The sequence below is a fragment of the Tauraco erythrolophus genome, chromosome 13 (assembly GCF_009769465.1).
Source record: "Tauraco erythrolophus isolate bTauEry1 chromosome 13, bTauEry1.pri, whole genome shotgun sequence".
NCBI lineage: Eukaryota > Metazoa > Chordata > Aves > Musophagiformes > Musophagidae > Tauraco > Tauraco erythrolophus.
Genome location: NC_141477.1, coordinates 23,828,060 through 23,897,148, shown reverse-complemented (window position 1 = coordinate 23,897,148; position 69,089 = coordinate 23,828,060). Strand labels below are relative to the sequence as shown.

Sequence of the window (69,089 nt, the reverse complement as noted above, 5' to 3'; positions counted from 1 at the left end):
GCTGGCTGCCAGACCCAGGTGTCGGTTAGGCGCCCATGCACTGCAGGGGCATTTGTCTTCTTGCCCAAATCCCTGTCAGCCCTGGAAGATCTAACTCGGCCCCAGGCTGGTGCCTGGATTAATTAGTGTTACAGCTTTCCCGTGGTGCGAACGTGCTATTCTCAGCAGCCTCCAGCTGCCTAATCACATCCAGCATGTATGCAGAGCCAGGCCCTGTGAGCAGCCTGCCCCGCTCTGCACCGCAGGCAGTGCCCACGGCTCACCAGCGAGCAGAGCTTTTGTGCCGCGCAGAGGGGAGAGGAGCAGAGGCATGTCAGAGCTGCGAAAATGACACGTTGTTTTCGCTGTTTTCCCCGATACAAAAATGCCAAGAGATCACAGCCTCAGCGATTCGAGTACTGGGGTGGGATGCTCAACCCAAGCCTGGTGGAGGGTCTCCGTGCGTGCGCACATGTGCCTGCACACGTGCTTCTTCCCCCTCGGCATGACGCTGCAGCCCCAGGGTGGTGCGGAGGGCTCCTGGATGGACCTGCTGCTGCCGCAATCCCCTTACTGTAATCCAGGCACTGCTCAGAGGAGGGATTTGCTCTCCGTTCGGAGCAGGACATTCCTCCCCTCTGCGTGGCGATGCAGTGGTGTTCAGCAGCAGACGCATGAGCACCGTCACGGCTGCGTTGCACGCAGCAGGGTAGAGCTGGGGCTGGCCAGAAATGCTCCAGGGTGCTCCTGGGGCTCAGCCCTGCAAGGGACAGCCGGTCCTGGCCCTCTGCTCTGGCTGCTTTGCTCCCCCCGGCATCCAGGAGGAGGCAGGCCGCCTGGGGCAAAGGCAGTGCAGGCAGAGCTGGAGAGATGTGTGGCCTTTGCTGGGTGCAGGCTGCCTGTGCTGGGTGTCCATGCACTTCTCCTAAGTGTTAAATTAGGGAAGAGCAAGCACTTACGGGAAGCTGGGGATTGTTTCCCCTTGCCCAGGGCAGCTGGTAAGCTTTTGGGCAGTATTGGTTCCCAGGCACCGCTCCACCACACCAGGAGATTTGGCAGCCCTGTCTTGATCTCTGGAAGAGCTGGGAGCCCCAGCCATGCAGCAGGACCCCTGCAGGAGCTGGAGGTGGAGGACAGGCGGGTGACATGGAGGGAGAGAGGGAAGGGAGCAGAGCCTGGGCACTGCCAGCCGGGCTGGGTGCCAGCACTCACCAGGCTCAGCTCTCAGCCAGCACCGGCTCCGGCCGGAGAGGTGCTGGCGCTGAGCCACACTGTCCCAGGGTAATCCCTGTCCCTCAACAGCCCACAGAGCAGAGCTGCTTACCGCACAAACCCTTAATTCCCTAATAATCTGTCCATTAACAGCGTTTGCTGGGGGCGGGAAAGCTGAGGTCGCTTCTCGTGAGCGGGACATCCTCCTGGGCAGCGGCAGAGCTGCGGCCGGTAACACCGGCCCTGGCGCTCTTCCAAATGATGCCCTGGCTCTCCTCCAAATGACACCCTGCCAGGCCCTAGGGACAGGGTAAGCTCCTGGCAGGGCACTCAGGAGCCACCCAGGGAAGAGGCACAGCCCCTGGATCCGCAGGGTGCTCTGGAGCTGTCAGTCTGTCTCCAGCCCTGTCTGTCTGTCCCATTCAACCCAGGCACTAAGGCACGTGCAGGCAGTGAGGCAGAGCCCTGGGCTGTCAGTCCCCGAAGAGAAGGGACAGACCGCAGGACAAGCGCTTGCGGAGTGCGGGTTCCCCTTCCCATTGCGCTTCCTGCCCTTGGGGTGGCGATTTCTGAGTGAAATGATACTAGCGATGATGCCAGCAATGATGTAACTGTAGCAAGCAGTAGCTGTTATTGTTACTGTTATTGTTATTGTAATAACAACAATAATAATTACCCTGTCTGCCAGGGCCTGCAGGCAGCCGGTCGCTCAGGGTTTTGCCATTCAGGCTTTTTACAGCACTGCTCCCCGGATCCCGGCCCTGCTGCCTTCGGCCCCAGAGCCCCCGGCTGTGGGGGGCCAGGGCTCTGGACAACATCAGCACCAGGGATTTCTACCCCATATCTGCTGCTGGACCTGAATTCCAGAAGTGCTGTCATAGGCAGCTGAGCTGCTCACAGCCTGCTCCCTTGCAGCAGGTCTTACGTGCACTTCTGGAGCCTTTAGCCATCCCAGAGGATGCCCCAGGGGACAATGAGACTTTGGTCCCTCTGAGCATGGAGCCGTGCGTGTGCCCGGAGGCACGTGCGTGTGTGTGCCGGTGCATATGGATGGAGAGCTGTGTGCACATCCCCGTGTGGGTGCAGCCTCCTGCGGTGCCCGTGACACCAGTGCCAGCAGCAACACTGCCACCAACAACAGGCTCTGCCAGCCGACTGACTCCAGCCCACATCCCTCCTGTCCCTGGCACTGGCCTCATGCCATGGGCTGGCACAGGGATACCCAGGCATGTGTCCGTGCACTGTCCCACCTGGCACGGGACGCCTTTAGGTATGTCTTGCCGGAGTCGCAGCCCCAGGAGTCTGCTTGCGCTGGTATCTCAGAGCATCCTCCTATTAGGCAGCGCAGGTCCCTGCCATGATGTCATCTGTCCGTCTGTCCTGGGCTTACGGAAGTGCAGCCCCGGTGCCCTGGGATGAACAGCTCAGCTCACCCGGCTGTTGTCCCTTGTGTCCTTGGCCATGGGCACAGGCTGTGCCCACAAGCATTGCTCTGCTACCCACTGCCTTCCCACGTGGATGCTCCCATCTCCACTCCACCCCAACCGCTCTGAGTATTTGGTATATGCTGGGGCTGAGCTCCAGCAAGGGGAAGGGGGAGCCTGGAGCAGGAAGATGCCCGTCTCCCCGGCCCATCTGGGGCTGGCACGTCCCCCAGCCTGACGGGGGCCCTGGCCCTGCCTCCCCATCTTCCCTACCACTCCCCAGCCAAATCTTCTCTTTGTGCCTGGCCGGGTCGGTGGGGAGCCGAGGCAAGAAGGGCTTTGATGTGCCACTTCACTCAGCGCCACGGCTCCTGGGCACAGCGGGCTGGCACTGGCGGGACCCGGGCCTGGCGGCAGCTTCAGAGGCACCTCCGGCTCACATCCCAGCACGGCGCTGCCTTGTTTTCGCCTGGCGAGGCCGGGACAGTCCCTGGCGCTCAACTCCTGCTGGGATATGTTCCCGATGAGGCTCATGGAGAGCAGCGGGCCGGCGGTGGCACTGCCCGGGGGATCGGGGCCGTGTGTTGGACAAGAGAGCAGGTGCTGCCCCAGCCATGGGGAGGGCGCCGACGGGACAGGGAGACCCTGGGGGTGGCCCAAGGGGCCGCACAACTACAAAGCCTCTGACTCCTGCATCGCTGGAGCTGTCCAAGAAATTGGTTTAATTGGGAGCCTCCATGGGAGGAAGCCGGTCCCGGCTGGGAGCCGAAGCGGCCGACAAGCAGCCGCAGTGCCCAGCGGTCCCTCCCTGCTGCTGAGCACAGGGCAGAGGCTGCTGCTGTGGCTGCGTGAGCACAGCCCGGTGCACAGGAGCCCGCCAGCGGCACCGCTGCGGGGCGGACACTGGGATGGAGCCAGCCTGGGGAGATCCAGCTGCTCTCCCGCCCAGGACGAGCTCTCTGCAGAGCTCCCCAAGCTGCTGACCGGGCTCCGAGGAGCACCTTCACATTGTGACGGGATGGCACCACAGCTTGGACCTTCCTGAGACAGAGCTGGGGCTCCGCATGCCCCGTGCTCACACCCACTCGTCCTGCACACGAGTTGCAGGGGTCTGACCCGCTGCTTGCCTTAGCCCAGATAAGGGGGATGTGAGTGAACGAGGGAGCTAAAAAGCGCATCCTGATACGTGGGCTTTGCTGCTGGAGGAGATACACCAGCCCCTGTACCATGCATCTGCCCCAGCCCTGCAAACAATCATCCCTGCCCCAGTGGCCAGCTCCGTTGCGGGAGGCTGGACAGATGCATCTGAGCCTGGACTCTGCCTTCACCCCCACCCTCCCCAAGCCTCGAACTTTCCACAGTCCAAAGGTCTGCCCTTGGGAGAATGAGTAACAGGGTGCTGGCAAGGCAGCAGCCACTGGCCCAGCACCTGCCAGCTCCCACCCCCACACCTCCTCTCCCGCCCAAGGGAACATCTCCCCATGGCACCGACCCAGTTGCAGTGCCCCCACCACCGCACAGCCACGGTCAGCCTGCGCGGGGGAGCACCTTGGGGTGCTGCAGGGAGGGCCAGGGGCAGCCGAAGGGCTCCAGCACACATAGACTGTGCCGCCTGCCTGCGTCACCCAGGCTGGAGCATCCTGGTGGATCTGCTCCTGAAAGCATGGGGCAGCGCTGGCGGTTCAGGCAGCAGAAGCAGCGTGTCCACAGGCAGGCAGGGATGCTTGCACTCGAGTTTGCTGCCAGAAAATGGGACCACACTGGTGTTTCACCCTCCAGAGCACTGGGATGCTCCTGGCAGGTCAGGAGCCCCGTTTCCTGCCTCTGGGGTCTTTGAGACAGGAGGTTTAGCTGCATGCAGCTCAAAGGTGGCCAAGGACTATCTTTGACCTTGCCAGTGTGTCTTCTGCTGTAGGTCTGAAAGAATCACCAAAATGATGGAGGGGAGAGTTCAAGCAGGTTCAGGGGGCAGTTTCTCCAGGGGCAGAGGGGAAGGCTGGAAATGTCATGCTGCTTTGCACCGGTGCAACCACAGACATGGTCCACACGTCCTATGGGAGGGCAACTGCTTCTCTCAGACCAGCCCTTGCCACCTTCTCTGAGCTGTGGGTGGCCTTGGTGCTCGCTGCAGCGCATGGGGTGGACAGGGCCTGTTGCGTGGGGATCCTTTCTCTGAAATGCCAGGGAGGTTCCACAGCGAAAAGCAAAGACCAAGAACCATAGTGGGGACTCCATCTTGCGATCTCACAGCCCAGGAGATCCCACAGCCCGGATGATGTCCTGCATTGGAGTCAACCCTTAATCCCACTGGATCACAGCTGCCGGCTTCAGCTGGCAGAGCCTGGGTGGCAGCTGATGGCTTCACCTGCCACGGGTGGTTGTGCGGGGTGGAGGAGGACTCGGACAAAACCAACACACTTGAGTGCGGTGTGGTATCACCAGCCAGCTCCAGGGCAGCAGTGGCCCGTGACCTCGCCGGCGGCAGCGGAGGCTGCTCACCAGACATGCCTGTGCAGCCCCCACCTCCTCCCCTTTGCAGGGTCCCCTCTGCCCCTTTGGGGCAGGAGCCCTGGGGGGAACCCTGCCAGGGCACTGCCTGCACACGGGCTGCTGCGCCGTGGTGGGGTGGGGGTGTCAGGGCACGGAGGGTCCCTCTATGCCCCATGCTTGGAGGGCAGAGCGAGTCCCTTCCTGAGGGACACGGGGACGGGGCTGCCCTGTGAGCATGGCGGTGGTGAGGCACCTGGTATTGGTGCTGCCCTCATCTTAAGGTGCAAAGGAGGGGAGCCCCACACCCCCTCCCTTCTTCAGGCATGCACTCTGTAAGTGGGAGAATTTCCTGGAGGCTCCGTAGGTTGGGGTGGGAAAGGGGAGAACAGGAGCCCTGGCTGGTGCTGGCCCAGCCTTGGGGCAGCAGAGGTGGGGTTAGAAGCTGGTTCTCGAGGCAGCTGCTCAAGTGCTGAGGGGCTCCAGGGGTCTCTTCCCCTTTGCAGGGACCATCCCCACCCGACAGGGCCCTGGAAATCCGTCGTACGCGAGCTGGGTGGCTCTTTCCCCATGGCGAGTGCTGATGATAAGAAAGGCAATTCACAGTGGGCGATCAGCTCCTGACCCTGCCGGGGTTTATCGGGGCCTCCCCCACCGCCCCTAGCTCCCGAACAGGACAAGGGGCACAGACCAGCCCCAGCGCGGAGCAGCTCACTGCACCGGCAGCCATCCCAAGCACGGGCTGAGCCGCAGTCGCTTCCCAGAGCCAGGGGCTGCCGGGGAAGGGGCAGAAGTGGCCCTGAGTGTGCCAGGGTGATGCCAGTGCAGTGGGCAGGCAGCGGCAGTGGGGTGTTCCCTGTGCCCGCATTCCTCTCCTTGTATGGTACCCGCGCGGGCGGCGGATGCCCTCCTCCCCGCCACACCTGTTGGCAAACACGCACGGCACGCAGGCGGCAACAGTGGCAGCCACAGGGCAGCACCGCCAGCTGTGCCATCTCCTCCAGGAGCAGAGAGGCCGTCACGGCTGAGCCACCATCACGACAGGACGATGGGATGTTTGTTCTACAGGGGCAGGGAGGTGGGTCGGGCTGCCCTGGAGGGGGTCTTGTGTGTACCACCGCAGCAGATCACCCTTGGGTGCCAGGGCGGTGGGGCGGCCTCGCATGCCACCGGCTGTGTCAGCAAAGGGCTGGTGCAGGAGCCAACGGGAGCTGGCACCTTGCCGGGGCCAAGGCTGTTTGTGTTTGTTTGGGATGTTGTGCCTGGTCTGTTCCTGTCCCAGTGGCTCTTGGGCAACCTCTGGCCTGGGTAATCATTGACAGGGTTGGGAAGGCTGGCAGCACCGACCTTAAACATCCGCCAGAGAAGGCGGATTGCTGAGCTCAGGGGAAATTCCATGAAAGTGTTTGGGGATGGTGTAAACAGGGCACAGAGCTGCCCCCAGTGTCACCTGTACCGCGGTCCCCAGTGGCTGACGACCCCTTTCCCGGGCACAGCCTGTGGGCAGTCCTGGGACATGGAGGGATGGGATGGAGAGGTCAGCCTCACCCATGTGCAAATCTCTGTTCTGCCTCTGGGATGCTTTAGCAGTGCTGCCCCCGGGGCTGGGCAGGCAGAGTGCCGGGCAACCAGGCATCCAGACCTATGTCAGCACCGGGCAGCTGGGCCAGTGCCAGCGTCGGGCAGCCAGGCCAGTGTCACCGCCCAGCGGTGGGCAAGCCCCAGGGGGCCCACGGGACGAGCCGAGTGGCTCTGTGCCCCCTTCTGAGGAGGAGACGACCCCTCTGTGACTTGTGCCCTCTGGTCAGCCCCAGCAAAGTCCTGCCGGAGCCTGGACACCCGGATTTCCCACACTGATTTTCCCGGGGATTATGCTGTTTCTAATGATCAATTAAAGCAAATTGGCCGGGTCCCCCAGGCCCCTAAATCCCAGCTAATCCCTGGCACCTTCTCAAGCTCCCATTGCTCATTCATTATGTGGCAGTCCCCCGGGTGGAAGCGTTTGCTCCAAGCATGGCTCTTCCTACACTAAAGCCTTCCGGGTCCCTGGAGTGTTCGTCTGGGTTCGAGAACTTACTGTTTCTGACTGATTTATTTGTCCTGGTGCTGGTTACTCTAAATGAATCTCTCTTTCTTGGCAGGAATGAGGAAGTTCACTTTCTCGGGAACATTTTACTGCTTTGCAGCTGCCTTATCACCTCTAATAGATCCCATTAACCTTGCAGAGCGGTCACGCTGGTTCTGGCACGGACAAGCAGGAGGAATCCCGGGTTGTTTGTGTGTCTTGTGCGCTCTTTTCACCCTCCCGCGTGACCCAGTTTGTTTCCACCTTCCTCAGCAACTCTCGTAATCGATGCTGTCATTCGACATCATCTCCCACTTGTCTTTAACGCAACCCTCAAACCCGTCTCCTTCCCTCTCCTCTCTTTCTGTTCCTCCAAGCTCAGCTCTTGGGGCTGTTCAACCTTATTTCTATCCAGGAAGCTGAAATCCTTTTGTGGCTGCACAGCAGCAGGTCCCACCACTGCCGCAGCCCCAGGAGGCATTGGTCCAGAGGATCGCCCCAGCACACAAAGCCACCTCACCACGGAGACAGAGCTGTGGCTCTCCACGTGCTGACCCACAGCAGTCTGCAGGCAGACGGCTCCTCTCTGGGCTCCCCTTTCTCCACCCGGCTGGGGACAGAATCATAGAATAACAGAATCATAGAATAACAGAATCATAGAATCACAGAATGGTTTGGGTTGGAAGGGACCTCAAAGATCATCTAGTTCCAACCCCCCTGCCATGGGCAGGGACACCCTGCACTACACCAGGTTGCTCAAAGCCCCATCCAACCTGGCCTGGAACACTGCCAGGGATGGGGCATCTACAACTTCTCTGGGCAACCTGTTCCAGTGCCTCAGCACCCTTTGAGTGGGAGAGGAGGAGCTGGCTGGGGTGGGAATGCCCTGGGTGGCAGTGTCTCAGCCTGGTGCACGCCTGGCACACCGGAGCTGCCTGCGGTCCCGCTGCCTGGTGACTGCCCGCTGTTTATTTCACTTCCTCACACCAGCAAATGCCTGTGGCCAGGTGTCAGGGCAGGGTGCCGGGGACCACAAACCACTGGGGAGCAGGGCGTACCCACCCGGGCGCCCCTGCCCGTGGCACCCTCTGACACCAAGCCCTGTCCCTGTGGCACGCAGCCCCCGCCCTCCATGCCAGGATGGGCTCCTGCTCTGGTGGGTCCCTATCCCATCAGGGCTGCAGGGGTGACAGGGGGGACAGTGCACCTGGGAGCGGGCAACAGCCCCACGATCTGCCAGGGAGCTGAAAACTTGGATGGCGCTGGAGGCCGGCACTGGGTCCTATCCCAGCACCGCGCGGGAGCACGCAGGTCTGGGCTGGTTTCCTGTGGTTGTATAATGGCGGCGCGGTACATGCTGGGACAGCAATGGCTTCTCCATGAGCACAGCCTGTGCCGTTTCAGGAGGTGCTGCCAGCATCCCGCAGGTGCCAGGGCCCATGGGCAAGCAGAGCTGGTGAAGGGCACAGCTGCAGCGTGCCCACAGTGGGCAGGCTTGCCAGCAGCTCTGCCAGAGCCTGGTCCTGGCATGCATGTGTGCTAGAAATAACTCCCTTCTGCTCCGCCTGGCCTGAGCTGGGGCCTGATCCTGACTGCCATGTGGACCCTGCAGCCCCATCCCCAGCTGGGGTCTATCTGTAGGAGCGCTGGGGTCTTAGCCTGGCCCTGCTCTGGAGAAACTCCCTTCCTAGGAGACATGAAACACTGCAGAGGGGAAACTGAGGCATGGCAGAAGGACAGGTACTGCTAAGCTGTGGGAAAGCAGGCAGGCTGGACCAGGACCCCCAGCTCTGAGCACCTTTCCAACACTCAGCACCCCCCTGGGCCTAGGCAAAGTCCCAAAAGGGGGGCAGCCCCTCTGCTCACCCCACCCACCCTGCTGCAGGGGTTCCTGGGGACAACCCCCGCAGGCCCCAGTCTCGTCACTGGCTCATCCTCAGGCTGCATCTCTCTCCTCTTCCGGCTTCTGCTGCAGGGCAGCATCCAGCTGGGACAGGGTGTCAGCGCCGGTGCCGCCTTTGTGCACGTACCCTCAGGCGGCTGCTGCAGGCACAGCCCAAGCAGCCCTTGCTGCCCGTGGGCAGGCTTCTGCCTCTCGCTCCTGCCACGCACAGATCCCCGTGCACTGAGCCACTGCTTGCTCGGGCCTGGCAGCTGTGACTCGTGCTGCTCTCCAGTGGGAACCTCCGTTTTGTAGCATGGCTTTTCCTCCCCAAAAGGTCCCCGGGCCCATGAGTGGTCCCAAACAGCCCCAGGTGAGCTAAGCCCAGCCTGGCCGGAGCTGCAGGCTGATCGGGATCCGTGGGGGCACTGGACTCTGAGGTCTACATGGAAAACCCCATCCACTCAGCTATCTGTGAGTCTCCTGCGGGGCTGGGCCGGGTTGGGACATGGTGTTCGAGGAGCAGGGAGGGACACTTGCATAAGGCTGCTTTGGCTGCAGCTGAGTCTTCCCAGATGGGCCCCTGGCATGCAGAGCCCAGCAGGGCGCCGTGGGGAGAGAGCAGGAACATGCAGAGCTGGGAGGGTCTCTCCCCACATATACCTGATGCTTGGGTGGACCTCCAAACCCTCCTGCTCTCCCCGTGCTGCTCCAAACATTCTCCCAGGCAGCTGCTTGCTCTATGCAACAAAAAGTCCCTCAAGCTCTGTGCTCCATCATGACCCTGAGCTGGCCCAGGTTCCTGGCTGGAGGGAGCCCTAGAAGCCCATCCTGTGCCAGGAGAGTGGGAGAAAAGGGAAGAATCCTCATCCCATCTCATCCCCCTTCCATCCCCATCTCATCTCCATCCCTGTCCTCCCCCCAATCTCTTTCCTCGTCCCCATCCCCATCCCACCTTGCTCCCACTCCCATCCTCATCCTACCTACATTCTCAACCCATTCCATCCCCTTCTCCATCCTCATCCTAACCCATTTCCATCTCCATCGCACCCCCATCCTTACTGTCAACTCCACTCCCATCCCCATTCCCATTCCCATTCCCATCCCATTCCCATGCCCATCTTACCCCCTTCCCCACCCCAGCCGTGCCCTGGCCGAAGGACAAGGGGAAGCAGAGGGGGCACAGCTCCCCCCCGCCCTGCCCCCGGTGCCACATTTGCACCCCCCGTGCAGCCCGGGGGTCCTGGGTCGCCGGGCGGGGGCCGGGGCCGGGGCCGGGCAGCATCACGCCCGGCCGGGAAAGCACCGCTCCGGCGGCAGCAGCTTCTCGGTTTTTCGCGAATCAGCCGTTTCTTAGAAACTTCCTGCAGTGGCGTGTTAACCCCCGCGGCGCCGGGCTGCGGGGAGCGGGTGGCCGGGACGGGCCCGCCGCAGCGTTAACCCTCCGCTGCCCGGGCGGGTGCGTCACCCGCGCTCCCCCCTAGGGCCTTACCGAGCTTGTCTCGTCCCCGGGAGGGGGCCAGCGGCCAGGGAGGGGCCCTTATTTTGGGTGCTGCTTCCTTCAGGGCCTGTGGCACAGCGAAAGGGGACACCGTGTCCAGAAGGACAGGGTGATCCGGGAAGGGTGTTTCCAAGCCTTTTCCATAACCAGAGGGCCTGGGAAGGGCATAGGGTGTCTTCCCGGTGATGTAGGGGTGTCTGCAGACCTCCTCCAGCCCCCAGATGCAGCAGGAGCAGGGGTACAGGCCCTGTGCGCCCCGGGAGGGGCGGCAGCCCCTTTCCCTTGGCTGCTGCACCCGCAGGTTTGCTGTGTGCTCAGCCCGAGGGTTCATTTCCTCTCCTTCTGCTGCCAGTGGACCGAGGGGACATCGCCCTGCCCAGCTCTGCGGAGACATGTGCCAGCCACAGCGAGAAGTTTCTGGTGGGTTTGCCCTGTGCCATTGGCTGGCACCGTGTCACACCACGCTGCGGGGACAGGAGAATGCTCTGCCCACGCGTGGGAGGAAGGCTCGTCTGGAGCAAGTGGTTTTGGGGCGGGTGGGTTTTGTTGAGCGGTTGTGATGAGCAGGGTCTGGCTGGATGCTGCTGCCTGTCCCCCTGTACAAAGGCATGTGAGGGCTGTGGGGAATGCCAGGGCCATAGGGAGAGGACAGAGGACAGGGAGAGGTGTCAAAGAGGGCTCCAGACTCCAAATGCCATCACTGCCCTTGGAACGCAGCTGGGGTGTGGGGTGCATCAAGGCCAAATGGAGTACAGAGCCCATCACTGCAGCCTAAACCTTCCTCAGCTGGAGAGGGGCAGAAGGACGGGTGGACAATTTCCCAGCAGCTGGGAGCCCAGTCGCACCCCTAGCACCCACTATAGTGAAATGGCCAGAGCAAACACAGTTGGCATCCAGCTGCCCTGGGGGACAGCAGCTGTACACTCAAGAGACTGGCAGTACTGGAGGTGCGCTGCATGTGTGCCCCCCCGGCTTGCTGCAACGCCTGCATGTGCAAGAGATGCATATATACATAGTATGGGGGTGCCGGAACCTGTTTGCACACGCATGTGCCCAGCAGGGAAAGCAATCACACACATGGTACTCGTACACTCAGGGTGCACGTGTGCATGCTGAACCTTTGCACTAGCGTCTGCAGGGCTGCCTGCATGAAGCTGTGGCTGGGCCCCAGCCCTGGGACTGACAGTACTGGGAGGGGACAGGCACCCTGTAACGGTTTCAAGGCCCCGTGGCCTGTGTTTTGCTGTTTACCCGGCGTTTCCAGGGAGGCAACCGTCCTCTGCTCTGCCGTGACTCACAGCCGACTGGGGCCGAGTCACCCTCACTATGGCAGAGACCTAAAGCAGCGCTGCTGCCAGCACAGGGAATGGCCACCTACCAGCCACCCCCGGCCTGAGGCTCTGCCAGCCCTCTTCACTGTGCCGGGGATGTCTCCGAGTGGCCGAGGAGTCATGCCCAGGATGTAAAACCCCAGGGGAGCATACTGCACCTAGCATCAAACGTCCTGCGTGTCTGGGGCTCTGCTCACACACCTCCTAGCTCTCCTAGTACCCACCAGCCTTTAACCCTCACCCAAATATCACAGCCACCCAACATCCCCAGAGGTGGAGGTTTTTGGGTTTTTTGTCCTCTCCCACCTACCCCATGGGGTTGAATCCAAGGCAGGCTATATCCCAGGACAGGGTTGGCACAGCCTCAGCCCCCATCCAGCACTGTTAAATTCAGCTGACCCATCCTCTGACCCTCACACCACCTGTTTGAAAAGGTTAAAATTTGCTGCACACCCAGCCCCCTGGGAGGGGGGTGCCCACTCACATCTCCAACATCCCATCTTGGCTCAGCCAGGGAGGTTTAAGGGGAAAGGACCCCGCAAAAGTGGGAGCTGCCACGTTTTCCCAGCGGGAGAGCAGCACCAACCCAGGCCCCAGCAGGCTTGCAGCACAGTATCCTCACCAGTCGCATCCCAGCAAGCCTTCCCTTTCCCAGCAACCCACACTCCCCCTCCCCACTAACACCTCCCCCTTCCCAGCCACAGCCACACAGCTTGGGGCACAAGGGTTTTTTTTATAAAAAGTAGAGTTTATTGCCATTTCTACCTAGATTTACACAACTGTGTCACCGCTTCTGACGTCAAAAGGGATGTTCTGTCACTTCCCAGAGAGCTGGCCAGGGAAGGTGGGGAGTGCAGGTCCATGGGCCAGCTCCCCCCAACCCAGCGGGCTGGAGCGCAGCCCGTCATGGCTCTGCCCAGCACTCAGTCCGGATCCTCCCAGTGCTGCTGCACGGCTCGGTCATGGTGGATGTCAGAGAGGGGTGAATCCGTCCCCTCTTTCGGGCCGCTCGCAGCGCTGGCCACCCAGTTTCAGCCACTCGTTGTTCCAGTCTTGCCTCGAATTCCCCAGCTGTACAGAGACAGGCACGGCTGGCCCAGAGCAGGGCACCCCACAGCCTCGTGGGCATTTACACATAGATACAGCTACAGAAGATGCCCGAACTAATAAAACAAGCTTTTTTTTTCCTTGTAATCCCCACACTGATGTGCGTACAGCCATGCACTACACAACTGCCATCACTGGTGCTGCCCAAAGTCAGGTTTGGGTTCTGGCACGCTCCTGGGTGGCTAGCGGGACAAATCTGCATCGCTCACTAAACAACGGTCTTCCTCCAACGTCAGGCTTTGCCAGAGACACCCTTCCCACACAGTGCAGCAAAGGCACGGCACTCGGCATGTGCTTCTTCCAACCGTGGATGCCCATTGAAGTGCCAAAGGCCGCCTGGCACCGCCAGGGACAGGCTGGCTACAGATTTACTCCTGGCACACGGCAGGTTGGATGGGGAGAGGTCAGCTGCCCACACTTTCCTCGCAGAAGAGCATCCTTGTGCTGGAGGCAGACGCTGGCTCTGCTGGCTGGCCGGGGTTGCCCAGGGAGGGCACGGCTCAGCGCCGGGGTCTGGCAGTCCTTCGTGTGAGATGAAGGCGGAAACGATTTTGCAGGAGATTAAGTAGAAAGAGTTCTGTGGCTCTGCCCACCCCAAGGACAGAGCCACCTTACACCGCAGAACCCCCCAAGTGCTGGGCTGGGGCAGCCGCCCCAGGGCTCTGCTCCTCTGGGCACAGGACCTCCGTGGGGAGCCGGGACTGGAACTTCTCCAGCTGCTCAGGGCTGGCAAGGGTCTTCAGGAGGCTGTTTTCACGCTCCAGCTGGGAGTTTTTCTCCAATAGTTCTTTGATTTGCTCTTTCAGGACCTCCACCTCCTCCCGCACTGCGTACATCAGGTGATTTTTCACAAGATCCTGCAAAACGAAGGCAAAGAGACTGATCACTCTACGCCCTGGGGGTTGCACCCATCCTGCCCCATAAAGATCTGCCCCCAGTCACTGGCCAAGCACAGTAAGGCTTTTCCCAAAGGCTGTCCCTCCCCACCCCACCCTCGCACCCAGGCCAGAGCTCAGTGCTCACCCAGCATAGCCTCCCCCAGGCCAGCACCCATAGCATCTCTCAGGCCTCCCATCTCCCAGGTCTCGCTGCCTCTGGAGGCACTCTCCAGCTCCACCTCCCCCCATCCCTTGGGGGTTTGGCAGGCTGCAGTTCCGTATCACCCACGGGACCTGGACTGGTCACCCCCCGCATCCCCGGAGGGTCCTTCCCAGGACGCCCCCTCGGTGGGCTTCCTGCGCACTGCGGTGCAGCCAGAGCCAATGAGCTCAGCTATCTGCGGCGGACAGACAAAGGAGCTGCTCTGCCCAGCAAGAGCCCGGGGAGCCGAGACCCCCGCTTCGGGTAGAGCACCCACCCGGGGAGTGGGGACCCCCCAAGCAAGAGGACCCGGGGCGGGGGGCGGTCACAAAGCGCACGGGAGAAGCAGCACTGCGGCTCACCATCGCCTGCTCGATCTTGTTGTCGATGGCCACCACGCTGGCTCCGGAGGCGCTGGAAGACAGCGGAGACACAAGGCGTTAGCAGCGAGCCCCGAGCACCCGCCTTCCCCGAGGGATCCGTGCGCCGGGACACCCCCCACCCCAGGCTGCAACGCACCGGGTCTTCCCCCTCCACCGGGGATCAATGCACCCGGACCCCCCTTCGGCAGGGGCAAGGCAGCGGGCTCTCCTGGGGCACCGAGACGCCCCTTCACCCGGGGCAATGCGCCGGCCCGCCCGGGACCACGGCGCAAAACGGCGGGACGGACCGCGGCCGGTACCGAGCCTACCCCTACCTGTTGTCGAGCTTCACGGAGACCACGTCCCCCCCAAGCAGGGAGGAGAAAAAGGAGATGGAGAAGTTGTGGAGCTGGTAGACAGCTACCTCCATGGGGGACTGATACATGCCGGTGCTCATGGTTACGGCTGCGGAGACCCACACGAACACGACACAAACCAGCACACACTGCAGCTGCCCCCGCCGCCGCCCCCACTTATATGGCGGCGCCCGCCCCATCGGGCGGTGCTAGCGGGGCCGGGCCCGCCCGCCGCCCCACAGCGCCGCGCCCCGTGCGGCTCTGGTGCTGCGTCTCGGTCCGCGGCACGGCGCCCCCGTACCCCACTGCTGCACCTCTGCGCCTCCCAGTTGCACCCCAGCACAGCACGGCTCCCTTCCATTGCAGGACCTTTGCTCCCCAGCGCTGTGTCCTCCTGACTCTGCACCCCCAATCTGTACACCCATCCCTGCACCCCTCGTTTTCTGCATCCAGAGCCCCGGCACCCCATCCGTCCCTACCATCCCCCGCCACTCATCCCTTCACCCCACATTCCTCCGCAGCCCACGCGCCTCAGGACCCCCTTCCTGTGCTCCCCGCATGTATCCGCGATGGGAGTTCGGCTGTGGGGCCGACTGGGAAAAGCAGGAAACCTGCTTTGCATTCGGGGGGCGCACGCCCGCATGTCCCCGCACAGCAGAGCCCGCCGCGGCGGCAAGGCTGGGGGGGGCAGAAGGAAAAGAGGCGCTCGTGCGCGCGCAAAGCAAAACCGGGAGCGCGAAGACAGAAACGGGAGTGGAAAAAACAACGCGGGCGCGCAAAACAAGACCCGGAGTGCAAAACAAAACCGGGCTGCAAAACAAAAACGGGAGCGAAAAACAAACCCGCCGTGCAAAACAAACGCCGCGGTGCCAAACAAGCGCGCGGCCCCGCCCCGCCCTTGCATAACCCTCCGCGAGCGGCGCGGGGCCGCGCTCGGGCCCGGGGGGGGCCGCCGCCGCGCGGGCACGGCGGGCACTGCAGCGGGGCCGGGGCCGGGCGGCCCCGGTGCTGCCCCCGCCAGATCGGGGGGCCCCGCGGTGCTGGGGGGAGGCCGGGGGCGCGCGGCCGGGGGCCGGGTCTGCGCCGTGTTTGCGCGGGGCGGCGTCCCCGCGTGTGCACACGCGTGTGCAAGCACCGGGCCACGCCGGTTCCGCCGCTGCACCCGCAGAGCGACTCGAGCGCGTCTCCTCCGTGCGGCGCAGGCGAGACCCCCGAACGCCCCGGGCAGCACGGGGGGGCTGGGGCTGGCGTTGTCCGCCGCGGGTGACACTGCCCCGCGCTCGGCTGCTCGCTCCGCGCTGCCCTGCAGCTCCGGGGCTTATCTCTGCCCTCTGGACCTGGACCTGCTGGGACTTTGCTCAGCACCTGGGCGGTCGCCAGGCTGCTGCCCACTGCCACCGACCCCGCGGGAGCGTCCTTCGGAAGCCAGGGCGGGTGCTGATGCTGAAGAAGACCCTGCGAGAGAGCCCGCACCACGGCGCAGCGTCCGACAAAGCGTTAGTGCTGGCAGAGGCACATGCGCCCCAGAGATGCTGCAGAGGACCCCAAATCCCCGGATCCAGGGGGTGCTGAAGGTGCCCAGCACCTGGCTGGTGGGTGCCAGCACGGGGAGAAGCCAGAGGAGCCCCAACCACAGCACTAACTGTGCTGCTGTGCCCCTTCCTCAGGGAAAGGGCTAAGGGTGGGCAGAGGGGTATTTTCCTGTCAGAAAGGGAAACTGAGGCACAGTGCAGCATGGCTGCTGCTTAGAGCAAGGCCCTGTCAGCTTGCTCCCCAGAAAACTGCACCCCCACCTCTCAGGGCAGGATGAAGACCATGGTGTCCTGAGCGGTGAAGGACACGGGCATCCTGCGTGGGACACTCTGCTGCCCACAAACCATGGCTTGGAACACGCGTGTGCCCTGAGACACAAGAGTTTGATGCGGGGATGCAAGAAAGCATCTTCTCCTGGCCAGCGAGAGGATTGTGCATGGGAGGGGTGCTTCTCCCTGGAGGGGCGCATGTGGGACCTGTTCGTCCCTCTGTGTGCGGGGAGGATGATGCATATCGCCCATGCCAGCACCAGCCTGGCCCATGCAGAGCCACTGGGCAGGGGCTGAGCAGGGGGCTGGTGCTGCTGAGAGCGGCAGGGGCTTGTCCACCCTAGCCCCGGGGCTGGCGTGTGTCCCCCCCGCCCTGCCCTCGGCCAGGCCCTACTCACCAATCCCTTCTCCTGAAAAGGCTCGGCGAGTACGGTGGCTGGAAGGCCATGCCGGTGCCTGCGACCCCTCCGTGGCCCCTCTGCTCCCCGGCAGCAGCCCAGCGCCCTGGAAGCGATGCCAGCCCTGCCCGCAGCCGCGTCCCCCCGGCCTGCCGGGTGGCAAGGACAGCCTGGGTGCCGGCCGCATCCCGGGGCTGCGGGCACGGGGTAAACACGCCGGGCGGATGACCTCAGCCCCACTCAATTGGCCCTTTCAGGGGCTGGCGGGCCAGCGTGCCACCCTGAGCCGCGCGGGTGCTGAGCGGGGAGCGGGCGGCTGCCCCCCTCCATGGGCAGATGAAAGGCGCTCTGTGTGTGCTTGTCCCCAGGGTGGCTGGCGGTGGGCAGGGTGGCAGCCCCTGGGGCACGGGGCACAGCTCTGTCCCCTCGGTTGGGACAAGCCCAGGCCACCCACACCGGCGGTCCCGTGACTCGGTTTCCCATTGCAGCTTGGGGAAGGTGCCCGTCTCGCTGTGGAGGGGACAGGGGAGAAGGGGAGAAGCACTTTCTCTCCCACGGTTGAGTGCGTCACTGGTTGTGCCACCTCTGCTTCAAAGAGGTGGGCAGCAGCAGGGAGATAGGTTGGGCAGACCCCAGCCTGCCCCTTGCCCTGACAGCCGTGCCTCAGTTTCCCCACCTCCTCATCTCCCGTGCTATGGCAGCCCTAGATCTGGCCCAGATCCTTTCCCAAAGGAAAGCCCCAAATTATTAGTGCCAGGGACCACGGGCTTCAGCACAGACAGACCGGAGTGCGGCTCATGGCCCTTGCCCCATGGTTCTGGGTCCCTGCCCTGCCCAGACCCTTCCCGACACGACACTCCAGCACTGAGGGCTGGGGGAAAGCCAGTGATTTCCGTGGCTGCTGGAGTGAAGCGAGGAAACGCAGCAGCACAGCGCTTTGGGAGGAAATTGCTTCAGCTCTGCCACCTCCAATATTTTTCCCATGGAGCCGGGACTGTTGCAAAAATAAACAGAAGTCAGTCGCTGACTTCCCTGCCACCCCTCCTGGGATCCTTCCCAGCCCTGCACAGCCCTGCCCATGGCCGTCACTGCTTGGGGCGCAAGCTTCCCGCTTTGAGGCTGGGAAGGATGCTGCCCTCCTCGAGACCCCCCAGGGACGGATGCTTTTTAGGGATGGAAGTGCAGAAGGCTCTGCTTTCTTTCCTTCCCAGCACTTAAATAATGAAGAATGCCAAGGCAGTCTGCTCGGCCAGGGGCAGGTCACACTGGGTGTAGGGGCCGCCTCCTGCCCCTGGCACAGCCTCAGCAGGGATGCAGCCCACCCCCCTGCAACCCTTCGTGTGCACACCCACTTGAGGGCTGTGGATTCTGCTGCAGACACCCCTGGACGTGTGGCTGGGTGCACACAAACATGGGCACACCTGGCAATCCATACATTCACACACGCACATGCAAGTCCTGCGTGAACACACACGCACACCCTGCACACCCACGTGGCTCCCCACACCCCTTGCATGCACTTGTGCATTTTCTAGCCCACATGGGCGTGCATCTTGCACAAAGGTGCACACCGCGCATGCACGTGCACACTCGTGCATCCTGCATGCACACGCACACATGCACATGCACTTGTGCACGCACGTCCTACAAGCACAGCCCTCCTGCATGCAGGTGGATGCATCCTGCACGCGCACGGCACGTACCTTCCCCGACAAACGCACGCCTTGCCCTGACTCACAGCTGACACAGACGCACACCCGTGCGTGCACACACGGTGCCAGTAGTGTGGAGCGGGGGCAGCTCAGCTGTCCCCCTGTGCAGGGAGGGACACCCCCAGCCCACGCAGCTGCCCCGCTGCAGTCCGACTGGCATCTTGGAGGTGGTGGCAGCAGCTCGCAGCTTTCTGCCAGACCCCGGATTGTGCTCGGCTCTCCCGAGGGATCCACATGGAAGCCCCTACGGGCCGTCCAAATGCCTCCCACAGCAGCAGAGTCCTGCGTGGGGCTCCAGCTGCGCTCCAAGCGGCAGGGGGCCCTTTCCCAGACCCCCCGTGGCCCCGGCAGACGGCCTGGCTGGGCTGCTGGCCCCACTCCAGCAGGGCTGCTGGGATCTGCTTCCTCTCCCACTGCCTTGCTCCTGCTCCTCCGGGGCCTGACAGCAGCAGAGCGGGGTGGGCAATGCCCCCTCTCACTCTTCCAAAAGAGCAGGGGCCATGGACTCGCTGCTACCCTATGGCACCAGAGGCCACGGTGATGGCCTCCTTGGAGCAGACTGGGCGGGAGGGCCCAGTGGTGCAAGCTATGTTCCTGGGGTAGCAGCACCGCAGCTCTTGCCTCGTGTGTGCAGCTATGGGAGGTTCATCAGGCCAGGCTGGGCTCGTGCCTGTGGTTATTTTGGGAACAATAACAGCAGCCGTGATATAGTGTAATTGTGACACTAATTGTTGCACTCTCTGGGGGAAAAAAACCTCCTGGCTGTCATGGAGCAGTGTCACTGATGTCACCCTCAGACATGGCCCTGCAGAATACCCCAGAGCTGCCAGCAGCCCCTCAGCCAGCCCGGGAGATGCCAGCCCTGATGGCCGGGTGACATTTAGTGACAACCCCCTCCTCTGCAACAGGACGCGGAGGCAGGAGTGCAGCTGGGCTGCAGCCCCCGCCGGGCTAAGCCTGGCTGGAGTGAGGGACGAGAGGGAGCGGGACGATGGGATCATCTCTCACCTCCTGGCACCCCACACCTGCACTGTGTCGCTGGTCAGGGGACACAGCCCTGTCCCCACGGCCCCAGGGACGAGGTGTGCTATCGCCCTGAGCCCTGTGCATTGAACTCGTGCCTGGCACCGCGGTGCCACACGCCGAGGGACGTGCTGCCCCGTCAGCAGCCGGTGGGAGCTGGAGGAGTGGCCGGCACTGCAGGAGCCTCTGCTCTCCCCCAGGTCCAGGTCTTCTCGCCGCTCCATGGCAGCATTCCTGGCTCGCTCTCTCTCAAGAACGCAGTTCAATGGGAGGAAGGCCCTTCGGAGTGTCTGAGGCGTGGGAAATGTTTATTGCCTGGCCTCGACGACACTGGAGAGCAATACGGGAAAGGCGCAGAGCCAAAGCTGCCCAGGCTGCTCCGCGGAGCCCCATCTCCAGCTCAAAGGGTCAGAGCAGAGGGGGAGAGGAAAAGCCACTGCTTGCAAACAGGCAGCTAAAAATTCTGCCTTTCACAGCCTGAAATCCTGCAGCCGTGGCTGTGCCAGCCAAGGGCACTGGGGATGCCAACGCCAGGGCCAGCTGTTCCCCGCAGGATCTCAAGGAGGGGCGGCTGGAGACATCGGTGACAGCAGGGGCTTGTGGGACAGGTCTGTGGAGCCCCCAGTCTTGCCCCGCAATTCCATCCTGGTGCTGGGGAGGGAGAGGTAATGCCAGGGGGCTGCCCACAGGCAGGCAGGCAACCGTGTCATCCGCTGTCCCACCTGGCAGCCCCTCTCCCCGCATACCACCTGCGCCTGCCTGCCCCGCAGCGCTGGCAGGGGGCTGCCATGCCGGTGCCGAGGGCTACGGGGCCAGAGCTGATGGAGCACACCAGCGTGCCAGCTCTTGGTTTTCTTACCCTGAAGATGTCCTGGCCAAGCTGTTTCCTGTAGACTTGGCACTACCCCTGATTCAGCTGGTGCCTTCCAGGGGCTGCACGGCACCTGCAGCAGCCCCATGCAACCAGGAGCCCTGTAACACAGGAACCTGGTTCATGCCCACTGGAGCCTTGGAGGGCTCATAAATCCCTCAACTCAGGGCATGTGCTGCTCCAGAGCAGAGGGCAACTCCTCCCGGGTACATCTGTAAGGCATTCCCTGCCGCAGAGCCCATGCTGCTGGCCTTGCTAGACCCCGTCCCAGCCCCGGGGCCAGGGACATGAGGACAGCCGGGAGAGCTGTGCGAGGTGGTCACGGCCTTTGCAACACTGAGGAAGCTCAGGGAAGGTTTGCGACTGGGGAAGGCCAACGGGGAACCCGTCCTCCCCTCCCTCCACCACTGATGGTGGCAGAAGGAGCTCTTCAGGCAGCGGGGCCCTGCGGAGTGCCCGGAGCCGTGGGCAGGGGACACGGCTGACTGCCCCACCAAGCAGTGGGGCACGGGCAGGGACTGTGGCGTGGGGACTCCTCCGACCTGTTGGGCTGGAGGCGGCGAGGGGCAGGAGGAGGGAGCCCTGGCAGGCTCCCATGTCCAGCTGTTGGGCTGCCTGCTTCCTCTGATAAAGGTACTTGGCTGTACTCCCAGTTCTGTGTTTTCTGGCGTGCGAGTGCACACCCCAGAGCCGGCCTGCTGAGAGCTGCAATTTTTCTTTCTCTAACTTTGCCACCGGTCCCCCTTATTCCTCCCGTGCCCCCCACCCAGTGCGCCCTGGTAGCAGCTGCCCCCTGGCAGCGGTGTGAGGAGGGGAGGTCAGCAGTGACCTGGCGCTGGCACAGCCCTCACCGTGATGCTATACATAGGAAGCCCCGAAGCCACGGCTTCCCCAGGCACACTGGGCTAGCGGGGGAAGAGGAAAAACGGCTGATGTGCTTATTACCAGCCCCAGATTACACAGCCCAACCTCCTGCCTTGCCTGTGTTTGTCAACACCAGCCCCACGCTGCTGCCTGCACAGCTCGGGCCTCCCCTGCGGGCACCCTGCCAGGGGCCGTGCACCAAACTTTGCCACCCCGCTGCTCCCCGGCTCACATCTGGCCTGTACAGGGTCCCACAACCACAGCATGCAGGGGGGAAGGTGTATGGCACAGAGCAGCAAAAAGCCCCACGGTGTTCCCACGAGCATCATGCCTGGGTGGGGGGGTTCAGCATGGCCCGCCCCTGGCCACACTCCCTGCCTCCTGTGGGTCAGGGATGCCCAGCCCCGGGGAGAACAGGCGGACTGAATCCTCAGCAGAGTTTTAATCCACAAATCTGTCCGCAGAGCAAGGATTTCACGCCCATGGGCTCTGTGGGGTGGAGTCCCATAACTCACTCTGTGTTATCCGCTCCCGTGGTGAGCCGTGCCCTGCCCTGCAGGTCTCCTGCCAGCCTCGGCTGTGAACTTCAGGCTGTCCTCATTTCGTAGCCCACTCTGTCATCTCAGACAGTCCCAGCTGGATCATCCCCAGACCCTGGCTGCTCTTCTCTGGTACGATTTCGGGGAACTGAGGACTGAGTGGAGCTGGCTGTGATGCTGAAGGGACCCCCCTCACCACCAGAGCCATGCAGTGCCCTCGAACCCCAGAGTGTGCAGTGGGCAGGGGGCTGCCAGCCTGGGCTCTGCCCTCCCCGCACCCCTCACTGGCGCAGAGCCGGCTTTTCCGGAAATCCCCAGCCCGAGAGAGGAACCCCAAGGCAGGGCCTCCAGCATCCGCCCAAAAAAATCCCAGGCCACGCTGGGGCAGGAGCGGGCGCTCTGGAGCCACGCTCGGCGCTGGCAGCTGTCACCCTACGGCGCGTGGGAGCGCCCGGCTCGCTAATTGGGAGGCGGCTTGTTATATAATGGGAGGACCGCGGCTGGGAAGCTGCAAGAGAGCAGCGTGTCAGCACCCTGTGCAACCGAAAGCAGCTCTCCCAGCCCAGGCTAACCCCCACGTTCAAGGAAACTCCCGAATCCTTCACCTTCCCCTTTCAAAGGTGCCTGAGGTTTGCGCTGTCCTGCCCGGCCCGATGGGGATGCTTGGGGGGAGCCCCAGCAGCCCCTCAATGCCCCTTCCCTGGGGCTGGCTGCAGCCAGTGAGGGGGTGCGAAGCCCGGGCAGACACAGCCAGGTTGGGGTCAGGAGGGGGAGAGGAGCCGAGCTCCGCTGGCATGAGCCAGCCGCCCCGCAGGAGGTCAGGCAAGGACGCGCGCCGGGGCTGTGCGGCTCCAGCAGAGCCGGTTATTAATACCTCTCCTGGCCTTTGCGAAGAATCCCGGGCATTTTGAACCGGGGACGCTTCGTTAAAACCATTCCCTCGCTGACATTTCAGAACAATAACAACATGTAAGACAATAAGCTGCCAGTCAGATGTGTACCTGTGGCGCTGCTGTGGCTCTCCGTGTGCCCGGTCTCGGCTGCCAGCCGTCACTTGGCTCGTGCCAACCGTTGGGGACAGCCTGAGAACGTCCCCCGCATCCAAACCGCCCAGAGCAGTCCTGCTCCGAGCCACTCCATGGTTTCACTGGAGGCCACGGGGATGTCTTGTCCTGCCCCGTGGCACCAGCTGCCCCGCTGCCCAGCAGGGCAGGGCACCTGTCCACGGGGGAGCCACAGGCTGGGGGTGGCGAGGGCTGGATGCAGTTAACCGCGGGGCCAGGGGGTCAGCAGGGCAAGGAGGGGCCCAGGGCTTCTGCTCTGCCACCGGAGTCATTCTGCAGCCAAAGTCCCTCAAATACATGTGTCCCTCTAAGCACACAGACAGGACAACGAACTCCTGTCCCGAAGCCAGCAATGTGCGGCACCTGGATAAATATAACTCAGAGCTCATCGGCAAAGCGTGGCTTCGGGACAGGTTGCAGCCTTTAACACCTCTCGAGCCCTCACCCCACTGCCACACACCCTGGGGTACCATTTGCCCTCCTTCCCAAGGGCAGGATCCCCCCAGGCCCCTCTCCCCTTGGCAGCCACCCTACAGAGCATATACACACGCCATGCTCACACCTGCCGTGCACATACGCAGCTGCCAAGCCCTGCTGACAAGTGCTCTGAACCCCTCCGTCCCACTCAGGTGCTCCCCCAAGCTACAGGGTCAGCTTTAACCCTCTCTGCACTGGGAGGTGGCTGGGGGGTGGCATCAGGTGCCAGCACAGCAGAGCACATCAGGGGCACAGTGTGCCTGCAAAGGCATTGCCCACGGCACTCGTGTCCGTGCTGTGTGCCTGGTGGGAGCTGAGGTGCCAGCCAGGCTATAAAAGGCTTCTGCCATGGGCCAGCCCCAGCCCCAGCTCACAGCTGAGCTCAGCAGTACTTGCCTCAGGACCATCCAGGATCAGGCCACATGTCCCCAGGGAGGACCATGCAGGAGCATGGTGCTGGAAGTGGGGCAAGCATGGTGCTGAGACCAGGGCAGAACACTGTAGTCTGCTCCAGCTCCCACATGTCCCGCACCTAAGTTCAAAACTCGAAAGAAATCCTGGCCAGCATTTTCCCTGTGGAGCTGGGCTGCCTTTCCCTGCCTGCCCCTGGGACACTATACCCTGCCCGCTCGGAGCTGGGCACGTGCCCTGGCAGACTGGCAGCGTCTGGGCATCCACTGGAGGACGAGGTGACGGGTTTCTGTGCAGCCAGCGTCAGCATCACTAGACTTGGGCTCAGCTGTACCAGGCCCCCTTGGCCACAGCCATGTGGCTGGGGGCAAACGGTCTCATCCTGAGGGGCTGGAGGTGCTGAGCAGGGCTGTCCTGCACACAGGGCATGTTGGGGTATCTCTTTGCTGTAGGGAGTTGGGTCTCACAGAAGCAGTCGGGGATGGGCACGGTGCACAGTACAGTCCATGCTGCCACCAGCCCTGCTGAGCCATGCCAAGCACGGTGTGCCATGGCTGAGCCCGATGCTGCTGGGCTTCCACAGCCAGGAGCCCCTGCAAGCCTGGCATGCCAGGACATTGCCCCAAAGCCTGCTGGGAGTGGCAGGATGCCCGAGATGGATACCAAGGCGGGCAGAGCAGACTGGCTGCCTGGCATCTTCCCGGTGGTGGGAGGATTTGGGCACACCAAGGTCAGCTACTCCCTGCAGCCAAGGCTCTCGCTGCTGAAGTGAAAGCTCCCCGGCATCTCCCTGGTCTGCAGGGCTCAGCAAACCACGCCGCAGGCCACGGGTCAGGCCACGTGCAGCCCTGTCCCACAGCAGCAAAGCAAGGAAACACTCGGCGCACCAGTCCCGAGCAGGAGGGGCAGCTCTCCCAGCCCCCTGCCCGGGCAGACCTGCCCCGCGGGGCCGGGGAGGGCAGAGGGGCAGCGGGACGGCTCTGCGGTCTCACACCCACACCTCTCTCACGCTCACACGTGCTCCCGCACGTGGCCCCTCTCCCGGTCAATGCCTCCTTGTTGCTCCAGCCCACTCGGCTGGCAGGAATGTGCTCCCCGGCCCCGCCACCCCGCGATGCCCTTTACGCCCTGGCTCTGTCTCCTTCTCCTGCATCGCAAAGTGACACCCGACGGACAGGAACAAATGGTGCCGTGCCACAAATGCCAGCCTGGCACCGCTGCCTGGGCTGCTCCTGCTTGCCGGCCTGACCTGACGGTGGGAAAGGTGGTGCTGCCCAGCTTCTCTTGCCCTGATTCATCCTACCCCCAAGTCTCTTGGTGCAGCACAGTGCTCCACTGCCGCCCCGCAACTCCCTTGGCTTGCCCAGCACCCAGGGGAAGGCGGCTCCAGCCCCTTTCACAGCTCAGAGCAAAGGGTGGGTCATTGCCCACCCTGTCCGGTGGAGCAGCAGGTCCCACAGCACCCGGACAGGGTCCGGCTGGGCAGAGATGTCCCCTGGCTGCCTGGAGCGGGACAGGGCACAGGCTGGCCAGGCTGCCAGATCTTACCCAGGAGAGGCTGGGCAAGGAGAGCTGGCATGAGCTGGTCGATGTGGGCGAGCAGGTTGGCACATATCTCCTCTCCCCACCCCAGAGCCAGGAGGGGCCCTGCTTGAATCACACACCAGTAAGCACCTGGGAGGGTGCTGCTCTCCTCCCGCAGCGCTGACCCCCTCCCACGCCGCTGGATCCTCTCATTGCCCCCAGCCCCGGGAAAGGCGCCACGCGGTCACGAGGCTGCTCTACCTGGCCCACGCTTGGTCCGGCTTATGTCTGGGTCTTGGATGAGCGGTCTCAGGGTAACATCACTGCGGAGGGATGGCAGAGACCTTTCTGCCCACAGCGTCAGCATCTGCAGGGAGATGTGTTGCCCAGCCAGCATGGCAGTAGCTGGCCTCCCTCTACCCAGTGTTTCTGTGTGAGCTTGGCCCCTTGGCACTGCCCAGGTCTCCTTGGAGAGCAGTTCATGATGCCCCATGTGAGGGCAGGGAGGGGAGAAGCCCTTTTTAAACAGGATCTCACGCACTGCCCGAGCAGGAGGGTTTCCTGCAGGAGTGTCAGCCCCGTAGGCAATTGGTCCAGAGCATCCCTACCTTGTGCGTCTCTCACAGCATTCCTGCAGCGAGCAAAGAGCATGGAGAGCCTGGCAGGGACCACCCAGCCAAGGGAAACCCCCAGACGTGGGCTGGAAATGCTGAATGTAGGTTGTCTGAGACCCCCAGCACTGATCTGAGCCTGACTTGCAGAGCTCAGGGCTTGGTTCAGCACGGGCTGAACTGTCTCCAGCAGCCCCAGAGCCAGACTTGGACTCCATATGCAGCTGCTTGGTCCTCCTGTGCTGTGCTGGACTTTGGCTGCGCACAAGCGTGTGCATCCACACGACCTCCCCATCCTCCTGTGCCAGCATAGGAGCACATCAGCTAAAACAAGGGGCACAAACCTGCTTGGGTCCCCAGTGCCAGCAGCAAGGGTGCCCTTATCAGGCCTGCTATCGGGGTGTTCCTCTGGCACCCACAATCCCCTGCTTTGTATGCTATCACCTCTTGGGTATCTTGGCTCATTCCCCAGAAGGAGAAGGTTCAGGCTGGAGCAAAACAACAGCAAATGCAGGTGTGGGCACACGTGCCCCCAGTGCCCGGGGCCATGCCCCCAGCTCTCACACGCCGTGCCACCTGGGAGCAAAGGAGGATCACCCAAGCAGTCTCCAGACCAGGCTGGCAGCAGGGTGCCTGGAAGCAGGGTGTGATGGAGGGACACCACAGCTTCACCCCACGCTATGACACAGGCTGTCACGAAGAGGAATGCCCAGAGCCTCTCGGGACACAACACACACCGGGGCATGGAGGACAGGCTTGGGCACTGCAGCGAGGGGCACCGAGGGGCACAGATGGGGAGGAACCCTGGTCTCCTGGCACCTCCGCTTGCTCCCTGCTTCAGCAGAGCGGACTGATGCTCGCTAGGAGCACTGTGGGTCCTGCCCTCGTGGGAACTAGGTGGAAAGCAGCAAGCCGTGCCCGCATTGCTCGCCTCTTGCCCACGGGCACTGCCACCACCTTCCCTAGGTGAGCAGCCTGGATGCTTGGCTCCGACACCCAGCCCCAGCAGCCTGTGCTGGGGACAGTGTCTTGCTTCCCCTCTCTGCCCATGACGCCAACCGGCTGCAACCTCCTGGAGCGAAGGGAAACCTCTCGCTCCCGTTTCCCTCCCGGCTGGGTGGGTTTGCTGCTCGCTGTGCAGCCGGCAGCCCGGGCCGGGTGCCGGGTGCCTTGGCGGGTGTCCCAGCCCCTCCTTTCCCACCTGAGCGGCAGCTCGGCATTATGTAAGTGCAGAAAGAGCGTCTCCGGCGAGGAGAGCTCGGAAGGAACAGCCTGCTCAGCGTGAGACGCTGGCTGGGGCGAGGAGGCGTGCTCGCACCGCCCGGGCGGCTCGCACGCATGGGGCAGCCACGTGTGAGCCCACCCGCCTCCCCGCACCGCGCGACGGGAGCGAAGGGTGCCTTGCCCGCCTGTGCACAGCCCACGGGCACACCTGCAGGTGTGTGTGTGTGGGGGGTGGGAAGGGCATGCTGAGGTGCCTGCAAACATGTGGGTGCTGCCGCGCGCCCCACCTGCACGCTACCCCACCCACGGTGGAGGAAGGAGCCCCAGAGCCGCCGCCTGCCCTGCCAGTCACACAGACGCCTGCCACATGTGCTCCAATGGGCCGTGTGTCCCCTGGGCCCTGCCAAGGGGCCAGTGTCCCACCTGTCCCATGGGCGGCTCCAGGTGCCACCACCCTGCAGCTCCCTGTGGCACCCTCGGGCCAGCCTGGCATTCCCAAGGCTGGGCTGGAGAGCGCTGGGTTTGCTGGCCTGCGGCACAGGCTGCTGCCCGTGGTCTCACCAGCCCCCCATGGTGGAAGGGAATCAGGGCCGGCCCCGGGCAGAGCCGGAGGTGCTGGCGCAGGACCTGAGACAGCTCTGTCCCCTCCCCATCCCTGGGTCCCCCTCGTCAGGGCCGGGGACCCTGTGGGGTGGCAGCCCTGGGAACCCCCAGTTCAGTCCCCTCTGCCCGCAACACCAGAGCAGGGGAGCAGGGAGGGACTCCTACTCCTGCCTTCCCCACCCTTGGCAGGGGAGAGCCCAGACCTCTGGCAAGTGGATGGGACCAGCCTGGATGGGACCAGCCCTGAGCACGTCCCACTGCCTGGGCGCAGGCAGCCCCGTCCCAGGGCAGCCTGCTCCGAGTAGAGAGGGAGCAGCTTAGTCAGGGACAGAGTCACTTTCCAGGGACGGGAAATACCACCCAGGCCAAATCTGTCTTTGCTTGATTTACTCCAGGGAGATACAGAGAAGCTGCTGAAAGAGCAGGACCTGCAGCAGGACTCTCGGGCTCCCTACACAGTTTCTCACTAACTCAAAAGGTGGCTTTGGAGACAGCACAGCTGTTTCCCAAGTGAGAAGATGCCCCTCTCCATTCAGGACTAAGAGGACAGTGCCTGTTTGACGCTGGACACTGTCCATGCCCCTGCAGGCAATGTCTGTGTGGATCAGATGTAGCCAGGGAGATAAGCAGAGAGGCCGAGGGCCAAGACACACAGCTGGAGACTGTTGTCACTGCCTGCACAGACAGGGCACCAACAGAGGGGCACCGCCGGCCATCATGGGGCAGAGCCGCCCCGACCTGCACCCAGGGACTGGGCTGGCACCTGCCATGGCGGGCGGACTGGGCTCCCTGCCACATGCAGCTGCTCATGCTTCTCCCCACCTGGAAACTCCCAACGCTGCCACCCTACCCGGCTCCAAAGTCATACGGGTCTCCCAGCTCCAGGGTCATACGAGTGCCCCTGCCAGCCTGGGGGGCTGCAGGCCCCATATCTCGCCCACATACTGCCAGCTGCCAGCTCCTGAGCACACAGTCAGCCCAGGACCCACTCCAGGGGCATGCAGCCCATGGGCAGCCCCTCGGCATCCGTCGGTGACACCCACCTGTGGAAGAGCAGGAGGATGGAGAGCAGGGTCTGGTCGATGTTCCTGTTGCAGATGCCCTGGTTGAAGAGGTAGCAGGGGTCCCGCACGACGGGCTCCAGCGAGTCCTGGCGCATGATGGAGCTCAGCTTGTCGGTGTTGAGGTTCTTGCGGACCAGCTGCTCCTGCAGCTGCCGGAAGCTGCTGACGGTGGGGCTGCCCAGGTTGTTGTTCTCGCCCCCGGCCCCCTCCTCCAGCCCGCTCCGGTTGGCCAAGTCTAGGCAGCAGCTGCAGCAGTCCAGCCCCACGGGCGACCGGCACTCCTCCGTGGGCGACGAGGACATCCCGGGATCCCCCCGCGCGTTGCCACGGCGGCGCAACCGGGGTCGCTCCCGGGGCCGCGGAGGGCGAGCGGCGGCAGGACGCGCCCGGCTGCCGAGCGCCGCGCACGGCCGCCCGCCCGCCGCGGCTCCGCCGCCCGCCCCGCCCGGCCGCCCGCCCCGGCTCCGCCGCCCGCCCCGGCTCCGCCGCGCTGATTGGTAACGGCGGCCCCGAGCGCCGCCGCCGCACCCCGCCCCGCCGCCGTCGCCCACCCCCCGGGCACCCGCCCCCGGCAGCCCCGCGCACCCCACGCGTGGGTCCCCGAGGGGCTTCCTGCCCCCGCCCTCCCCGGCAGCCCTGAGCCCCTCTGGGGGGAGTGCAGCCCGCTCGGGCCGGCGGCCGAGGTGGCCCGGGAGAGGGAGGCCCGGGGGGGCGAGGGGCCGCGGTGCTCCCTCCCCCGGCGGGGACCCGCTCTGTGCCGCCGGGACGGGGAGCAGAAGGGCTCAGGGGGGCTGGAGCGTGGCCGCGGTATCGCCCCTTGAGGGGGCACGCAAAAGCCCTCATGGGTCCGGAGCAGAGGCAGAAAAGAGGGAAAAGGGGAAGAAAAGCCCCCAGGACGGCAGAAAAGCCCAGAGTGACCCGGCACCACTGCTGCAGCTGGGAGCTGCTGAGCCCAGAGCCAAAAAAACAGGTGGAACACGTGCGTGTAGAGCCAGGGTGGCCAGGGACGTGGGGAGCAGTTTTGATTTGCCTGCTGGGTGCTGGGGGCTCTGGGGGTACGCAAGGGGAAAAGAAATTTCTGCAGAGGGGGAAAAGTGACTTCCCTGGGACCCTGCATCCCGTTGGGAACATCTGGCCCACCAGCAAGCCACACTCATCTGTGTGGGCTGGCAAAGAGTGATTGGGACACGTCGTCCTGCCCTGATGGTGCTGGGACACGGGACAAAACCGGCAGAGCCGCGGGGATGTTTGGGCTGCAACAGCTGGGATGAGGAACCGGTGGGCACCAAGGTCCCGCACACAGAGACAAGGTGAGAGATGGTGGACGGTGCGGGCAGAGCTGGGCTGGGCTGCCATCACCATCGGTCAACGGAACCAAGCCGGCTGGGAGATCCCTCACCGCAGTGGAAAGGAAAACATCTGGACAAAATGACCGGGAGGTGTGGAAGAAGCTTGGCCGAGAATCTGAAAGGCGCTGAGCCGCCTGAGGGATGGAGCAGGCAGGCTTTGAAAGCCCACCACGGGCAGGAGGGGAAGCCAAGGCAGTGGGAGGAAGTCTGTATGGAGGGATCGCAAATGGATTGATGGAAGGAGTTGCAGAGCCACCATCAGAGGACAGACGTGGGTCTGAAGTGCACAGAACTGATAATAGATAAACCAGGTCAAAATCCAGGAGGGCAAAAGCACCAAGAGCAGCAGGACAGCAGAGATCCTGTGGCAGAGCAGTGCTTGCAGGAGATGTTAGCAGGGGAGCTAATGCCACTGAAGAAAAGGCAGAAGTGTTCGATAAACATTTCTGTTCCCTATTTGGCAAGAAGGAGGAAGACACATTCGCATCACATGAGGATGAAGAACTTTCCAGTCTGTTAGTAACCAAGGAAGGCACAGGACAATGTCTGCCACAGATAAACAGCTGCGAAAGTGGCCAAGGAGATCTCGGGGCAGCACTTTTCATTTCACGTCAATTCAGCATTCCAGGCCAGGATTCGGCCCCGTCAGCACAGGTGGCACTAGTGGGGGGTCCAGGTGCTGGGTTATCCCTGGGATAACGCTGGAAGCAGGCAAATTCCTGAATTCGACGACCCACGGGCTGCCTCAGGGGTGTCCCCTCCCTCGGTGGCACTGGTGGATGCCGAGGACTGTTTTCGAGGTGCTTCCTCGCCCCTTCCAGTGGTCGCTAAGGGGCTGAGCCCCACGGGAGGGAGCAGGAGCTGAGCACTGCCGGCCTGTCCCGCACGGGATGAACCAGCGGCACCCGCACAGCCTGGCAAGGGGATCCCTGCGTGACCCCACTGCTCCCACGGCAGTAGGAGGGCGCTGAGGTTTCTTCTGGTCCATCCATCCATCCGTCTGGAAAACATCCCCCGTAAGCTGCGGGGAAAGGGGGGGGGGGGGGGGGGGGCGGCCCTTCCCGATGCCCCGGGCAGAGCTGTGCCCCACAGCGGGCTCCGTGGGGCTGGGTGTGGGGTGGGTGCCCAGCGGAAGCCGCGGGAGACTGCTGCCATCCCGTGGGCACGGGGGGTAGGACACGTCCCCCTGCCTACGCCCGGGCTGGTACCCCTTTCCGCCCCCTCAGCCCCCCCATGGCTCTGCCCCTCCGCTGTGCCCAAGGCTCGGGGGCCCTGCCCGTCCCCGCCGGCCGGTGCCCTGCCAGGCTGGGTACGGTGCTTCCCGGTGCTTGCCGGGTCCAGGCAGCCTGTTGCGGAGCGTTGCGGGCCAGCAGCCACAGCCGAAGGACAGAAGGAGGTTGCAGGAGCCGGCGAGCTGCAGCCCGGGGTCCTTCCAGGAGGTGAGAGGTGATGAGACTTGGTGAAGGTAGCAGCAGCCCCGAAACGCTGCCGCTCGGGGTAGCCCCAGGGCCAGCATGCTGGCTATAGGGAGGGCTGCCCCACACCAGCCCTGCTGCTTCCCAAACATCAGCTCCTCGCTCCTCATCTGCAACCTGCCCGTGTCGTGGGCTGCCACATTCTTGCTTGAAGCCTTGCAAGCCACGACGGGCTCCCTAAAGCCCCAGATCCTGGAGCCACGTGATGGGACGAGGCTATCAGGCGGGAGCAGGCATCCAGCCCTGCTGTTGGCAGCGACAGCTGAAAAGTAGGTTTCCTATGTTTAGCTCTGGCCTTTTTGGGTCCTGCTGTTCTCGGGACTGGGACAGTGCTGATTTCTGCCTACAGCTCCACACACCCACTTTCCTCAAGGGCACTCAGCCGCTCTGCGCCCCAGGTGAGGCAGCCTGTGTCCCTGGCACAGGCAGAGGCACTGCCAGCCCTAAGTCATGGCTGGCACAGGCCCATGAGCTGGAGGGGGTGAGGACCCATTCAGGGCTGGTGCAGACCTGGAGAGGAGGGAACAGCTCAGGCCGGTGCGTTGCACACAGAGAGGCTCCACGTCACAGTCTTGGCTCTAAATGGGATTCCCTTCTCCTGGCTGAAATGTGGGGTGTTCTGCTCCTGGCTCAGTGCAGGGACCTCAGCCCTGCCCCTGCTTCTCCTGCAGCCTCCCAGGCTGCAGAGGGTGATGGGCTGGGAAGGAGGGCACAGAGGAAAATGTGCAGGGCCACGGAGGGACCCCGGCTCAGCCCACCCAGGCTCAGCCGCTCTGTGCCATCGGTGGGCTGAACGGCTCTCTCCTCTCTTTGCGGGGAGACCCAAGCCGTGTGCTGTCCACCAGGAAGCTGTGAGCTGCATGGTCTCTCCAGGTCCCGCAGCCACATCCCATCTTCCCAATGCACACTTTAGGGCAACCCTCCACGAGTGGGTCTGGGAGAGGTGATTGCACCCCCTCCTGATCTCAGGGTGTCTCCAGAGCCACCCCTTCTCCTTGCAGATCCCTGTTGCAGCTAGGTGGGTAGCAGGCAGGACTCCGGGCATGATCTGGCCATGCCGCTTTCCCCATCCCTTCCCTGTGGATGCCTTGGAGGAAGCTGGTTTATGTAGCCGGGCCATCTGCTCCAGGGGAGCCTGCCGGTTCCTGGCCACGCTGCCAGGCAGACCCCCCTGTGCCTCCGTGGGGTGCTAAGAATAACCAGCGCTGTCAGCAGCCGTGATATTTGCAGGCGCCCGCCGATGCCACCCCCTCTCCAGGCTGCTGGGCACAGGATGCATCTGCTGCCTGACGTCAGCTGCCAGCCACGCGGTGCGGACGGGGTGGGCAGTCTGGGGGGGGCCATGTGTAGCTGCTGAGGAGGGGGACCCGTTCCCCCCTCCTGCCTGAGCAGGAGCATGAGTGCTATGGTGGGACTGGGGGTATTGCTGCCTGAATCCTTGTACCCAGCGTGGGGACCCGGCGAGCTGCTGGCCCACCTTGTCCTGCTTTTCCCGGTGTTCCGCAAACAGATGCCTTGTCCCAAGCTCTGCAGGACCCCCAGGAGATTTGGGGAGGCATCCAGGGCTGGGTGACCATAGCTCTGCCTTCCTGCCTTTGCCCTGCTCCACTGCTGCTCACAGAGCTGGAGCTGCGTGAAGAGGGACAGGGACCCTGCTGGACTCTGCTGCCTGGCAAGGGATCTCCTCCATCCAGGAGGATGAAACATCCCGGAGCTGCTCATCGTGGTGCAGAGTGGCGCGTGGGGCAGCTTCGCCAATATCTGAGGGCCCTTTCCCTTTCGCATGGGGCCATGATGCAGGTCTCCTCTGGGCTTCAGCCCTGCCCGAACCTCAGCTCTGCATCTGGCAGAGGAGTGGGGCTGTGGGTGCCCCCAGATGCTGCCATCCTGTTTCAGGGGGTCCCATCAAGCCCATGCTCTCCTCAAACCCATCTACCCTGGTGGGGATGGGGTCAGGCAGGGATGGGGCAAGTCAAGAGAGAGGACCCTGCCCCACTGACTGCAAACGTGGGCATGATGCCCCCCCAGCCTCTTGCTCTAAGGCAGAGCTAGAGGCTGGGGGGGGGCATCACACCCTCGTTTGCAACCAGTGCAGGGGTTACAGACCACTCCCCAGAGCTCTGTTCGGCTCTGCCTTGCCTACTTATGGCTCCTTCCCTCCCAGCTGCACCGAGTGAGAGGGTGTCATCCCGGTGTGGCCATCCTCATGCCCAGTCTTCCGAAGGCAGCAATCCAGGCAGTGAGAAACCAGGACTTTGCAGGGAAAAAAAAATAAAATCCCCAATCCTTCCCCTTGCCAAGCTTTTCTGGAGCTTTTCCCACACCCAGCCTTTCCCAGTCCAGGTCACCTCCTCTGCCCCCACCCTGTAGATTTCCCATCCAGACACCTCCACCTCTCCTGGGTCTGGCTGGAGGAACACCTTCCCCCACACCCAGCTCGGGTGCCCGCAGCGCGGGAAACGTGGCACAACCCTGCCGCTGCCGACGTTTGGCCAGCAGAAAGCAGCGCTGCTGCTGCTGCGCAGGCTGCGTTTCCCCCAGCGCCCAGACCCTGCCCTGGAACGGGTGGGTTGTGCTGGGACACAGCGCTCCCACCAAGGGCTAACGCAGCCCCAGCAGCTGCCGGCACTTGCATAAGCGTCGATGGAGCCCGTCCTCCACGGGCGATGATGGTGAGTCACGCAGCCCGCCGCGAGTCTCGGATGTTTTCCTCTTTGTGTAACACTCCAGCAAATCATTTGAAATGCCCTGACAGGCCCCGGCCGAGGAGCTTCTTGGCACGTGGGTTTCCATGCGCTGCTCTTCCTCCGGTGCCGGGACTTGCAGAGCCCCAGGGAGCGACACCCGGGCTGAATGCTGGCAGTCCAAGGGCTCTTCCAGCTGGGCCAGAAGGTGATGGGTTATTTCAGTGCAAGACTTTTCAGCTCATTTGGAAGGGGTTAAAGTCAAATTGGCTTCCCCAGGGGGTCAGTGTGAACCTGGGAAAGCCTCGAAGTGAAGGGGTAAAACTACAGCACAGCAACTTCGTGCTGCATCCGCTGGGGCGAGGACCCATTGGCATCATTAAACTGCCCCTGGGCTCTTTGGGGTGCACAGCAAAAGGGTGGCACGAGCTTCAGGGGTGTGCTGAGGGGGGGGGGTCTTGACATAATTATGGCCAGCCAGGGGTGTGGGTTTGCCGCTGGCCAGTCTGGCAGAGCATGGAGTGACCAATGGGCCAGCAGCAGGGCACAGCTCTGCGTTGCTCCTTCCGATTGGGAATCAAGTTGGCTGACTGTGGGACGTGGGACACAAGCAGTGCTAGACCATACTGGGGTCGTCCTAGGTTAGGAGGGGACTCGGGGCAGCTGAGGTGTTGCTGGGGATCCAGGAGATGGTGGGAGCCATCCCATCTCCCTGTGGCCGCGTGGCAGGCAGCAGTCTGGAGGCCAATGCAAACGTCGCACGCCCGGAGCTTCTCACAGGCACGTGCCTGCCCGCACACATGCACACGCTTGTGTGCGCTTCTCCTCCTCGTCCTCTCCTCTCTGTGGGACTTCTCTATTCTCCAGTCGTTTTTGGCAGTCACGGCAAGTACCAGGAATGTCTTATTTTTGGTGGCATTTGAAAGAATGTACAAATATTCAACAAGACATTTATGTCTTTCCCTTGGGACTTGCTGGCTGTTTCCCCATGGCAATAAACTCACTTTGAGAATTTTGAATTATGAGAAATGCTTTTGGCTGTGAATCCATCTTTCCAGAGTGCGTCTGGACATCCCCTTTGGTCTCTGTGGCTGATGTGGGCTTGCTGTTTGGAGATCCATCCCTTGGGAGCACCAAGGAGCGGTGCAGGACACGTCCGAGAGAAGCAGACAGTCCCCTGACCTTGGTTCCCAAAGACATGCCAGGTCACGGCTTCTTTTCACAGGGAAATCATCTCAGAAAAGCCTGCAGGGCTGGAGGAAGGTTGTCGCACCCAATGCTCCTTGGAGAGGGAGAGCAGGGCTGTGGGTGCTGCCCCAGGGGATGCTAGCGCGCCCACCCTGCCAGCTCCATCACCATCTGGGAGCAGCAGTGGTGGCATTAGCCTGACGTGCTGTTGCCTGTCAACTGCTGGCTGTGCAAGATCTCCTTGCTGGTGTCCCCACAGACCTGATGCGGATGTCCCATCCTCTGGCAGGGCCCTCTGGGGTGTTGCTGGAGGTACAGGGGTACGTCCCCCTTCAGGCTTATCTCTGGGGGCTGAATGGTTGCATGATGGGAGGACGGGGGGCTGCGGATGTGTTATGTCTGGCGTGGCCCAAGAGCACACTGGGGCTCTCCTGCCTCATCCTGGCCGGGTGCTGAGCGGATCCTCATTCTCTGAACCTGGTCTAGAGAGGTTTTTTGGGGTACCACCCCTCTCAGGCACCTTCCCCAGCATATCTCCTCTGCCCAGCCTCCTATATCTGCCTTTGAATCCCCCAGTGTGTCCTCTCCAGAGTGCCTGGTGAGAATCTCTCCTGCCCTGAAGCCCAGACTTCAGAAGTAGAAGGTGATCCAGCTTCTCTATCCCTTTCAGGCACTGCAGCCTTATTTCCCATCCTCTCCAAACCCCCAAGCCTAGATCAGCACTTTGCTGGTTCAGCTCAGGCATCAGAGAGTGATGCCAGCTCCTGGATAGCTGCTTCCTCCATGCTCTTAATGTCCCTCATCTTCCCCGTCCGTAATCAGGAGGGAGATGCCAGTGCCGGTGCCAGGCTGAGCAGGAGCTCCCGTCTAGTGAAGGTGGGCAGTGCCAGGGTGATGTCAGCCTGCACGAAGGGACCGTAAGGCCCTCCCTGCCCACTCTGTGGAGCCAGTGCCAGTGGGGGCGCACAGGCAGAAAAGCCCCGCAGGGCAATAGCCCAGATGTCCCCCAGCCCTGCCTTTGGGGCCTGAGCAGTGGGGCACGGTGCAGGAGGCAACAGTCTCCATTCCAGAGCTCAATAAGCTTCTGAAGGGTGAATTGTAGATGACTGCACCCACTGCCAACCTGAGCAGACACAGTCTCCTGTGGTGAGGCTAATCCTCCCTGGGGAGGCACTTGCTTGTGCAGCTGTGAAGTGGTAGAAGCTACTCGACCGTGCTGGGATTGCACGTTAGGAAAGGGCTCTGCCTTCGTAACACAGCGAGGGACGTTGGCAGCCAGGTCCCCTGGCCACCCCGGGCAGCCAAAGGAGCCTCTCCTCCAGCCATCAGCCTGGCCGGTGCTCCTGGAGTGCTGGCACCAGCCAGGGACCGGCGTTTGCTCCAGACAGGCTCACCCCCCCGGAATCCTCGAGCTGCCGTTGTTCACAGTCACAGGTGGAGGAGGTGTGACACAGCAGCGGTGCTTCTGAAAACACGTAATTCGAGAGATTAAAAAACGATCATCCCTGCAAAGCAATTGACTTTCCTGGAAAGCCCCTGCAGTGATGGGATCGTTTCTTCCCCGTGTTAATTTATGGGAGATATTATAAATTATCAGAAAGACAGAAGCAGCACAGCCATGTTTATAATTTCTAATTCTGCCTTTAATTAACACTGGTGATGGGTCACTCAGCTGTGGCACTGTCAGGAGCTGCCACGCAGTAAATCCCACCTAAGACACTTGAGTGACCATGGAGATTAGGGCTTTATTAATATGAATGAAGTTGCAATATGTTCAACTGAGTGCAGGAACTAATTTAATCATGCTCAATGCTCGTCCAATCAGTGCCAAAACTGATGGACAAAGTCTCATTCTTGCCCAGCTTTCCCATGGTCAGAAGGTGAAGATGGAAGCTGTCCAAATTCTGGGCGTTCCTGAGACGAGCTAAGCCTTTTCTGGGTGCAGGAGATCAAACGGGTACCTGAGGCTCCAGCTGCCCACTCGAATGTCCCTGGGGGATGAGGGTCCATGGGGAGGGTCCTGCTCACAGCCTGGCCAGAGGAAAGCAGACCTGTCGCCCCTGGGTCATTCCATGTTGGGCCTGGTGGCGTGGGGCAGTGCAGGTGGTGGATTGGGGCCGTGGGGCCTCACCTGGCTGCACTGGGGGTGGTCAGGGGAGGTCACAGCAGCAGCGAGGATGAACATCCATTAGAAGTTGTACAGAGAATGAGTTGTACTAATTAATGACTCTGGTGGCAGGGACCTCCATGTGCTGCCTTTGGGGAGGAGGTGCATGGGGCTGCTGTGTCCCTGGTCTGTGTCGGGGCAGCTCCCACCTTGGAGATGCCCACAGCCATGGCTGGGACCGGGAGCTTGCAGCCATCCCCCAGGCTGTGACACCATGGTGCACACCTGGAAAAGGGAAAGGAGGCAGGGGGCTGGGACATGGCACTCACCCTGAGCTCTCTTCTGGACAGTGCAATGGGGATGTCGCACCTCAAATCGCTGAATCCAGTTGCAGAGCTGCTGTAGAACCAGTTGTGCTCCAGCGACACCCACAAGGCCGACCTGCGCTCCGTCCCCCACCTGGCACCCGTTTGCAGATCCTTCTGGGAGAAGATGTCCTGCTCCTTTGGCTGACACGTGCCTCCGCATCTCACTTGGGGCTCCTAGTTGCAGGCAGCGGGATGAGCTGGGACCTTGAACACCCAGCTGGTGTTGGTGGGCACAGGTAAGGCTCTCTTTGCCTTCTACTTGCTGCTGGTGGGGCAGGATGTCCTGGATGACGGAGGCCACCCTGCGCATTAGCAGCTTACAGGAAAGATCACAGAGAGCTGTTTGGAGCGGGGCACCTTGGAGCACTTCTGTGCCCGAGGAGGAGGCTGAGCAGGAGAGAGTTCCGTCTTCCGTGTCTCGTATGTCTGCAGCTGGGTGGCAGATGCGTATTGCCAAATAGAAAAGGTTTTTGTTAAATACAGTTCAGCTCCGTCATCAATTACACGAAGCCTTGAGAGCGAGGGAAGATTTATCAGCACCAGCAGAGCCGTATGCTCGGGAGCAGGTGCACAGTTGGGCAGCAGCTGGAGCAGGGCTGGTTCTCCCATTTTTCTTGTCGTGACGTGCTGGGCCAGGCAATGCACATCCCTGCAGCCTACTGCTTCTGGCTCTGCAGGCCTTGCAAGGAGCACCCGGAGATGCCCCAGGAAACAGCCAAACCCGAAGGCTAAACTGCCGGGGAAGGATGCTGCTGCTTGTCCGGCCCAGTGCACCGGGAGTGTGTCCAGGTTGCCCTTTCGCTGGGGCTGTGGACAGGGTGGACGCTACGGACGCGGCCAGGTGAGGTGACCTGCTCGTGCCGTCTCGTGCTCCCAGAGCTGCGACGCACTCGCCGCACGCGCGTGTGCACAGCGCTCCCGGCCACGCACCGGCCCGTGCACGCGCGTGCACGTGCTCTCCCACGCGTGCACCCTGGCTGCAGCGGCCGCTTGCACACCCGCCCGCACCGGGCCCTGTCGCTGCTCACACGCACGCACGCCCGCCGCGCGCGCACACGCGCAGGCACTTGTGAGCGCGCACACGCGCAGACGCGCCACCCTGCAGACACCCATCCGCGTGCGGGCACTGACGCGCGTGCTCGGGCACACACCGAGGGGCCTGCGCGCGCTCCCCGTGCTGGGCGCCGCCCGCGGGGCCGGTGGCGGGGCCGGGAGGGGCCGGGAGCCCGGTCCGGTCCGGGCGCCGCCGCCGCCGCCGCTGGATGGCAGCAGGGCCCCAGCGCTGAGCAGCCCGTGCCCGGGAGGGGGCAGCTGGGCGGGCGCCAGGCGGAGGGGCGGGGTGCGTGTGGGGGGGCAGAGGAGGGGTCGTGTCCCGGGAGCGGCCGGGGGCAGCGAGGAAGGGGGTTCCGTGTGGTACAGGGCGGCCGGAGCCGGGGTGCCCTTTGTGGAGCGCGGTGAGATCTTGGGGCAAAGGATGTTGACAAGTGGGGGGCACAAATAAAACGGCAGAGGCAGAGCGGGGCCCTGGAGCCGGGTCAGCAGGGGATGGGGCCGATCCTGCTGCCAACAGCCCGGCACCGCTGGCACCTCCCCGGGAGCGGGGGCCCCGCGCCAGGCTGCACGAATGCAGGTGGTAAAGATACAGCAGGGTAAATGATCCTCCTGTTTGGCCCGTACAGCATCCTCTGAGCCTTTCGTGCTAATTATTGTAGACTCGTTGGCAGCACGCTGGCTGCAGTCCCTGTGGTGGCCACTCGTGCAAACACAGAGGGGAGAACAGCCCTTAAATCTGAATGTATTTCAGAGGATTCTGCAGCAAATGGCTTCTGATCGTAAAGATACACCTTGTACAGAAGTGCGCATTTGCACAGGTGTAAGGATGACACTTTGACCTGATCCCGGGCATTTCACACCTCTGGCACTGCTGGACTTTGCAAGAGAAAAGCAGGTCTCAGCCCGTTGTCTGCAGAAGAGCCCAGAGCTCTTCTGGAAACGCTTCCAGAGGATGCAGCATGCTGCTGCTTCAGTTACAGAGAACGCAAAACCCAGAGGGTTTGGCCTGAGAGGATGGCATCTGCAAACATCTTTGCATCCAGTGTAAATGTCCCAAAGATGGATCTGGGGATTAGCTCCACGGTACGGAGGGGCAAGGGGAGAATAGGCTACGGAGCACACGCAGGCAGAGAGATAAAACCTGCAGCACTGTTTGTTTATCCACACCCAGAGGGGAAAGAGGAGTTGGGAGACCAGACAGGACAATCCACGCTGAGGACCGTGAAAATTAGAAGGATCTAGGGCAGCATGGTGTGGCTGGTCCTGCTGGGAGCCAGGGCCACTTGTTTCCATGTTTTTGAGGTCCCGAAGCCAGCCCTCAGGGAGATGGTGGGGGAGGAAATCCAGGAGGATGGAGCTGTTTGAGCCACGGGAGCCTGATGCTGGGACAGCTTTCCAAAGAACCTCCTGCACCCACCAGGATTTCTGATCCCGCTTGGGCTTATTTAGAGGCTTTGGTGGTATTCCTCTGGGGATGTCTCTATGCCTCAGACACAAATTAATGGGCTCTCATGAACTGAATGCAAGTCTGAGGGATGAGAAAATGCTGGGGAGAATGTCACCTTTAACAGCTCCTGGGCATCCCAGGCACACGAGTGGCCGAGGGAGGGTAGGCGGGAGAACTAGCGCAGTCCAGCATGGCTACGGCTGTGCAGGATTCACAGATCCTCCCAAAATGCTGATGAAATAACTGGGGCACTGGCAGTATGAGCACATCGGTAGCAGTGTGAGGATTGAAATTGCCGGTGCAAAACAAGCCAGGTAGCAACAGGCTGGGCTGTGAACGGCTGCTGTTGAAACAGCTGGGAATTGCTCATCAGAAAGCTGGGGCGGAGAGAAAAAATAACCAGCATAAATAGTTTACGAATGAGATAAAATAAAAGTTTGTTGTAAGTTTAATATAATTAAGGTAGATTAGCTGTTACATAATGGTGAGACACGCACATTTAACAACGCCCTTTGGGCCTGTCTCGTGTGTGGCCTTTGTGAGTAAGAGCTGCTGGGATCACGTCTGCGGCGCAGGTGGGTGCGGGAAGGTGGGGAGCAGGGGCAGAGCACTTGCACCGCGGCCTCTTGGGCTTCTGTTCCTGAGCACGGCCTCTCCGGTCTTCCCCAGCCTCCGGCAGCTGGGTCTGCCAGCTCCGCAGCAGAAGGAATAGTCTTCAGCACAACGCAAGAAAGCAAGGCAGGATGCTTTCCCGTCAAGACCTCGTTATTCAAATTCAAGCTCCTCTTTTCTCTGCAGAAAACAGTGTGTTGAGAAACAGACAGACTCCAGCATCAACACTCTCCTGGGAGAAATGTTAAAAGTGGTATCTTAAGCGTCAGGTTTGTGCAACGTGGGAAAGCCATGCGGTTGTTTGACTGGAGGCCCCAGGGAGCTCCAAAGGGGTCTCTGCCCCAGCCCGGATCTCATCACCCAATGTGGGGTTTCACCTGGGCAGCCAAACCCCGGGTGGCAGAGAGCCCCTTGGAAGTCAGGAGAGCTGGGAGGCCTTGGAGGGGTGGTTTCAGTGTTAGCAGCACATCGTGAGAGCCGGTGATCATCCCTTTCCGTTTGGGATTCAGTGCAACAGGCTCCCTCGCTTCTGTGCTGCTGTTTGCCAGGCTGGCCGGAGCGATGCGGGGCTGCTTGGCCAGGGCGCTGCACACTGCCAGTGCCCAGCTGAGCAGTCTCGGGAAGCTGGGAGAGGCCCTTTCTTACCCCAAATAGCTGCTTTCCTGGGGCACTGGTCTGGGAGGCACGCGAGCCCGTGGGGCTCAGCACAACCAGGGAAGGACAGCCTGCCCGATCCCTGTTTGCTCCCCTGGGTAGAAATAGCCCCGGCTGCCTGCTGCAGCCTGGTTTCTACTTGGCGTCTCGCAGGGCTTCAGTTCAAACAATGAGGGACCTCAAATCAGGATGTGGCACCAAGGCAAAGGGAAAACCACAGCGGAGCTGGGCTGTGCAGCCCTCTGGCAACGTGCCGGCCTCCCAGGGGCTGCCCTTGGGGGGCTGCTCTGGAGCGTGGGCTTCGAGGAGAGCATGGAACAGGACCGTCCCATAGGTGGACAGTCCGCTCCACGGGATGATGAAGTCTCCAGTCCCGGATTGATACCAGAGCTGTGGTTATCCTGGGGTTTGGTCTGGACCTAGCACTGCTATTGCCAAGAGGAGCAAGCTGGACAAGAAGGCCCCTGCCCCCAGGGTCTGCCAGGCTACGGCAAAGGTGGCCAAGCTGGGGAGGTCCAGAGCTGGTGGGGTTCAGAGCTGGTGGGGTTCAGAGCTGGGGAGGTTCAGAGCTGGTGGGGTTCAGAGCTGGGGAGGTCCAGAGCTGGGGAGGTACAGAGCTGGGGAGGTCCAGAGCTGGGGAGGTCCAGAGCGAGGATCTTTACTCACATGCTTCAGAGATGCTGGATCGTTAAGACCTGCCCGTTCTCCAATAGAAGGAAAGTCTTTGGCCCCACAGTCCTGAGCACATCTGCGTGTTTGGTGGGGGGTATGTGGAGAGAAGTGTGTTCCTGCTGCTGTGTACTCCCAGTACCCTGTCCTGAATTCACTGAAGATCTAGAGGCAGGAGTGGTGGAGAGGGCAGAAGTCAACTCTATAATCAGAAAGGGATGTTGCTTGGATACACTGCTAAGCAACCTCAGGGTTCTTCAGGGATGTAAATAACCTTCTTCTCCTTCTCCAGTTCTTCCTCTTCATCAGAATCAAGCTTAAGTGGTGTGCTGGGGCCGTGGACATTGGCCTGCTGCAGTCTGGGACGCTGCTGTGGCCACGTGGATGCTGCCAAGGCTAAGCTGGAGGGGACCCACTGGGACAGCACAAGGAGAGGGACATGGAGTGACAGCACATGTCTCGCCAGGGTGAGGGCTGCTCTTGGCCAATGTTTGTTCAGCATGGAGTGTTTTGCCCATCAATTGCCAGTGCACACCCAGTGTCAGATGTCCCACCCAGGGGGACCTCAGGTGGTCTCATGTTGAGCTGAAGCCGGCCTGATCCCTCTCGACCTTGGTGATGTTAGTGCATGCTTCGGGCATACCCTGCCCCTGGCACTCCCCCGGTGCCATGTCCCTCAGTGCTGATGGAAGCTGCCAGGGCTGTGCACCAGCATGGGCACAGACTCCAAACCCCCTCCACCTCAGAGAAGTCCCTCCTCACTATCAGCATGCCACCCATCTCAGGGCTCCCTCCTCACAGCCATGTGCGCCAGCTGTGCCCCCGCTGCAGGTGCGGATGCTCCCACAAGGACAGGCTTGGGAAGAGCGGAGACAGTGACGCTGAGAGGGAGACACCGGCTCATCCGCACCCATCACACCCAGCCACTGCCATGCACGCTGCCTGTCTGACCGCTTGGCACAGCCGGGGACGTGGTGCCTCCAGCCCTGCACCTCCACCCTGTCCTCTCTGGCTCAGCTCCAGCCATTGCTCACAGTGTAACTTTCAGGCTTTTAATTAAATCTCCATGAAACACCCATTTGAGATGCTTAATTTAAAGTGAGAGCTAATTAATTTTATGGGCCTTTGCCACGTCTGTTTTATTTCTGAATTGATGCCTGGGATGTGATGGTAGCAAGCGCAGTGAGCACAGCAGCCACTGGCTCTTGGAAACTATTTAGACGGTCACGGCTTGGAAATGCGTCTGGTAGCCACGTGGATGGCCAGTGGCTCGCTTAACTTCCTCGCCAGCCTTGCTCTCACTCCTCCAGCGAGATGCTCAGTTGAGCGGGGAGGGAAGAGAAAGATGCTGGGTTGGGCCCCTGTCCTCCCGGGTTGTGCCCTGGTCCTGCAGCGGCTGAACCCAAGTCCAAGCAGCACGTGCCGGGAACAGGGTCTTCTCCTCAGTGGTGTCCCTGATTCTGGGGGACCAGCTCAGTGTCGCATTGCTTTATCATGAGTTTGCCCCCCTCAAGAACCTTTTTTCCCCACTTCAAAGCAGAATTAGGGCCAAAGCTTCGCTTTCCAGCGCTGACCTCCAGGAGACACACAGCTCCGCTGCAAAGACCCCCATGGCCATGGAAGCTTGGTGGAGCTTTTTCAGCAACATCTGCTCAGCCTGGGGATGCATTGGCTCAGACGAGTTTTCCCTGGCCTCCCCATCCCAGGGGTGTTGCTAATGCTGGTCCCAGTTGGGAGTGCACCAGCCTACACCTGCTCCCACAGCCGGCTGAGCCCCGTGGCTGGGGGCTGCCATGGAAGGGTGGTGGCCCATGGCACAGCTCCATGCCACTTGCTGTGGGGTTGCTGGGAGCCAGAGCACGGGACGTGGAGAGCAAAGCTCTTGCCTGGAGCAGCCCAGGACTGGAGCGTGTTGACTGGATTGGGGAAGGGGGAGATTTGCCTGCTGGAGCCGACACCATATCTGGAGCATGGGGGTGGGTCTGGCTCTCCCGTGCACCATATCCACCAGGAAAGGGTTACAGGTGGCTCTGGTGGAGATTTGCAGGTGCTGGGGTCCAGCTGAGCCCTATCCCTGCAGAGCACCGTGTGATGGTGCCTCCACTGGAGGCAACCACGATGGGCTTGTTTTCAAGGGCCTGGCAGACCTGCAGCCTCCCGCTTTACTGCTGACTGTAAAAGGCCTGGTATTAAACTGTGATTGAAAACATGAATCATCTCTCTAATTAAACAGAGGTGCTCTGTGCCAGGCAATCTGTCTCTTTGTCAGGATCTTTGTTTTTAAAGGGGCATAAATCTCAGGCAAAGCTAAAGATTGGCTCCCGGACCCTTTATCACAGAGCGGCAGTGATTTTTCCAGTGCACCCTGGCACCAGAGAAAGAATAAAATTCATAATAAATATTTATTTATAAGCCACAGTAAGCTTGAAAGTGTCGAAGCACCCACAAGAGCAGCATTACCATTCTGTAGACTGAGCTTGCTTTGGCTCTGATATGATCTTGCCAAGGCCAGCCTTGCCCCGTGGGGGGCAGGGGATCAGGGCACTTTGGGGGCTGACTGGCACCAAATAGGTTCTTTCAGTGGGGCTCATGTGCTCCCCACCATGCCAGTTGGGTGGGACAAACGAGGAGCAAACACAGACGCCACAGAGGACCAGTTTGAGCATCAGACCTTGTACAGCAACACCCCAACAGATGCTGAGCACCAGTTCCTGCTGGGACCAGCGTGGGCAAGGGGCAGGTTAGAGCTCGTGTCCTTCTGAAGCGCCGGGCGCTGGGCACAGCCTGGACCAAGGTGGGTTACGGATCTTCCGGACAGCAGAGGCTTCGGGAGTGGGATGCAGCCACCCCGGATCCCCGTCCTGTCCAGATCGGGGTTCGCTGTGGCCGTGAGCCATCTCTCCACTTCCCCATGCCCCTGTACAACAGGGCAGAGCTGGCAACCTCCTCCCTGATACTTGTGCCATTTACTCCTAATGCCTCACTGGTATTTACAGAGGGTTCTCAGAGTTACCTGGCATCCACCCACCCTTGGGTCAACATTGACAGAGTCTGGAAGAACGCAGTGAGAAGTCACTGGCAAACAGTGCAATGTATTCACCCAGAAAGATACTCTAAGCTGCCATTAGCATCTGAGCAATGCAAGGAAGAGACGTGGAGTGGATCAGAGCCGTAGATACTGCAGCTGCAGCCAAATGTTGTGTTCCTACAAGGAGGAGGAAGAAAACCCATCCCTGAGCCTCTTGCCCCTCAGCTCCTCTCGAAGCAGATTTATCTGCGTTCACATCTCCAGGACAGCTCAGCAGAGCAGCGCCTCGGCAATGCGCTCAGCGACCGCGCGTGCAGAATGGATGCAGTAATGCCAGCAGAAGGGAGCATTAAGGACAGTTTGTTCCCCCTGGGATGCTGGATGAAGCCGCTCACAGCCCGGGCTGCAAAGATTTTTGTGGGCTATCGTGGGCCACATCCCCTAGCTCAGCTTTTCCACCTGTAGCTGTGGCCCCAGGGCCCCTGTCCTGGTTTTTGGAGGGCACCGAAGTAGGGATTTCACTGTCTTGACCCCTGGCCATATCGGCTGGTTGCTGGACAAAGGGCTGTGGAGTCCACCAGGATGGTGGTGGTCCATCTCCATGCACTGCTGTGGCTGTGTCCCTCATTGCTTGAAGGCTGCGGAGTGACCAAACTGCTCTCTTGCAGACAACCATGCAGGAGAAGGCAGTGGCAGGCGGGAGCCGTCACCCGCTCGTGCGGGGAGCGGAGCGGCGCTGGGGCTGTGCCTGAGCTCCCCGCAAAGCGATTCAAAATGCCTCGTCCCGTTCAGCCAAACCTCCTCCAAACATCCCCCTGCAGCCAGCGCTGCCGAGTGGCAAATTGCAACCGTGCTGGATAGTCTCTCCTACTTTAAACAAGGGGTTTTCAAAGAAAATGAGTTTCAAAACCCACTTGAAAAGTGAAGAATAACAGACAGAGATATCACTGACAGTACAAAAAGACTGAAGGAGGATGAGAATGTTGCTGGGGAGGTTTTTTTAGGCGAGGAAACACTCTGGAGTGCTCTGACTGCGTTTTCCAGGCAGCTCCTGCTTACCTGGGGGATGTTCTGGGTCAGCTGTAACAGCCCTGAACTTCTCGATTTCTGGCCAGACTCCCCAGACAAACTGGGGGAGAGTAGAGAGAGCTTTAGCAAACACTTTTGGTGGTTTTAACAAATGTTTGCTGTCTGGGATACCCAGCACAGCCGGTACATCAGACCACAGCCTGACAGAGCAAATAGATTCAAGCAACACAACCCACATTTTTTGTTGGCTGCTCTCAATAAAACAGCCAGAGAGACAGCTCTAAGTGTTGTGTTCACACGGAGCCGCTTGCATGTATCTGACCTGCGGCTGTGATGGAAAGCAGGGTCTGGAGCTGTGTCCGTGACACCCCGCTGTGCTGGGGTCAGCTGCAAGGGCTTCGCGGGGCTGTACGTGGCCAGGGATGAGTGCTGGGCATGGTTTGGGGGGAGGTGGGCAGCAGGACCAGTCAGGCTGGGCTTGGCAGTCCCAGGTAGCTGGCAGTGCAGTCCTGCCGTGAGTTTGGGGGACCTCCGCAGCCCTGTGCCCGCTTCCCCCCACTTCATCGCCACCTCGTCCAGCTCTGCTCTGATTCTGTCAGTCTCGGTGCTGTTTGAAGCTGCTTTTCCAGGGTGGGCTGTCAGACTGGATGTGGTTTGAAGCAGAAGCTCCTGACACACCATTAGTAGTGGAGATGAGAGGAAGTTTGCAGGAGCTCTGGGAGCTGCAGAGCGATGCTCGAGGTGCAGCTGTCGAGCAGCAGCAGAGGTGGGAGCAAGGAGAGGGCTTGGAGAGAGCCCAGCGCTGGGGGTGCAGGGCGGCTGGGCTGGGGCACCCGGGGGACCCCCAGCATCTGCAAACCCCCAGCGCTGTTCCCTGTGCGTGGCCCATGTAAAGCCACGCTGCAGGGGTGGGAGCCCACCCCCCAGATGGGGGGACAGCTTTGCCGAAAGGTCAGCCTCGTCTGGGGCAAAGCCCGGGCGCCCTGCAGCACCCAGGATTTTAGCTGCTCCCGTCACGCACCACGGTGCCGCTGCCAGGAAGGGCAGCTCTCGGTTCTCTTGCGGAACAGTGTGGATCTGGGAAAAGTGGGTCAGTGGAAGGGGACGTGTGCGGGTGCAGCTCTCACCAGGCTGCAGCCCACCGCAGCCAGAAGCCCACCACAGCCAGAAGCCCACCGCAGCCAGAAGCCCACCGCAGCCAGAAGCCCACCACAGCCAGAAGCCCACCGCAGCCAGAAGCCCACCACAGCCAGAAGCCCACCGCAGCCAGAAGCCCACCACAGCCAGAAGCCCACCGCAGCCAGAAGCCCACCACAGCCAGAAGCCCAGCACCCTCTGGCAGCCAGCGCCGGCTCGCAGCTCCGCTCGGGGCGGGGGGATATGAGAAGTACTGCGAGTTTCAGATTAATTGTGAGTTCAATGACTGTGTACATGAATATTTAATTAGCCGCGGATTTCATGAATATGCATGATATGCAAATGCAAGAGGGAGCAAGCAGTGAGACAGGCGTAGGCACAAGCACAGGGGGAGGCAGAGCTGGAACTGGCAGCCCCCGCTCCCCGGGGACCCGCTTGCCCCCGCAGACTGGCACAACCGGACCGCGGACACAAGGAGCTGAGAGATGCAGGAGAGACCCTGGAGCTGGCAGCGCGTGCGCCGGGGGCCATGTGTGGGCACACTGGCGAGTCCTGCGGGCACCCGTCCTGCCGTGTGCCGGTGCGCTTGTGCCATGCAACATGAGCTGGTTCCTTGCGGCAAGGAGAAGCAAGGGAACATTTGGGACTTTCCTCTTGTCCCAGTACCCCTCCAGGACAATCTCCCAAAGAGCTCTGGAGAAGCCCCAGGTCACCAGGAGCCAGCGGGGGCCCTGAGCCCCGAGAGCCCCCGGTCCCCCTACGCCTTCCAGCTCAAGGCCTCACTGCAAGACGCCGCTTGAGACCCAGTGGCATCCCTGACCTGCGGAACTCTGTCAACGGACCGAAAAGCCCCACGGCACCAACTGAGTTCAGACAACCCACACGGGTAAAAGGGGTCATCCCCCACTTTGGTCAAACATCCCTCTGCCCGCGCCAGCCCTCAGCACCCCCCACACAGTTCCTGCTTCCTCAGGGCTACCCGGGCGTCCGACGGCAATTCGGAGGTCAGCCATCACAGGGGCAAAAGGAGAAGGGTGCGGGGAGAGCTGGCTGCGGGCACGGGGGCTCTTAGTCCAAAACGTCCTCTGGATTGGCCTTAAGCCATCAGATCTGGGCTTCTGCGTCGCTTACGTGGGGAGACCAGGAGGGTCCTTGTGGGACAACATCTGCTGGGCTTCAGGCCCAGGGGAGCCCACCCCACGAGTCTCCCATTCAGTCAAAGAAACTGCTGCTGATGTGCTGAAAACAGAACTAAAACCTGAGTGGCAGCGGTGCGAACGGCCACGCTGCGGTCGGTGCAGAACCCCCCGTTGTGACCACCCGGGGGGCTGCACCAGCACGGCTCTGAGTCGAAAGCGGCAGAGCTGTTGTGAGAGGTGCTGGAGTGGGGGGACAGACACCTGCCCGGGGCTGTGGGGGTCTCTGCACCCCTGCCCCAGCTCTGCACCCGCCTCCAGCAAACCGGGGCTTCGACGGGGATGGATGCGGAGCGAGGGCTCACAGGGAGCGTCTTATCTCTAATTATTGTTGGGATCGTTATCGTGATTAGTGTCAGTGGGGCCCGGCTGCCAGAGGCGGTTACTGGGGTGTTATATATCTGTCAGCACAGTGCTTTTTATGACTTGTAATTACAGCATGAAATAGCTTTTTTTTTTATTTTGGCATTAGGAAAAGCTATTATGATGTGGGGATAAGGCTGCTACTCTGCTCAGGTTCCTCAGAGAGCATTGTCAGTGGCAATCAGCGGCTCCAGGGGCATGACGGCCATGGAGGAGGGGGGGCCACAAGGAAGCCGTCTGTCCATGGGCCCCCACCTCCCACCAAGATCCCATCACAGCCCACGTGGGGCTGGGGCGGGTGGCCAGCACCCCTGGCCAGGTGGCCCCAAATGTCTCACCTTGGGCTCTGCCCTGGTAGAAGATCACCAGCTGAGGCTTTGGTGTAAACATGGTGGGGAAGAGTCAGTCCCACCCCGGGTCCTCTGCGGATGAGGCTCTGCAGGGAGCAGCCCCCTCCGTCTGCCTGCCGGCCCCCTGATCGCAGGGCGTGATGGGCAGATGTTCTCCACCAGCCTCATCCAGCACCCTGATGTCTCGCAAGCCCTGTGCTGCCGTCCATCAGCCTCCTCCCCAGCTGATGGAGCCCTGGCCACCTCCGCTGGACCTTCACCACCTCCCTCTGGAGATGGGTGTCCAGAGCCGTGCACAGCTCTCGGGGCACACAGGCTGAGTGACACCCTCTGTCCTGCTCTCACCACCCTCCCAAGGTGATACCAGAGCCAGAGACTTTTTTTTCTGGCTGCTGCTGAACATTGGTTTTAGAGATGTCAGAGACTGCTCCAAGGTCCTTCCTGATCTGTGACCACCAGCGCTGAGCTCAGTGTCATGCAGACCTGGCTGTGGTTGTTTTTCTCTGGGTGCATTTAGGGCGTCTGGTCTAACATGACCCACAGAGTTACTTCAGCTCGATTCGCCTGCTCTGATCCATCTGCTACAGAAAACCGTGAGTCTCCCCAGCACCTTCGACAGCAAAGACCAGCACAGAGAAAGCACTGACCGGCACCCCCAAGCACCTGCTACCCCTGAGCCATCAAGCTGCTCCCACCAATTCCAATTGCTTTTTGTGGATTTTCTCTCTTTGATGCTGTTTCATATTTTTGACGACTTGTCTCATTTTTACAGTTTCCTTTCCTAAAATGGAGTATGAGCACACTGGATTTCTTTGCCCTGTGTTCTCCCTCCGCAGCATTAGACCTGACTGTACTGTGGTCCCTGTTACCCAGTTTGAACTCGGTCCTGTGCAGTGCTCCACACTATGTCCAGAACAGCATCTTTTCTTGGGGGTTTTAGACAATTTTGTTCAGGGATCATCATTTGTGTCCAAGACTGTTATCTCTGCATCTATCTCCACCTGTCTATCCGGACGCGACAGCAGTCAGATCTGTACAGGGAGGCTGAAGTCTCCTGCTGTCATTTTCCACTTGAAATTTACAGTTTCTCTAATCCTGGTTAACTCTTCCACATCAGCCCTATCATTATTACAGTCTGGGACTTTCCCCCGCGGGCAGCCTGATTTGCCTTGCTTATTTATTGTGATGGCACGTCTCCCTCCAGGCTTTCCAGAGGCACACTGAGCTCTGGCTGCATCCACAATAGATCAGATCAGTCTGGATCAAGTGCCCTGTTGCTGCCTTCCCGTGACCTCCAGTTTAAATCCCCCCCTCCCCAGGACTTCTCTGGTACCAGTGAGGCTTTCCTGCCTCTCCTACCAAAGGATGCCTCAGAATCTAGGTTGCTAAATCCCTTCTCTCTGCTCTGGCTTCTCTTGGGCATGGGCTGTATTCCAGGGAATGCCAGCAGCTTTGCCACCTGCTTCTCATTCTTGGAAAAACCCCAGGAACCCTTGAAGTCTGCAGCTCTGTCCTGAGCCCAGCATCAGAGGAAAGACAGAGAACAGTTGGCCCAGAGAGTCCAGCCTGAATCATTCCTTGCCTGCTCTGCACCCTGACTGCCCAGCCATGACCCAGCCAGGGCACCCCCTGCCACAGTGTCCCAGAGCCTGGGGCGAGGAGCAGCATAGATACGTTATTTTAAGGTGTCTTACCTGGGAGCAGCTCCAAGAGCCACATGCGGGTACTGTCCTGCACATTCTTCTGATCTGCAGGCAGCTCAGCATCCCTGCCATGCCAGCGTCCCTGCTGTGCCATCATCCCTGCTGCATCAGCATCCCTGCAGTGCCATCATCCCTGCTGCATCAGCATCCCTGCAGTGCCATCATCCTTGCCATGCCATCACCCCTGCTGTGCCAGCATGCCTGCTGCATCAGCATCCCTGCTGTGCCATCATCCCTGCCGCGCCAGCATTCTTGCCACCTGGCCCTCACCCCGGAGCAGAACTCCAGGGCCTCCAGCATCCTGTAGGACCAAACTACATAGGGGGGATGCTTTGCAAAGCATTTCTGTGACCCTTCAGACGCACGGATATACATCAGAGTCCCTCCAGTTGCTGCTGCTGTGCCCAGGTGATGCTGCCCCTGGAGAAGGGGAGCTGCTCCAAGGCAGCGCATCGCTGACAGGCACGGAGCTGGAGAGCCCAGGCACTGGATGGAGCCGAGGGCTCTGAGTAGCTTTGCTGCAGCCCTGCCCAAGCCTGTGCACTGATAACTATGGTGCAGCCTCCATGTGCTCTGATGGATCCATTGCTGTTGAGTGGTTGAGAGAGTTGGTAAAGACTTTGAAGTCCTGGACAATTTGTGATGGAAAAATCCCAGGCTCTGAAGCTTCCAGGTATGTTTAGCTTTAGGCATTATAGTGCTGGGCTTCTGGCTCAGAAACTCACGTCCCCTCTGAACAGCCGTCTGAACACGTCCCCTTCTGCAAAGGGACGGAAGCGTCACCTAACGTCCATCTGTCCAGATGTGGTAACACCAGATTGAGAAAAGGTCTGGGCTCCCCCGGCAGGGCACGGGGCAGAGCTGCTCCTTCGTTCCTCCCTGACCGTGGTTCAGAGAAACAGCCTTTAACAGCCAGCGGGGATTCAAGTGCCCTCGGGGGATCACCCTCATCATGGGTTAAAAGCAGCTGATTTGGGTCGGTTAAAGCCCACATTTTCCTCCTGCTGACGATCCCCGGGTGAGGTGAGCACCGAGGACGGTGTCTGCAGCACGAGCAACGTTTGCGTTGGCTGGATGGCTGCATCCCGGCAAGCCAACGGTGCCGGTCAGGGGCCAGCGGGGAGCACGGCAGCTGATGCCTGGCTCCCAGCCCCATCCTCTGCCCCAAGCTGGCCCACAGCTCCAGGCCATGAGCCCAGCTAGGTGCTCTGGATCCCTACCGGAGCCATCCCTATGCCTTGCAGTTTCCCTGAAAGTACAGACCCTGGGAAGGCACAGCCTCTCTGAGGGCCAGAAGAGTGAAAGCCAGGCTGGCCCTGCCTGCTGCCCTGCTGCTGGGGCTGCAGCGGAGCCTGAATGAGCATCCCCAGGGCAGAAGACGGAGCCCCTTGCTTGCTAGCAGCTGATTGCACAAGAGCTGCAGCGCGGCTCGAGTTTATAAATTTGCAAAGCACCAATTATACACTACAGCTGAAATGACCTTGTCAACATACAGCCAAAATGGATGGAAACTGTCGGCAAGATCTGAACGGCGTTAACAAGGAGAGGCCCTTTTATAGGGACCGGATGGTGTGAATTATTGATTTTTGGTCTGTCCTACTTTCTTTGCATGGGATGGGGAGTTTTACCCAGCCAGTGGGAGAATTCATTGCCTCCGAGTACCACTGGTTTTACGGCTCAAAGTGATTCTCAGTCTCTCTCGGCTGCAGTTTGTCCTTGGTGTGGGGCAGCGGGGTTCCATCGCCTGGGCCTGGCGGCGGTAGCCCGAAGGGTCCCATCCCTCCTGCCTCGTGCTGCCCGACCCCTGCAGACGTCGGATAGCCCTGGGCTGTGCAGGGCCACGCTCTGCAGTGACTGTGCAGGGGTCTCCGAGAACAAGCTTTGCCATGGACACTTGTTAGATGAGACCAGCTCTGCTTGGTGGGATCTGAGAAGCACACAGCACTGTGATGCACACCAGCAGCCATCCCTGTCCTTGGGCATCCCAGCCCACCCCAGGGGGACGGCGAGTGACAGGAACCTGCCCGCGGCAGGGACGTAAGAGGCTGGAGGGGGGAGCACACGCCTGTCTGGGTCCGACAGCATTATGAAAGGTCAGTATACTGGAGGAAGGCTGCCTCATGCTTTTGTTTATAAGCCATCAGTTATCAGTTACTTGGCCTCTCGGATATGTTTATCACACTTGAAGTCATTCTCGAGGAGACAGGGAGGGGGCTTATCTGCAGGCGCTCCGATGGCTGCGATGCTTTCCCCTCTCCAATCCCTGTTTGAAAGGGATTAGTTTAAAACATCAAAAGCACTTGCTGTAAGTTAGCGTTTGATGTTCCCCGAGGCTGGCTGTATGTGAGCTCACAAAGGAGGAAACGCGTGCGGCATTAGCCCCTCACAGCCCGCGCCCTCCTGCCCTGCGGTCCCTCCAGAACGCACGTTCACTGGGCAGGATGGGTTTCAGCTACATCTATTCTGGGATCCACAGAGCGATGCGACGGCTGCAGCAAACCCCACGGCTTCTGGGCAGGCTGCTGGTCCTGCCGCAGCGGGGGCCTGGCCGCGCCACCAGCCCGTGGCTCTGGCACACTTGCAGCTTCTACGCTTCCTGTGGATCTCACCGTGGTCATTCACCATCCCTCAACCCCTGTCCTCTGCTCTGCGCCTCCGGGGAAGGCTTCCAGCAGATCATCATCAAATGGGTTTTTGGATTAGGTTTCAATTTCTCTGCTGCTTTTGCCAATACAGAGTAGGCAGTGCCAATGTCGAATGCATTTCTCGGATTCTTTTAAATATTTTGTTCCCCTGTGCTACACAGATCTTAACTGTAATCCTCCTTTCTGAAAAACGCGTTTAATATTTCTGAACCTGCCGCTCCCTGAGTATTTGGCCTCCGGCATCCCTTTTCCTCCTGATGCCATGTCACGCACATCATTTCTAGAGAACAACAGGCTTTGAGAAGGAAATAAATGACATCCTTACAGTTCCTCAAATAACAGGAGTTGTTCCATAAATTATGGGATTAGACCTACTCCTTAGAGGTTTAAAACTGAACTCAAGATACTGTCACCGAGGGACAGGCGTAAAGGGGAAGAGACGTTTACCCAGAGAGCGTATGCCCAGCTTTGGTTTTGATGTGATAGTTCTCAAGGTGGCTGGGCTTGGAAGGGACCTCAGGAGATCACCTCATCCAGCCCCTGCCTGAGCAGGGCCACCCTGAGCTGCATGCCCCCAGCTGTGTCTGGGTGATTTGTTTGCGTTTCTTCTCAAATTGGGAAGTTTGGCTCAGTGATGGCTCACCTCTGTCCGTGTGGCCACCTTCGGAGCAGGTTTGCTTTCCGTCCTCTGGACCTTGCTACCGCCGTAACCCCCGCCAGCCCCTGCTGCCCAGCGCTGCCACCTCGCTTGGCTCCCACTCTCCAAGGGACATGTGCGACCGTCCCGGCGCGCTTGCCTGCCGGCGTGGCGACTGCTTGGCTCTGCTGGGTGGTGCGTCCGGCGGGATTTCGGTGCGTCCGGAGGGATTTCGGTGCAGAAGGGGCTCCGGAGGGGCCCAGCAGGGCCAGGACTGGCACAGGGCTGCGGCAGCTCCATCTGCTCAGCCCCACGCAGCTGCGCGCACTACGAGCCTCGTAAAGCCCTGAACGCTGCAAAGCTCAACTGCCAAAAGACGTGGTGCTGCCTTCCCTAGTCCCGCGGAAACGCTCGCGTGGCCTTGTAAGGAGCCAATGCCAGGAGAGACTGGTGTTAGAACTTGCCCTTCTGCTTTGCCTGCTTAGGTTTAACCCAAATCCTCCCCACTCTTGTTTGGGACACAGCTGCACGTCCCTTTTACAGCTGTGGGGGCACGGGGGGGAGGGACAAGGCGTCAGCGCTGATGCCTTGAAAGGAAACTGCTGGCCTGAACAAAGGTCTAGGAGTTTGCTGCAACCTTCGAGCTTCTCCGCAGGGAAGCTGGGAGGAAGGGCAGCCTTTTGCGGCTTCTCGTGCTTTTGCAGAATCTGGGTTAATAAATATTTCAGTGCAGCTCTGTTCCCAGCCCCAGACCCTGCTGCGCTCCGCTGTGCTGCGTGTTCACATCAGCCAGAGGCAGGAGGCGTACGGCATCGCACCCGGATCTCCTGCACACACGGTACAGCGCAGCCCCTGGGCACGGGCAGTGACCAGAGGACGTGCTTGAGGTGGGGTGACAGTGACCAATGGCATGGTGGCACCGGGACATGTGGTGCGGCGCGGTATGGCGTGTCTGGGGCAGCACTGTCCTCCCACACGTCCCTGCCTTTGGCCCAGCGTGGCCCTGGAGCGCTCCGGCGCCTTGTGGACATATGACAACAGCATCTCTGCTGCTAAAGCACTAACGAGCAGACAAACGCAGGTCCGTCAGCCCCTGGGAGCCCCAGAGGAGGGCAGCAGGTGGCCCCACCGAGCCCCTCAGGCGGTGGGTGCAGACCAGCGGCACCGGCGTTGCCAAGAAATGGCCTGTCTGGAGGCACCCACAGAGCTGGCAGGGACCCAGCGGCTCCAGCCGGGCTGACGGAGGACGGGACTCCCACAAATGCCCACGGGTCCCTTCCGTGTGCCCAGAGCTGTGCCTCCAGCCCCGGGCTCCCAGCACGCCAACAGCCTTCGCCCAGCTCTGCCCCACCGTGGAAGGCTGGAAGGGCTGTTTGCAGGTCGGCACGGGAAATTTAATTTAAGTGTAAAGTTAACTGTTCCAGAGCTCTGTCAAACAGAGCTGAGATCATTTGCCATGGGGTGATGAGCTGGATTAACAAATGTCCTCGTGCTCACTTTACCTCTTCTGAGGGTTTGGCTTCGTGTTCACAACCGATTCAAACGTTACTGCTCTGTGAAATCACAGACCAAACAGATTTGGTCTGTCCTGGCCGACAGAGCTCGCTGGGTCGGGGACGGCTGCGCTGCAGGGTATTGCACGGGGTGCTGCCAGTCTCCCTCCTTCCCTCAGTGCTGCCCAAACGCTCCGTCAGTGAGCAGGAGCAGAAAAAGAGGTGTTTTCTGGGAAGGTTTCAGGCTGCCAGAGTTTTAAATATTGATAGGAACAAATCAGGTTTACAGCATGGCCAAGAGCTGGAGCTGAGCTGGGCTGGCTGGTGGTGCGGGGCACGGTCTGCTCCCTGCCAGGGGCTCCCGGCGGCTCCTGCCTTCGCTCCGGAGCCAGGATGCGCGTGCCCGTGCGCGGGCAGGAGGCCAAGGCATTGGAAGAGCCTTAAAAACTGATCACAGGGAGGGTGGCCCTGTCAGAAGGACTCACCTCAGCCTGCAGAAGCACAGAAGCACGTGGCAAGATGAACGTGGCCGGGCCCTGCTGCAGCTCGTGCTGTGCCGGTGGGCTGCGTCATCACTTCCATTTTGCATCCGTCAGCATTTTTGTCACTGCTTGCACCCACATTGCCAGACTCGCCCCCCTAATTATCTTTCCTTGGCCAAGCCAGGTGGACAGAGCCCCGGAGGGGTCACCACGGCCAGAGCAGCACAGACCCATGCTCAAGGGCTGCAAGACTCCCTGGAAACTCAGAGCTGCAGATGGGGCAGAACTGCTCCCTGCTCCAAGAAAGTGTGCCCAGGAAGACGGAGCAAGCAGCCCACACAGCCCTTGCACAGGCAGAAAGGTCCTGCCATGTCTGTGAAGGGGCCAGCATGTGAAAAGAGCATCTCTAGCTCCCGGCAACGCCACGTTCTCTCATAAAGGTCTTGAAGACCTTTTATTTAGAGATGCGGAGCAGGACCACTCGCCCCGCTGTCCAGAGAGGCAGCCCAGGTGCCCTTGGCAGGACGGACTGCCGCTGGTGCCAGGGCAGCAACACGGCACCGAGCTGCGCCAGACAGAGACAGCTGCCCACGGCAGCAGCCGAGAGCAGCAGGAGGGGCTCCTGCAGCGAGGAGGCTGCAGATGTGGGGTCCAGCTGCATTTCTGGGTGCGGGCAGCAGTGGCAGTGCTGGCAGCAAAATGATCTCACTCTCCTGCTGCTCTCTGGAAGCAAATCCCTATCATCAGAGCTGCAGGCACGGAGGAAATGGAATGGTTTGGGCAAACTGCTGGGTGGGAAGGTTGAAGATGCTGTGCTGCACAGCCCGCGCTGCCAGGCTCCACTGTCTGCTGCGTCTGGCATTGCCTGTCCAGCTTCAGCGAGCAATATGCAACTTCCCTCGCCGGGGGAAGGCAAGAGCAGAGGGGACAGAATGAAGGGGAAGGCTCGTGTTGGCTCTTGTGGGTTAAATCACGCCACAAGTCTTCAGCAAACCTCTCTCTTGCTAAGCACGGCAGCTGTGGACCTGGATGGATAACGCGCTGCTCCAACACCCTGCGCATCCCATTGCCTTTGTTCGCGCAGAGAGAAGCGGACGTCTCTTGCGAGGGGCCATCAGGTACCTGCCAATGCCAAAACTGTCTCTCCCAGCAGAAGTGCACAGGCACAACTGTTTGCAGCTCACACGCCGGAACGATCACGGCCTGGATGACAAGGGGACGCAATGGAAAGAGCATTGCAGATGCCTGGGACAAAGGCAGCCCTGAACCACACGGATAATTGAGCGTCTCCGAGGCTGCCCCTTCCGAAGGATGGTGGCAGACGCAGCCCTTCGCTCAGGACCGGTGCTGGGGGCTGCCCCCACCTCGGATCCAGCCCTCGGGCACCTCTGAACTCCCCAGCACAGGGGAGGGGATGGGGCCAGCCCAGCAGTGAGTCCTGGTCACAGTCCTCATTTCCTCCGTCTTAGCTCACCCTGCCCTTGCACTGAGCCGACACGGAATGAACCAGACTGAAGAAATGAGACAGCTGAAGAATAATCCCTCTTTCTTTTTTCTTTTTTCAGGCTATTTCTCAGTTGGATTTGTTCCCTGCTCTGGTTCACAATGCCTGCCCCGGCAGCGGGGGATGAATGATCAAGGACAGAAGAATGGACTCCTCAAAGTGTCCCCGAGGCCGCAGGAGCTCTGTGCCAAGCTGTGCCAGGAGGGCCAGGGGCACTGGCTGGTGGCCAGTGCCGTCACCCCCGGCGCTTCCCAGCCAGGCTGACGTCCAGCGCGTCCTTGGGCTGGCGTGGGAACCCAGTGGGGAGGCCGGAAGGGCCGGGAGCACTCCGGGCTGCAGGCAAAGCCAGCGCTGTGCCCCTGGCCAACGGGCACTGCCCAGCGAGCATCAGGAGCAGGGGTATTGCTGTCTGATTTGTTTAACAGCTGGCCTGGAAATGGGGAAATTTAAGAGTACGTGATTTGTTACCGGCAGCATCTTTCCCCTGATTGCTCTCAGCTCATGCTGGCTGCCGGTCACCGGCTCTTCACCTCAGAGTGACTCTGACGATGTATTTTGTTCACTTAAATTCTCTTGTGTTTTATGGGCTGAAATAATCTGCGTGATGTTTAATTTTCCATCAGCTTTTGCAGCTCCAAAGACTTGGTCGAGGCTGGTGAAGGTTTGGGTCTGCCCCTTCCCTCCCCAGAACCGACGCTGCCCCAGATTAGCGCAGGGGGTTAAGCCCGGGGGGCACAGCTATCCACCCCAACAAGTCAAACGGCAAAAAGTCATTTTGTTAGTTGAGCAAAGCGTTGTGCTGACTGGATGTAGAGCAGTTGGGTTTGTCACCCAGCCAAGGGAGTGTCTCTGCCCCGGCGGTTTCCAGCCCTCGGCGGACAGAGCGGCTGCCTCGGCTGGTGCTGTCGCTGTCCTGCTCAGCGAGGGCGGCCGGACTGGGGACCCCGAGGAGCCTTTCCCACCTGTGGCTGCGTGATTTCTGACATGTTTCCAACGTTTTTGGGTTTTTTAGAGAGTTCGAGGAGGGGGTTAGGTGTGAACAATGGGTCTGCCTTGGAAAAGGAAAGTGTTACTGCAACAGTGACTTAAAGGGTGTCAACAGAAACGTTAACACAAACAAGACACTGGAATTAAACTTAAATATTTATATTTTTTTTAACCCTGAAGATTGACACTATGTTGCAAGGCGACTGTGCCCGTGGGAAACAGGGATCCGGTGTCTGACGGAGGGGAAGCAGCACGCCGCGAGCAGCGGCACCGGCGACGTTCGGTGTCGGGACTCTCCCCCCCTCCCCGGCACCCAGAGCCCCGCCGAGCCAGGGCCCTGGCACAGCCACCAGTGAGCGTCACGCTTATCCCTGCCAGCCGCGCTCGCTACCGTTCCCCTCCCCAGACGTGCAAATCCCGTCCGTTTTGCAATCGGCACGAATTCATGTGTTGCGTCAATTAAAAATCCACTTGAAATTATTTTTCAGCTTGTAGAGAAAAAACAACAGCAGTGCCAGAAAGGTATTTAATTATACCTCATGACTGCAAATTTTATATCCCCAAATTGGAGTGTACCGTATTTAATTCAATTAGACATTATAAAACTCCCGTTATCCCCTTCAGACGTTAATAAACTCAAGAACTCACAACTCACTTTATTTGCAGCTCTCGCAACACCAAACTGCTGTTATTTATATGTTTCTAAGCTGTTTCTAAACATAACAGATTTTTATTGCTTTCTGGCCATGTGCCCAGAATGGGTAAAGTTTGGGGGAAAAAAATAAAAAACTGGGAACTTCTCTTTCTGTGTTTCTCTCCTCTGCCCCTTTCTCTGAGTGACTATGTACGCTGTGAAAGAAGAAGGGGGGGGTTAATTGCTGATGAGGTCGTGTCAAACGAGCGTGGCGCAGAGCTGCCATGTCCTGCAGAAATCTGGTGTCGGATGCGCCCCTTGCCCCCGGATCATGGAATTACGGAACAGTTTGAGTTGGAAGAGACCCTAAAGACCACTCAGTTCCAGACCCTGGCCATCTCTTTGTGTGGCTCCTGCTTTTGGAGGCTCTTCCAAGAGCGGGTTTTCTCTGACCTGCGGGTGGGGGCTGCGGGTGGGCACCGGGGTCACAACGAGGAGTGGAGCGAGGGACGCTGGTGGGACGCGTGCAACAGAGACGTTGGCAGAGGAAGCACTGACACTGCTGGGGTGAGACAAGGAGCCAGAGGAGCTTTCCTTCTGCTGGTGGTGGATGGCCCAGATGGGTGTATACTGCCCCAAAACTTCCCGAAACTTGGTCCTTTTCCATTGTTTTAAAAGAGAGGAGCTCTGGGGGGAAATGGTCAGCAGGACGATGTGTCCCTGTGAGCAGGTGAGCTCAGGGCGGGTGTTCGCAGCTGTGCCGGGGCACGGCAGACCCAGCACTGGTGTGCAGCTCTGGGTGCAGGACCCTGCCATTGCTCCAACGTGGCAAAGGTTTTACCCGGCACAGGCTGATGCTTCCTGAGAAGCGCATGCACAGCCAGCACCCTGAACCGTGAACTGGTAGAGCTGAGGCTTTCCCACCTCCACCATCAAGCAGAACATACGATCTGAATGTGCAGCCTCTTCCTCCAGCAACCTCCAGCTTCTTGGTCCTGATTCCTCCTGCCGCACCAGGAGAGCTGGAAAGCAGCTCGTTATCCACGGGCCATTTAACACTGAACGTCCAGGAGGCTCAGCTGCTGCTGGAGCCAGCGTTGGAGGTGTCACTGCCTCCGGCACATGTCACAGGGATGCGGGGATGCCACCGAGCAGCTGCCTGCTGGAAATGACTCTTCTCATTAGCAGCTCTGCAGTGCAGAGCCATGAGCATCGTGCCCCAGCCCACCCTCACCATGGGTCCCTTCCGCAGGGTCCCCTCTGCCCTGCGCTTCCCTCACTTCCTACGTAGGGCTGATGTGGAACATGAGTTAGGGAAGGTGGGGGGTAAACGAGTGGCTCTCAAACCTGTTTCTGTGCAATTACTCTTGGACAAACATAAGAGCAGGTCAGGAGCTTGTGGTCGGTGTCCCAGCTGTCTGCATGGTTGTGGGAGCACTGAAATGCAGCATGGGCAGCTGGAGCATCTGTTCCAGGGGCCAGGTTCCCCCCTGGTGTAGTCTTGGGGGGCCAAGCGTCCCTCCAAGCCCTGACACTGTGGATGCATCAGGGAGAGCGGAGCCTACAGCGCCGGGAGAGCTGAGGAGTGCTGGCGCAATGTGCAGCTGCTTCAACATGGTGTCCGTGAAGGCGTTTGATTGTTCTTAATCTGGGCTGTTTTCTGGTTATTAACGCGCTTGTCTGAGCTGCAGAGGGGGTTGTGCTCAGCTCCCTTAATTAACAAGAGGGAATTTTCTCAGCTAGTTAAATCCTGGCTGTAATGAGCAGCTTCATGCTGGTGCTGACAGTATCTTGCTCGCCCCATGGAGCGGTGGCAGCTCTGCAACAGGCAGGGTCGGCGCATCCCCCGGAGACCCTGCAGGGTCCCCCCCCCCGATATCCTCATGCCTTCTTCTCTCCCTCCCCTCAACCTCACTGCCATGGCCCCAGCTCCTTCCTCTCCCAGAGGGTTTGGGTGCTGTACAGGGCTCCCACCCAGCGTGAAGCCGCTGCAGAGGGGGTGCCTGCGCCCCGCACCCATATGCTGCCCTCTGCGGGGACTGCGCATCGGGGAGAGGTGATGGGATGAGAGATAAGGCTCAGGCAAGGCAGCACGAATGGGGGAGTTGGGGGCCTGGGGCTGAACTGAAAAACAGAAATTAACTGGACTGTCACCATTGAGATTTAAAAAAAAATAATAAAAAAAACCAGCTGTACTTTCCATAGCACAAGTCCAAGTGTGAGCTGACCTATTTCTCCCTCTCCCCACTCAGAAATCCCTGGTGAGATGTTGCCCCTCTCAGCTGCGTCGTGGGGAAGGCGACGGCAGCCCTCACTGCACGCAGAGGTGGTGCATTTTAGTGCTCCAGAGCTCCCAGTTTCATCTGTGTTGGCCAAAGTCAACCTGCCCACCCCAGAGTTCCCAGCACCTTGGGGTAACGGGGAACCTCACGCGTGTCCGTGCAGCCAGGGAGAGCTGCAGGACAGAGAGGAATGGCCCAGCCCTACCAAGGCGTTAGCCGGAGCGTGATCGCAAAGTTCAGCAAACGAGATTGCCAAAGTGAGTGTTGTGCTCACGCTGTCTGGAGATGTTGGCTCGGGGGCCAGATCCCACAAGGGTTTTTTTTCCCAGCACTGGGGTGAGATCCTGGATGACCTCAGCGTGATGTCGGGAGTGACTCAGAGCAGGCTTGGCCAAGCCCAGAGAGCCATGCCCAGTTAAGCTGCTGCTTTCACAGGGTGCAGTCCCTGAGGTCGAGTCAGGCTTCTTAGTTTTACTGATGGGAAATCAGGGTGAGCAGGGGAACCAGGGCTGGGGCAGGATCCCCGCCGTCCCCCTCCGACTCATGGCACCCAACTAAGGTCAGGCCTCCGGCAGACACACAGGCAGAAACCCCGGGAGCAGGAGAGACCCAGCAGACTTGCGCGGCCGACCCTCCTGTCCCTCCTGAGGAGCTACAGGGAAGGCAAGGACTCTGGAAATCATGTTCCCAGCAGAGACTTTTGGTCCATGGCTCTGCCTGGTCCCCAGACCCATGGCTCGTGCCTGTCCCGCACAATTCCCAGCAGGATCTGGTCTGGTCCATGCTTGGAGCCATGCTGTGGCACGTGCCCTGGGATCGCTGTGACCGTGAGCAGGTGCTGGGGCTGGTAACGCGGCAGGGACGCGCGGTGTCTGGCAGCGGTGACCCGCGGGCACAGGCAGCCCGTGAAGTCCAGCTCCTCACGGACACGTGCTGGAGTCGGCGTCTGGCAGAGCAGAGCAGGCGGCTGGAACCGCAAGTGTTTTGTAACCCAGGGATGGAGGAGGAGACAATGAGTGGGACACATGTTATTGCTTCAGACACTTTTTAGATGATGCTTTGGCTCTTTAGGATAAAAAATGTCAAGCTGTTAGTTCATAGTGCAGAACAGAGCTGCTTGGAGACTGTGGCTGGAGGGAGATGATGTGAAAGTCAGAGAATTATTTTATATGCATGGTGCTGGTTTTTTTTTCTCTCTTTTCCCAATTCCCCTGAGGCTTTTCAACTTCTAAATCTGAGCACTTGTGTGGCAGCTACATTGACCGGCTCTGTCACGTCAATAACCCATGTCATGCAGCGTCCTGGAGAGCTCGTCGACGTTGGAGAACACAACAGCTCACCCCCGTCCCAGGCTGCTTGGCATCCACTTTCCGGGATGTCCTCTAAACAAAAGCTGACTCGAGTACACAGGGCGGGAGCAGCGGAGACTGATGAAGAGTGGAAAGAAGGTTCATCGCCAGAGCACGCTGAAGATCCAGAGTAGGGATGGCAGCGTTTGCTGTGGATTACAGCAAGTGAGAAGGCGGTGAGGGCAGCCCCAGCCCCTGCCCATCCACCCACCCGGCTGGGGTGAAGCCTCCCAGGCTACTGCTTGGAAGGGATTTGTCACCCACGCCCTCTCCCCACCTCACCTGCCACAGATCTGCCCCACCACCGTGGGCTGCAGATCCCCACCCAGAAACAGTTTTGAGAGGGAGGCTGTTTTCCTTTGTCCTGAGGCAGCACATCGGTGCCAGTCCCCACCTTGTGGATCTCCTCACCCAAACGTGTTCCCAGCTGAGACACTCCAGGGATCTTTCCTATCTGTGACACCCTCTGCTGGCAAACCAGTGACGTCAGCCCCCGAATTAACGTCACCTTGGAAATGCACAGCCCGAGTTCTCCTCTGGCAGCTCCCCGCCTGCCACCGCCCATCCGCACGAGAGTGCAGTGTGACCGGTGAGGCACAGCTGCCTGCTGCTGTCGATCCCAGGGGAGGGTTAAGTTGGATATTAGGAAAAATTGCTTCACCAGAAGGGTTGTCAAACACTGGAACAGGCTGCCCAGGGAAGTGTTTGAGTCACCATCCCTGGAGGTATTTAAAAGACTGGCACTTAGGGACATGATTTAGTGGTGGACTTGGCAGTGTTAATGGTTGGACTCGATGATTTTAAGGGTCTTTTCCAACCTAAATGATTCCATCAGTTCTATCACTTCTATGATATTTGCCTTTGCATGCCCAGCTACCTGTGATTCTCCTGCACATTTCAGCTCCGTTGGCCAAAGCATTGTTTTCAGGGCTTTTACCCAACTCAGCAGCTGGAAAAATCCCCAGGATGCGTTGGAATAGCCGGCATGTTGTTTGCTGACCAGACACGTGAGTGACAAACGGCTGAGGAGCTGAGCGCCTGCCATTGCCCCCAGGGATGAGCTGTGGTGGCTTTCTCAAGTGGGCAAACTTGGGTTTACAAATATTTTCGCACCTTGTGAAGGAGATTAGCCAGCAAGCTGGGAGAGCAGGGTAGGGCTACCTGGGAGCGTTCTTTCCCCCCAGCTCCACTGGTTAGTGCGATAAAAGCTGTCAGCTACAGGTTTAGCTTTTGTGGATTAAGGGATTTTTGAGAATGCAGAAGAAAACACACAACGTGATCATCGTTGTTCCCAAGCCACATGTCAGCAGTGAGACTGTGAACCAAACTGTCTTTGCCACTCTCCGTTGGCCAGCTGGACCTGGGGGCAGGCTCGGAAACTGGCATCGTGGCACTCACCACTGTGTCCCTCCTGGGCGTCCATCTCTGCAACGTGTGAGATCTCAGCATCGTTTCTACGTCGCTTTGCAGAGATTTCAGCAGAAATACCGTGCAGCCGGGGGCTCTGCACGGCGCAGGGGAGCGCCCCACGGCGCTGGTTCTGACGCGGCCAGGCCAAGCCGTCTGCTCCACAGTGCCAGCCCTGCCCTACCTGCCCCACCTCTTTCCTGATGGTCAAAACCTCCTTTTGAAGACCAACTGTTATTTATAGTTTTCGATATAGACATGAGAACGTTCGGAAATGCTTTGCAGCGGAAGTAAACCCTGACATTTTCTTTTAATTCCTCCGTGCACAAGGGGAGCCAGCTCACCAGCTCGCCGCTCTATTTTTAGCTTCCCCACAATGAGCCACACAAGCAGGCGAGAGGAGCAGCATGTCGATGAGGGAGGTTATCGCGCTCCGAGCCTCACAGCATTCCTGCAGACCAGCTCTGCGCAGAGAGGGTCTCTCCCACCTCCAGCAAAGGAGCAGTGGATGCCCCGGACAGGCAGCAGCTGGGGAAAGCTGTTGGTCTCCTCCTTGCTATGAGCAAGAGGTTCCAGTCTGCCGAAGAGGCTGGGGATGGACTGAGATCCGTTGGTTCCTCATAGCCTTGTGCTGCTGGGACAGAGCGGACCAGCTGGGCAGAGTGCCCGGCATGCCGGGGATTCGTGGGTGCCTTGGGTCTCTGCTGACTCGCTCGTGCCTTTGACTCGAGGTTTGAGCTTGGCTGTGCTGGGTGAAACTCCCATGTGAGAGCAAAGAGAAGCCCCTGTTTGGGAGGGAAACACTTTGCAGAACGTTTTGGCCCACTGAATCATCCTGGAAGGAGACGGCAAGACCTGCAGCACGGCGAGATGGCCGGGGAGGGCAGCGCTTCCAGCTGCCTGAAATAGGCTACAAGAGAGGGAATATGCTTGACCTAGATACATGAAATAACACGGTCCCTGGCAAAGCGCTGCAGCGAGAACGAGAGTTGCACATTCATTAAAAACCCAACTCGCTCACTGTCCACGGACACAAACCGCCTGGAATTAGACATGCACAGGGATGAAACGGCTCCAGCAGCAGCTGAATCCCGATGAAGAAGGGCCACCACTGCGCACTGGTCTGCAGGGCAGCCCCTGGGGAAGCTGCGTACTCTGCCTGCCCCGTGCCACGCTGGGCCACCCGCAGTGCTGGGTGTCGTCTGTTGTTGCCCATCCTCCCAGGTCTTCTCTCGGCACAGACAGGTCCTTAGTGGGCTCTCCAAAAGCTGGAGGCATCGCTTTCAGGGATCTCTCTCAACCCCAACGCGCACCAGCCCCAGCAGAGAGTGGCGGTCATGAGGGGTTGTGTTGCAGGAGGTTGCACCAGTGCTGGCGAGGGTGTGTTAGAACTCGGCCAGCCCAGATCAACAGTGACACGGGACCGCGGCTGCAGCACCCGGTTGCCGTGGCTGGTCTCGCCGTGCAAGCAGGCTGTGCCCACCCCGCTTCTGGGTGGGTGCCTTTGTGCCCTGCCGCGTGGGAAGGGGACACTGCACCCCATGGCCTGCAGGTCTCTGTAGGGTGGGTGATGCTATGTGGGAGGACGGAAGGCACTGGTGGTCACTGGAGGACTCTGTGCCTGGGGTTACCCATCAGCATCACTGCTTGCACGCCATTCCCAGCGTGATGCAAGGCTGCGCCCGCTGCCTTCGCCGCTCTGGGGCCCATCCTGGGTCTTCCCTCCAGTGCATTGCAACAGCGTGAGCTGAAACAAGTCTGCTCGGGTGTTTTCCTCGTGCCCTGGAGCAGGTAATGTGGACCAAGGAGCGTGGAGATCTCTGATCCTCACACCACGCGCAGAACATGCCGGGACTGGCAAAGCCCGTCTGGCAGGCACTTGTTAGCAACAGCAGCGCCTGCGTTGGTGCTCCACGTCCTTACCAAAGCTCGAGCATTGCCTCGCATCCCCACCCAGGAGTGTGGGAAACGTAATTGCTCTCTGGGCACTGAAGAGTGAGCGCACCCGGTGCTAAACACGGGCAGCCTGAGCCAGGGAAGGGGAGCGAGAACCCAGGTCAACGTTAATTTGGGAAGCACAAGGAATTTGTGAGACTCCCCATCCCCACCCTCAGCCCAAGGGCACGTTGCAACAGTGCTGGCCCAGGTTTCCTTCCACCACTGGGAACGATGGAGCGATGGCACAGCAGCCTGATGCCAACTGTACAGACTCATGACTCGTCTTATGGCAATGGCTGCGGACTGACCCCTCCCTCTGACGGGCACTGGGGACTGCAGGGGATGCAGGGGGCAGTGGGGGTGGCAGGGAAACTAGGAGAGAGACAAAGGGGTTTACAGCCCAGTCAGCCACCTTCAAGCAGAAGTGCTGAAAGCCTCTTCTAAACCACAGCTTTCAACGATTACCATCTCCATATATTTAGATTTCCAGCACCTGTGGATGATGGAGCTGACAAGCTCTGTCTTGGATCCATCACTCATGTTGTGCTAATGCTACCCAGGATGGCAGCGCTGCTCCCGGGGGGTTCCGCGCTACCTGCCGTGAGTGGAGCGCGGCGGGGAGCGGGGGCTGGCTGAGCGCCAGCCCAGGGCACCGGGAGCAGTGCTGAATGGAGATGGCTTTCCTCCTCTGCAGGAACCCTCCGGGAAACGTTTTTCCCTCCCAAAACGAGGAACAGGAGGAGCTGAAGGTCAAGGCTGGGGAACAGGCTGCAGCCAATAAACCTGATGAAGGTGGTGCAGCCAGGTAGCCAGATAAAAGAGCAGAGGGTTAATGGGTTGTTATATGGGACCCTGCATGGGGGAGGACTGTGGAAGCAGAGCTCCAGGCTGACCAGTGGCCCCTCCCCAGGGAGAGGGAGGTGAAGGGAACACAAGGTGCACCATCTGCATCCAGAGCATGTGGGAGAGCAATGAGCTGGAAGGCAGAGGCTCAGGAAACAGCCCCGAGATGTGAGTTCTGCAGTATGCTGGCTTCTGGGCACAGAGGTGAGTGGGCAGTGCCCTGGGCAGACATGAGCCAGCCCTGCTCCTTGCTCAGTGGGGAGCCTGTGGCTCTGCTGGTGGGGAGGCCACTGCTGAGCCTCTGCTTTCAGCGCTGACTGTTAAAATGAGGAGTGAATGCTGGTGCCTCCCTTCCATTCTTGCCCAGTTCCTTCTTGCTTCTCCTCCTTCCCCCAGTTCTGGCTCTGCTGCCACGGCTGGACTTGGCTCGGTGCTGTCTCTGGTTGGCTGAGATGCCCTCACAGTGGCGGTGAGCCGGGATGGGAACTGCTGCGGGTGCTGCCGGCACGGGCTGGGCTCTGTCCTGACCAAAGCACTGCGGGCCTGGTGTGACACTTGTGGGACACAAACTCAGTGTTTGGGAGAGGGGTGGGAAGAGGTCCTGCCTGTCTCGGAGACAATGATGTTTTAGGCCATGGCTTTACCGCCTGGGAGAAGCTGCTGCTGCTGGGAAAGCTCCATCGTCACTGTGTGATGTCGGGACAGACTGGGAGAGTGGGAGCTCTGCGTGGCTGCGGTGGGGCTGTCTGTCTCGGGGTTTGGCTCACGGCTGCAGCGGTGGGCATTTAACGACGCTCCTTCTCGGAGGCACTCGGTCCCCCGGCAGTGAACACTCCGCACGCAGCGTGACACGACAGCCTCTCGTCTGCTCCCGGAGGGAGAGTTCCGCAAACAGCGCAGGTGGTTTGGTCCCACCAACCCTGAGCAGGATTGTGCTGTGCGGGAGGAGAGAGGCTCTGAAACACAAGCGCCATGGTGCTCTGTGGCTGTCGTTGGAGCAGGACAAGGCTGCTCTGGGCTGGGAGTGGGCTTGTGCGGGGCTGGTCCCCCTCCTCTGCCAGGAGACACCAGGCTGGCATGCTGGCAGCTTGGGAGAAGAGGAAAAAGCCTCTTTATGGCTTTTTTCCCCTAGATCCATGCTGGTCCTGTGGCTGCAGCTCCTCAGGACCACTGCACGCATCCTGCATGTTGCTGGTGCCTGGCTGTGCCATGAGCTCGGGAGCCTGCCCTGCAAATCCCCGGGGTGCTTCCCTCCACGTACCCATCGCTATGCCAGCAGGGCTGGGGCAATGGGATGTCATCTCTTTTTGCCTCATCCCACGGTCTGAGCAGAGCATCCCAAGTAAGCACATATCCCTGAACCAACTGCAGGGAACAAACGTTGCTTGACCAAACACACCAGATGAGAACTAATGAAAATTCATGTCTTGGTTCCGCTAATCCTAATGCCAACGTGATTTTTGCAAACGACAGCGCCAGTCACTCTAAATCCTGGAAGCCCTG

General features: G+C 60.4%; 1 protein-coding gene across 2 annotated transcripts; it reads right to left on the bottom strand.

Moving 5' to 3' along the window:
* Positions 1–12,619: 12,619 nt before the first annotated feature.
* On the bottom strand, positions 12,620–29,275 carry TSC22D3 (TSC22 domain family member 3). Of its 2 annotated transcripts, none has more exons than XM_086619648.1 (3): positions 28,953–29,275; positions 14,431–14,482; positions 12,620–13,845 (listed from the first exon to the last, which is right to left on the bottom strand). In XM_086619648.1, the coding sequence occupies exons 1-3, from the start codon at positions 29,273–29,275 to the stop codon at positions 13,600–13,602; spliced, it is 621 nt and encodes a 206-aa protein (XP_086475774.1). In that variant the 3' UTR covers positions 12,620–13,599. The 2 variants fall into 2 exon arrangements, with proteins under 2 accessions (XP_086475774.1, XP_086475775.1); XM_086619649.1 differs by lacking the exon at positions 28,953–29,275 and adding an exon at positions 14,766–14,940.
* Positions 29,276–69,089: the final 39,814 nt, after the last annotated feature.

What these genes read in the sequence shown, in the direction of transcription:
- TSC22D3 (XM_086619648.1), bottom strand. Translation starts at nt 29,275, where the DNA reads ATGTCCTCGTCGCCCACGGAGGAGTGCCGGTCGCCCGTGGGGCTGGAC. An exon ending in ATCCTCCTGCTCTTCCACAG is followed by an intron (nt 14,483 to 28,952) that starts GTGGGTGTCACC and finishes GCTGTCTTCCAG; the next exon opens with CGCCTCCGGAGCCAGCGTGG. An exon ending in ACAAGATCGAGCAGGCGATG is followed by an intron (nt 13,846 to 14,430) that starts GTGAGCCGCAGT and finishes TTCGTTTTGCAG; the next exon opens with GATCTTGTGAAAAATCACCT.